The following is a 72,089-nucleotide window of genomic DNA, read 5'->3' as shown; positions in this document are numbered from 1 at the left end:
GGAATAGATTTGATAAATAACCGATAACTCTCGGATGGAGTATTAGAACGGAAAGATCCATTAGATAATGAACTTTGGTTCTAAGCCATCTCTGGCGATGAATCAACAATTGAAGTGCTTTTCTTTGCGGATTCTTGATGAACCGGCGTTTATATATAGATGTAGGAGAATTTGTTTGGAAAGTAAGATGCCCTTTTGACATCTCTTGATCTGCAAAGAATTCTCGACGCCGAAAACTGAGAGACAAAAGGCTGATCTTTGAATAGGATAAAGAATGGATCTGCAGGGTCCCAAATGAATTGGCTTATTCGAAAAAAGCCTTGTTCTTTGGAAGATCTATCTAGGTATGCAGTCTTGCATGGTTCCACTCTGCAAGAACTCGAATCATTCTCTTGAAGCTCATCCTCTTTATGATAAATGATCCGCTTGCTCCGAAATGACCTGGCCTAATAGGGAAATCCCAATTCATTAGGCCTTTCGATACAATCAAATAGATTGCCACAAGGGTGCCATATTCTAGGAGCCCAAACTATGTGATTGAATAAATCCTCCTTTAGCTTGTGGGTCAAGGGCTCCTTCTCCCTCCCCTTCTTCAAACTCCGATTAGCCTTTTTCATATAGAAATCTCTGATCAACAATAGAACAAGATCCATTTTGCATCATATCTAAAAGATTCCTTGGTTCGGACCGAAGAAGCAATGTCACTCGATCATTATCAAATTGATACGCAATCTTTTTCTCGTCCATGAGGATCCCACCGAGCGCCTTCTACTTCTAATAGGCCATGAACTAGATCAAAATCATTCTCAACGAATCCATAAGTGATCCCATTTTTTTTCATCAGTCCGGGTGGAGACCAAAGATCTTGAGCGACCCGATCCGTGAGAACAACTCAAAAGATAAAGAAGTATCATTAATTTCTTCATGCTCATTCCAAGCTCGAAGTACCATTTGTACAAATAAGAATCCCCTCACATGATTTCTTCTTCATATAGATAGATATAGGATCTATGGGGCAATTACTTAGAAGTACATTTTTTGTAATGACCTTTCCTATCGATAGAAAAGGATCCCATGATCCTGAACCGATCTTACTTGGGATCGCAAATCCGGTTTGTTTATGAAAAGCGGATCAAATTGTATTAGTGTCTATAATGGATTTCTTACGTGTAATACTAATTGATAGGGCCTCATTGGTAAGTGCTACAAGATCTCGTGCATTGGAACCCATGGTTATGGACCGAATCCATTAGTATGGAACATTTTTCTTTTCAAGTGAAATCCCCTAGTATATGAAAGAGTGAAAAAGTGCTTTTCGTTGTTGTGGAATAAGAAGCCTTCGTATCTTAATGCATGTATTTGATTTATTCGGAGCTATTAGAGCAGGATCCACTTTTTGGGGAATATGAGTCGAAGCAATAACAAGAATATTTCTATTGGAGCATCTTTCACAATCCCTAGAGAGATGGTTCACTAATAGACCGAGGGATAAGTAATTCAACTCATTCAAAAAAGTCATTCGATTCTTTCTTTTTTGAATTAGATTACCACGTCTGATTAGATCATTACATATGAAATCCGACAATGTATTTAAAAATTCTTTCTTTTCTTTGAGAATGTCAGTATGACTAGTTAAGTTGGCATCCAAAATACAGGATGCCGACTTCATTTAGCATCTAAACATTACCGAAAGTCTGTGGATCGTTGGCGTAAAGACGTGGTTTGGTGGCCACGTGTAGGGGTGTAATACGGGGCGGGTCGGGTCAACTGCGGGTCAAATAGTGATGGGGCGGGCCGGGGCGGATCTAGGGAATACAAATCCAGTGGTCCCCGACGGGGTGGGTTGAAGTGTCATGTCTTAGTATCGTCACCCGGCCTGTTAGGTCAGCTTACGGGGTGGGTTTTGGGCTGGTCATCCGGGTCGGTGGAAATTATCATTTTAACCCAATTTCACCCAAAAAAAACTTTCTAATTCTGCAAATAATATATTTCCAATTCACAACATAGAGAAAAAAATGGAATCAATCAATAAAAATTAAACAAATATAAAAAAACTTGAACTTGAACCCAAAACCATATCTGCAAATTTGAAACTTATTTCTCATGATTTACCATTTGTAAATTGATTATTTTTCATAGCATGATAAAATGAATATGGGAGTGAGGATCTATAGTACAAAACAATAAAATATAAACTAAAAGAATTCGAAATTAATACAAGGATGAATAATTTATCTTCTCCAAAATTCGAAAGTTTGAATTTGAACTTATGATATTTGCCAAATGTTCAAACTTAAATATTATAAATTGATGTTGAACTCATAAGTTTGTGTTTATATTTCCCAAATATAAACAAAATACAAAAATATTAGATTTAGAGTGTTGAAATTGTGCGGGTCAACGGGGTTGGGTCAACGGATTTTGACACGGTGCGGGTCGGGCGGCTTGATGGGTCGGATTTGAGCATAGAACCTACACCCATAGCCCGACCGCGTAAAAACGGTGGTGGGGTGGGCCGGGTCTGTTTTCGGGTTCGGTGCGAATTTGGGTGGCAAGTGAAAACCGGGTACCCAACCGGATGATGGGTCAACGGTTTTTTTTTACACTCCTAGCCACGTGACAGAATGTGGTATAAGTTGTATATTGATGAGTATGTTAATGAAGTAATTGGGCTAAGAGCCCAATTTTCCAAAAAAATTTATCCTAAGTCTATTTCAATTTTAATTTTGTAATAAGTCCAAAACCAGACTGACGTCATCACATGTAAATTTATGTAAATTGGAATTTTCATATGTAAAATACTATATGTAAATTTAAATTATAATTTCGGTTTAAGGACACATTTTCATTAATAATTTTAGCTCAAGAGCAAACTAGGCTGACGTCATCATATGTAAATTTATGATTTACATATGATGACGTCAGCCTAGTTTGCTCTTGAGCTAAAATTATTAATGAAAATGTGTCCTTAAACCAAAATTATAAGTAAAAAATATGATGTCAGCCCAGTTTTGGATTTATGGCAAAATTAAAAATCAAGATGAATTTATAGAGAAATTATTATTAGGCTTTGTCCTTGGACATAATCAATGTAATAGATTAACAACTAAATCCCAAGTCCCCGAGTAGTCGTCACAAACACTTTGTTTTCACGTCTCCCCATCCAGGGATGTCAAGTGCTTACAAGAACGTCAGCAGTGACTTTCTTTACAAACAAAAATTAATTAGTCCTAGGAGCAATGAATTAAATTTCATTTTCGGTCATTATTTCGGTATTTCAGTGACCACAGAAAATAAAAATATAAAAATTTTCAAGAAATTTTCACGTAAAGTAAGAAAAAAATTGCTAATACATTAACAAAAATAATAAATATAGGTAACAATTATACTTTCAAATTTAATTATCTATATACCCAAAATGACCAAAATAAAGAGCTCCCTATCTCAAAATTAATAATCCTCTCAAATAGACATATATGTATCTCATTAATCAAATGTCCCCCATCTCACTAATCAAAATGGAGGGAGAAGAGAAAGTTTATCTAGGTGAAATTAGATGTCTCTTAAATTTTTGGATGACTCAATTAAATGTTTGAGAACAATTAGGTCTTAATGACTAGTAACTTAGTAAATAAAAATACAAAATAGACAAAACTAGCTTCTATTTTAAATATTTATTGCATTTGTTACTATTTCAAAAATTTCGTGAAAAACTGCAAATTAATGAACAAAATGGATGAAAATTGAAATTTTCGTAAAAAGTGACGTCATCACTTCGAAAACTTGCAAATAGAAAGTCCGAAAACAAAAAATTCACGAAATTTTTGTTAAAATATTTTCGTTAAAATTTCATAAATTTTGTTCCTTGCCTAGGAGTATAATCAATAAAGTAACTATTGCATTGTTCAGTAATTACATCAATGAGATGGTAGTTGTTGAAAATCCGTAAGCATTTGCATCTAGACGTTACAATAAGCTAAGCTTCACAAAACGTCTGATTGATTAAGACATATTTAACTAATAACTAATTTGCTTGAAATCGGGACTTGCAATGAATTTCATCAATCCACAAAGGCGCAGACTCGCAGAGTGGAACATATCTTCATCAGTCACCTTTGAAGATGTTTGAATGCTTCACAACCACTTGTATATATTTGTTAAACTTTGTTCAGTCTATTTAGCGTGTTTTGTCAGATAAAAAATGAAAAATAAGAAGGTGTTTGGTCAGGGCATTGCATTTGCATATACTGATTTCTGAGTTACTTTAAGACAAGGTGCAAAGGCGATTCTACATTTCTACCACATGCTACATAAATTCTGAAGGTTGGTGTTGTACAGGTTTACGTATAGACTTTGGAAATGATCAAGTTTACGATAAACACAAATGTTAAAACAATATTGTAGCATAGATCAAAATTGTGACGACTTGACAAGGTGCATTAAGCATTATTTTCGTTCTGGAATCCTAAATAGTTTTTTTTTTTTTTTTTTTGAATTCAACATTTAGAACCTCTTAAACTTAACTTTTAAGTATTCAGAGGCTCAAAACTTGTTTGTTTTTTTTAAGTAGTTTAAGCATTCAGTGGTACTTTCAACATTCAGCATTCAGCACCAAAGTTTATTCTGAATGCTGAATTCTAATACTTAAAACGAAGAAGTCTCTTCTTGCCTTTTCTTAAGAACTCAATCTCAAGAACCCATCTACTTTCTTACTTTGACCTTTATGGCTTCAAAATATGTTCTTCAAAATTTGATGTTGGCGTCACGGGTTTTTTTTATTTTTTTGGGTAAATGATATCCATTTTGTTAAAAATATAATTACATATATATTTTCTGAAAGTAAACAAAATATGAAAATAAACCATTAAAATATATTTGTGAAAGCATATTTTAAATAAATTTATTTATCATTTTTTTTCTTCGATAATCCATCTCCCCTCCTCAAATATAATATATATATTTTGTTTTACAAGAAATCAAGTTAGTGTTTAAAATAGATAGCATGAGTAAAATTGTCCGAATGATTTATATTCAGCCTTCAGAACTAAGTTATTCTAACATAAAACAAACATGTTTTTCAAAATTCAGCAATCAGCATTTAGCATTCAGAGGATGGGCCATTTAGCATCCATAATTTAGCATTCAGAGGCTCAGAAAAACAAACGAGCCCCTTAGTGAAATATCAAAGTTCTGATGACCTATCCTGGAATGTTTCTATATTTTGCTGAAAGATGCCAAGGTCGGAGCTTTTTAGTCTCACTTTCTCTTTTATAAAATTGATCCCTGCAGGCACTTTTTCATTACGTAATTTAGTGGACAATATTAGAGTCCCTTTCTCACTTTTTCATTACGTAATTTAGTGGACAATATTAGAGTCCCTTTCTATGATTGGATGTAACTCTAAGAAGTTCTTTGTACTAAATATTTGCTCTTTTGTATACGAATGCAGGTTATGTTTTAAAAAGTGCTCAACCATTTGTTTGGAAGTTTAGGAATTAGACAAAAACAAGATGAAGATAACGATTATATGATCCACACTATGTCACTAAGGGACCCGGGCAGTGGTGGAACCATAAATTAGTTCTAGAGTGAGTTGGTGACCACTACAAATTTTTAACTGAACTCAACAAGGGTACACACATACACTCACAAAAAAAATCGAATTTTTCAAAAAAAAAACGTAAAAAGTCTCCAGATTGACTGGTTACCGATTTTCAAAATGAATAAACAATAAAAATGTTAAAAGTCTCCAATTTCTTGATGTTTATCGTTTTTACAAATTTTGGATTCAATATACACACAAAATAATTGTAATAACATGATTTACAATTACATAATGCATTAAATATTATATTTTAATTATTTACGATTTCTCCGAATTTTTTATCGAATTTGTATGAATTTTACGTTTTGACTCTTGATTTGATGCTGAATTCCGAATTTGTGATCATGTATTTTAATATTTTAAAATGATTAGTTTGTATTATTTTAGCTAAACATTTGTTAATCTATACACAACATATAAACAAGCTAATTTTAATTTATTTTGTCAATATTTGAAAAACTTAAATTATTTTAATATTTTAAAAAATGGAGATTTACTTTGTAAATGTTGGACCACAACTTACATCAACTAGTTAGGTTAATTAATTTAGTGTTTAACCATGGTTTATACTTTATATCACATGGTTTTGTAACAATTAGAGAAAGCATAAACTACCGAAGACTTACCGTATCACTATTGTTGTTGGCAAATTTGAATAAATAGTACTTATTTGGTTTTAGTGAAAGTGGACCATGTGTTTGCCACAAAATCCATCTGGTTGAAGACAAAATACACTAACATTACCCAATTAGGCTTGATAATTATTTTTTAGGTTATTTAGACATATCCCCATTTATAATTGGAAATTAGACATAACCCCCATTCTAATTTTCTTTAGACATGCCCCCCAGTTTGACGCTTAATGTCGGTCAATTAGGTTTGACTCTCATTAACTGTTAGTCCAAATTTTTATTTTCTTCTAATAAAATAATAATAATAATAATCTAAAACTCCTGTGATAAAATGCTAAATATGCCATCAATGGCCATCAAATACACGAATTGAAACTTTAAACACTTGTTGAGTGTGTTCATCGGTTCATACTTGTTAAATAGTAGAATAGAAAGACTTGATTTTAAATAGCAAATTGCATACGAAATAGAAATTAATTATTGAAGGCATATTCGGCATTTCATCATGGGAGTTTTAGATTATTTTTTATTTTTTTTATTGGAAGAAAATATAAACATGTACTAACGGTCAATAAGAGTCAAATCTAATTGACCGGCATCAAATGTTAAAGTGGGGGGCATATCTAAAGAAAATTAGAGTAGGGAGTTATGTCTAATTCCCAATTATAAATGGGTGGGTGGGGGGTATGTCTAAAAAAACCCTTATTTTTGCTACAACAATTAGTTGGTTTACTCAATAGACAAGTGACAGAGAATTCATGCCATAGTGGGGCAAACTTAGTTATTTCCAAATTTAACAAGGTCAAAACACTTTCTAAGCAAAATTTCAGCTGAACCAGGACGTACCCTGCCATAGGTTCTGCCACTGGACCCGGGTCTGTAATAATAGGGGTAGGCGGCAGCTAAAACGATCTAAAAATCATGAAATAATCTTTTCGTAAATTATTGTTAGAGCCAAAATCTAGTGGCATTTGACCGCGTAGTCTCCATTCTTTTTTATGTGAAGACTTTGAAAATTGATGTATGTTGTCTGGATTAGTGTAGTCAAGGCGTTAAAGCGCACCTAAGGCGTAATACCCTCTCTGTGCCTTAGGCGCAAGGCGTGGAGAGCGTGCGCGACTGATTGAAGTGGTAGTAGTAAAAAAAAAATAGATATATCAAATAAAAAATAAAATAAATATTAAATATGACATGAATTATTACTGAATTACTTAGCCAAACTTTAAAATTAATTTTATGTGATTGTAAACATGAAACCATTGTAGTCATTTAAAATAAAAATATTAAGCAATGAGTAAAGAGCAAAATAAAACTCATATCTCTCAAAACAATCTAGCTCAATTTCAATAAACTAAAATAATGAACCAATCGAATTGAGCTAAATGAGTTCTTTATGAAATAGAATACGTGATTCAAATTTTAGAATCCCGTAAAACTTCATTTAATTCATCTTTGTGTTTTCTCTCAATCCATACAACTTAACAAAAACTAGTCAAAATTAAGTTTAGAATGTACTCCAAAATAAAACTTATTAAATTTGTAAAAATTCTTGTACCATACAACAATTAGATTGAGTGTAAATGTGTCACAAATAGCAAAAAATGTAAAAAAACAATGAACAAACTGTAAAAGTTAACAAGGCGCGCGCCTTGTGCGCCTCGCGCCTCAACTAAAAGCGCACAAAAGCGTGAAAAGCGCACGCCTCATGTTAGTATCCGCGCCTGGGCTGAGGCGAGGCACAAAAAAATGCCTCTCCGCGCCTTGCGCCTTAGGCGCGCGCTTCTTTGCGCCTTGACTACACTGGTCTGGATATTCCTTGAGCACACTGTAACCAAGCAAACCTGTAACACAATGCTGCATCGTCTGCCCGTATGTAGTTCAAAATCTCGCTATGGTTCTAGAAAGAAACATAGAAATTAGGTGAAAAAGCAATTGTATGAATATACAAGAACAAGACAGAACTGTGGCAGTGCGGCAGCGCAAACATGTGAAAATGCAGGACAATAGGGATTGCTGTTTAGCATGCATCCCCAGTCTGAAGTGAACTACTTGCGTCATTTGTACATATGAAATTGTATGATAGAGTGAACAGTATCCACCTTAAGCATTGCTAAAATAATGTAGTGCATCAAGGTGGCTTGAATCATTAGCATTAGGATTACTCTCGAAATCAAGATAATAATATGTTAGATCATTGATCTCGTTGATTGATATAATAGAATCATTGGGATATTCTTAGGATTTCGTTTGATCTGAATAGTATCAATTAAGGATGTAGTTACTATGTTGGAATTATTGTATTCTTTATATAAATCTATTGAGGTCATTGTATTAAGGGTTAATTAGACTAAACTCTCCATTTTATATACATGTTTAGATTAAACCCCCATTTTATGATTCCTTAGACATAAACTCCCATTCTGTTTTCTCCCCATCACACCAACGTCAATATTTTACTTAATACCCTAACTGCCCCTGTTGTTTTTTTTTTTTTTTTTTTTTAAATAACTTTTGTGTCGTATGAAACCAGGAAACTCGCCTTAATTAGTAAATAAAGCGGAAACAAACCTGTGGGATAAGTCAACAAATCACATAATATATTAGATATCGCATCGGAAAGAGAGATTGATTCTCCCTTCTGGGCAAGTCCTGAGAAACGTCGACTTGATAGTCTTTATCTCCACTGGGTAAGTGGGAATCTGATTCATTGATATGATTGAACCTGGCGGGTAGCGCACTACTTCAAAGCTTGCACCCGGCAACTACTTATACACTAAGGTCGAGTGTATCTCTTTCCGATCTCTGTTTAACATCCTCTCTTGACTTGCCGTTGTCTTAATTCAAGTAGGAAACTAAAAGGCAAGTTGAATCGATCTATCTAGTTGAAGCAGATTCTGTTGATGAAGCAGATCCTCCTCGTTTTCTTTGGAGCCTTGCTTTCAGGTCTTGTCTTCCTTCGCTTGCTGGGATAGTTAGGTCTTCCTCTATTTCATATCCTCTCTGACTAGTAGCATTAATTCGAAAGGAGAAGAACTCCCTTTCTTAACTCTATAGCTTGGTGTTGGGCCTACTGATATCAAGTGTAGTGTAGTTAGGGCCGTAGTGCGCTAGTAGATAAAAGTAAGAAATGTCAAGCTCTTACTACTATCAGGCTAGCTAAACTCCTGTTTTAATCTTTGGACATGCTTGCTGCAAGAGCGTAGGTGAGTGGTAAGTAACATAAGCGGGGGTAGAGGTTGCACCCCCAACAGCTTCACCGGTTTCATACCCTTTTTCTAGTTCTTCCGGTTCGGGGACCCAAATCGAAAGCAGCGAGTAACTTCAAGATCAAAGTCCAGTCATTGATCCCCTCGGAATGGGGGCTAGGGTCTCTAGAGCAGCACTTTCATCTCCAGATCGTGATGGAAAAATCTACTTATCCGGATATGGGCATTTGCACTTTCAGTGTCATTTCAGTTGTATCCCCCCCCCCTGTCCCATGGAAGACCCGTCTTCATTCTAGTTGGGACGGTCTATGGTATATGGCCTGCCTTTTTTCATTGTGTTCGGTTGTTATATACGTTGTTCTTTTTGATCTGGAAGCTATAGTGGCTAGTCTATGTGGCTAAGCAATAGGACATACAGTAGATATATTAGTGCAAGGACGACTCTCCAGTGTGTGGGAATGTGAATTCATATGAATTCGAACTAAACACAACAGGGGCAGTTAGGGTATTAAGTAAAATATTGACGTTGGTGTGATGGGGAGAAAACAGAATAGAGATTTATGTCTTAGGAATCATAAAATAGGGGATTTAGTCTAAATATGTATATAAAATGGAGAATTTAGTCTAATTAACCCTTGTATTAATTATCTCATTTTTTTTTTGTATTAATTATCTCATTATCGAAAGAGGAGCGAGTATCCTTACAGCTGGATAGAAAAAATAAGGGTCTTTTGCATTTTGGTCCTACTATTAATTGCGAATTTAGGGTTTGGTCCACAATTAATCGTTTATTGCAGTTTGGTCCCAAATTGCCGTTAAAGTGTGTTGACCGTGAGTGAGTTTGGTGAAGCGGTCCACGCCTATTCCATCCATATATTTTCTAAAATGCCTATAATAATTGCACATGTGCGTTACCGTGACTTATTTGAGGACCAAACTACAAATATTGTTATTAAAAGTGGGACCAAATTGCAAATATTGTTATTAAAAGTGGGACCAATTACTAAAAACTACACATGACATCATCTCATTCATTCAATCCAACGGTTTTAGACAATTAACATTTTTTTTCTTGAATACCACTCCACCACCACCTCCACCCTCCATAACAATCTGAATCGCCACCACCACCACTATCTAACAACAATGTCCGTCATTAACACAATCAACTACTAATCAACTACTCATTTTTTTTTTTAAATTTATTTCAAGTTAAGATAAGAGTTGTTAAAAATTTTGTCTCATTTATTAAGGAGTTTAAGTTGAAATTTCAAATACCCAATCTTTTTTTTTATTATTTTATTATTTATTATTTTTTTAATTCAAAATTAATTTTTGTAGTCTTATAGTATTTTAAGTTCAATAGGACAAAGATAGTCATAGTCAAAGTTAAAAACACCTAAAGAGCAATACCCTCTCAGGTCTTTAGGCGCAAGACGAGGCGCATGACTGATTGAAGTGGAGGCGTAGTAATAAAAAAAAATAGATAAATCAAATAAAAATTAAATAAAAATTAAATATGACATGAATTATCACTAAATTACTTAGCTAAACTTTAAAATTAATTTTATGTGATTGTAAACATGAAACCATTGTAGTCATTTAAAAGAAAAATCTTAAGCAATAAGTAAAAAGCAAAATAAAACTCAGATCTCTCTCAAAACAATCTAGCTCAACTTCAATAAACTAAAATAATGAACCAATCGAATTGAGCCAAATGAGTTCTTTATGAAATAGAATGATTCAAATTTTAGAATCGTAAAACTTCATTTAATTCATCTTTGTGTTTTCTCTCAATCCATACAACTTAACAAAACTAGTTAAAATTAAGTTTCGAGTGTACTCCAGAATAAAACTTACTAAATTTGTAAAATTTCTTGTACCATACAACAATTGGATTGAGTGTAAATGTGTCACAAATAGCAAAAATTGTAAAAAATATGAAAAAATTGTAAAAGTTAATAAGGCGCTACCTTTGTGCCTCAATTTGAAAAGTGCACGCCTCATGTTAGTATCCACGCCGGCCGAGGCGCAGCAAAAAAAAAATCTCTCTCCGCGCCTTGAATCTGGGACAAATGATTTTTATCTTTGTATAAAGTTGAGAAAGCTAGATGGCGATGATTGGAATGGTGATGAATGAGGTGATAATTGAAAGTGTAGTGGAGAAGGTGGTGGTAGTGGTTATGGTGGTAAGATATGAAAATATAAAATGTAAATTTGAGATACATATGGTGTAAGACGAAGTCGTTGATTAAAAATCAAATGATTAAATGATGACTAATGATTTTAAGGGTAAATATGGTATTATAAAATTTTAGATGGATTGACGAGACCAAAATACAATAAGCGATTAATTGTGGACCAAATCCTAATATTTTATTATCACTAGGACCAAACCCTAATATCACTATTATCTAGGACCAAACGCAAAAAATATCAGTTAAGTGATGGAAAGCTTTACACGTGTTAGGTAATTTGGGTATTAAGAAAGTATAGACGGACCTATGTCAATTTGGGACTAAACTGCAATAAACGATTAATTGTGGACCAAACCCTAAATTCGCTATTAATAGTATGACCAAAATGCAAAAGACCCAAAAAATAACTTGTATGTCACCTTCAAATATCCCGTCTGACTACCGAAAAAACTCAAACTCCTCTACTCCGCCTCTCATCATGTACTCCAAACTAAAAAGTAAAAACGGTTTAGCAATCTTTCTTCTCCACCTCAACAACTTCTAAGCGTACTCTGTAACAGTTAATCGAAATCAATCCCCAATCCTCCAAAAATTTGAATGGATTAAAACTTTCGCCCTCTTCGCTTGTTCAACACCGCCATTGCGGTAACTAGTAAATAAAGAATCTCTTATTTTTTTTTATTATTCTCATGTTAGTGTTATGTAGTGTGTCAAGTGCACTGAATCATTAGCTTTCGGATTATTCTAACAAGTGTTTCAATCCATTAGATTTATGCTTTTAGTTTTGGTTTGAAATATATATATGCAATTCCCATAATGCGTGTTGTACCCAATCCTACAAATAAATGATGAAAGCTATATACCTCATCAATTGTGGATATATCAAACCATTAATCTACTGTCTTAACTGAAGTGAAATTACTTACAGATTTTTGGGCAGGGGTGGATCTAGGATTGCCGTTCAAGGAGGACTACTACAACTAACATACACCACAAATATTCAGAATTGCAAGGAGGCTACTACAACTAACATACACTACAAATATTTTTTTAGGAGAATTATATACACTATTTTTTTTTTAGCAGCCCCCTCCCCCCACACACACACACACCGCCCCTGTTTTTGGGGCTTCGGACTTGGAACCACGACCACCTCTGTTCAGTTGTTCCCTTCACATATATTTAACTAAACCAGTTCTCTTTTCCAAAACGTGATTTATAAATAGATATGGACTCTTACCTTTTTTGTTCGACACGTGATTGTTTTTAGCAATAGGAGTCCATCATTATCGAACTTTTGCTTGGCCATTATTTGTCTACATAGTCAAGAATCATTATTGTTCTAAATGTTTGTATTATTTCGTTATGAACATTGGTGATTTCATTTTCAATGAAATAGTAGCACGCACGTTGACAAGCAAAGTGATCCGAGAGCATAGTGGTTGTAAGGGATTTTTACTCTAAGTCGATCACAACGACTCCACAACGCATAACGACTCCAGACAATACATACACACATTCGTCACTCGCACACTCGTCTAGATCAATCACACACTCGTCAGGCTGAATGACCAGTACATTCGTCAAAGTATCAACGACTCGATTGATATTAGATCAGTATCAATGACTTGTCACTCGACTCAATCTCGTAACTTTATCACCTACCACTGTCATCATTAATACTACTATCCTTAAGTCTCATTCTTGCAGTAATACATTAACCATTACAATCATTTACCATCATTACGGAATACTCACTATCATTACACCCTAAACTTAGACAAGCTTGAACACTTATGACTAATACCCATATGCCTAGGTCTTGTGGAAGCATGTCACTCATCTCGACCGCACATCTGTACTCATCCGTACACGTGTTGCATCCGATGCACACTTTCAATGCCTATAAAAGCCACCCCCAAGAACTACGTGTGGCTTGTGTGTGATGATTTTTCTTAATCTAGAAACACAAATATTTTGTGTGTAATCAAACAACAATGATAAGTATTGGATCAAGAAGAAGAAGAGATCTCGAAGATGATGAGTTAAACTACGTTCTTTAATGGCTGCCTACGTATCTTGTGAAGAGGAATCAAACTATAAACGTAGTTCAACTATTCTATTTATAAGAATATATTAGGTTTCCCATAATTACTTGTGCTAAGTAATTAATATTTAACTAGGAAACAATCTCTTGTTAAGTCTTATCCAAACTTTTCTAGAAGTTCATGTTTCCTAAATCAATAAAGTCTTTTTTATTTACTTAAACAACAAAGAAACATGTTCAGGTTCAGATTCAGATTGGGAGTTGGAGTTCCGAACTTGATAGGGTTATATACTAAAAGTATTACTTTTGTATTAATTCTAATTTTTTATATTTTGAATGAGAATCATATGGACAAATATTATGCATATTATATATGTTATTAGTTATATGCATGTGTCTAATACTTTATGTTGTAGATGATATGGTGTGTGGTGACACACAGAAGATCATATCATCAGTACCTGATAAAGTATAAGTAAATGTTCACAATCTAGATGGATTTGGACAAACCATTGGTACGGTTGTAGTATAATCTGGTATTAGTCTATCTTGACTACAGGATTACACTAGTACACTTTGTGTGTATTGAACAAGACCAAGTAAGGTTGTTTCTCTTTATACTAACTATATAAGAGAATGAACACCTCTGTTATTATGGATGTTTGTCCTCTTAATCCGAATATAATAACAGGCACTTACGTGCATTGTACATTGCTTTAAATCATCAATGAGTGAGATTCATTTGTGAATCAACAAACTCGATGGATTGGGTAATAACATTGTATGTAAGGTGTGCTATTGATTATAGAAGGAATCCGTGACCCGCAGGAAGTCGGGTTGATGAAGCCCCCTTGAAGAGCTCATAAGAATTGTCAAGTAAACCCTGCAGGTGGATTTAATCTGACATGACAATGAGGTTGAGTGGTACTACTCAAGAACATAAGAAGTTGATTAATGTAGTTGTCAGTAACTTGACTTAATCAACGGGCATTCGATATCTTAAACACGGGGAGATCAACAAGCATATTATATGGAGCCCATAAACATAACACGTAATTTGGGATTAGGGTGGTAGTGCAACAACAGTCTTTAGTGGAATAAGCCATTTGTTAACGGACTTGGGCCGTGTGTTCTAGGTGAACATAGGAAGCCCAAACCCGTCAGGAGACCTAGCCCTGATTTCTCCTCATGGTCCCTATTGTAGCCTATAAATAGAAACCCTATTTCTCTGGCCGTTTTTACCAAGGTTTGCTTAAGAAAAGTGAGATCTAAATTCAGTTCCAACTTTGTGAGTGAGAGAGGCCAAGAGAGAAAGAAGAGGCTGGAAGATCGTTGCCCACACAACGTCCATTCTAAGAATAGGAATACAACAGAAGATCAAGAGGTTGCTAATTCGTAGAGCTTGAATTCTTAGAGTTATCATAACTGATCTAAAGGTATGTTTCTAAATAAAATTATGAGAATCTTTATTCCGCTGCGCATGGTTTTCACGGTTTGTAAACTGCGACCATAACGGTTCCTACAATTAGTATCGGAGCATGTAGATCTGTTTGTAGATGTAGAACTGCTCTAACTTGGTTTATCAGGTATCTAGACCAACTGTGATGGTCAGAATGATTTCTAGAAAGAAATGGATCGACTTTGTTAAAATAGCATGTTTTCAATTATTTTACAGTATTTGTTTATTGGTGGATGTAATTTAAATCACGGTATGTATCATGTTGGTTGTTTTTATTTATGATGTAATCTACTGTAAAGATCAAAAGTTGGATTGGTTTAGATCCGAAACTGAGTTTTTTGTGGAGCGGTTTGGCGGGCGCTACTATGATGTCCGGAAGTCATCAAAGGCGAGGAGCGCAGTCGCTACCGATCGTCTGAAGTCGTTGAAGGCATGGGCGCACCACGCGCCTTGTACAAGCATAAAAGGAGCGCATGTCGCGCCCTTAATGCCATAAAGAGAGAATTTTTTTTCTCAATGAGGTGAAATCTGTTTGCTGTTCGGGGGTCTATGAAGTGATTTCGTGAGGTTTCCAGTGAAGGAAACAGGCCAAGATTTCTAAAAAAAAAAAAAAAAAAAAACGCCGAACCCTGCGAGACTTTGCGAAGGCAACTAAAAGAGTTCGGCAAACAGGATGGAGCAATGAATATGGCCATAACAGTTGGGAATTTATTTTCCATTTTATTGTTCATATTTGCGTATTCTATATGCATGTTTTTATTTGTGGATGTTTTACGCTAAAAACTAAGCCCACATGAATAATAGATAACATGGACATAGGCCTGACCAGTAAGCAAAAAGATCCTCAGTTCTAAATAACTAAGTGGGAGCGGGATTTTTGTTTCATATAAATCCCACTGTCTCCATTACTGATTTGTTGGTAATGTAATTATACTTGCGCGTCGGTTTTAGTGCCTTCCTCCATATCGGATGAGTCTAATTACGGATTACCAGAACAAACTTCTGAAGGACAACTATATGAAATTATTAGTGGATGGATTCACTTCTCCACTGAAGGGATTCATTACAAAATAATGGACTTAGTGTTGAGTAATGGTATATGTTTCGGCCCCCACAAATGTGGCCCAATAAAAGCCCAATTCAATATAAAGCCCACGCTCAGAGCCCATGCTCAGAGCTTATCTACAAAAAGGCCACGCTCAGAGCCCATGTTCAAAGCCTATGCTCAAAGCCTACATACCTACACATAAAATCAATATCAATTGCGCACATGTTTTGCGAGTCAAACAACTTCCACAACTTCGTCCACATTCAAGATTCACTTCCATCAACTTCATATCGTGTGACAGTTCTCCCGCCAATTCTCCAACTTCATCCCATGATTGGACAGTTCTCCCGCCAGTTCTCTAACTTCAATTCATCCCACGATTGGACAGTTCTCCCGCCAGTTCTCCATCTTCATCCCACGATTGGAATATTGGAGAACGAGGAAGTAACTATCACCAATCCTACCTATAAAATCCAACATTCATCATTTTTCTAGAACTACGCAACGAGACTTGATCCCAAGCAATACATTTGGGTACGTAGGCAACTTCACACTGAAGTCCAGTCTCATCTTTCCCCAACAACCATCTCCTTCACCATCTCCAAAAACATTACTTCCGACCCTTAACTGGTGTGTTTTGACAAATCTTACTGAAACATATTTGGCGCCGTCTGTGCTACTACCCTCAATCACAAAACAAAAGTTACATCAATGGCTTCTCGAAAAACAAACAACGGTGAAAGTTTCCCTCTTACTGCACAAGTTCAGCACTCACCTTCTGCTGGGAATTCACTTTCCAAGTCCGATGGTCCTTGGCCATCTGCAACTGAGAGAGTGGGTATTCATGTATCCGATTCATCAACTCAGGTCGACCGTCATCTCCGACAATTGGAGCGCAAGAATAACAATCTGAAGAAACAACTGCGTCAACTTCTCAAAGATGATTCAGCGTCAACTTCTTCGATGAATGGAAATTGTTTTATGAGATAACGAGTCTAAACGTGAAGAAAATCTTCTGCTAACTTTGCACATCAACTTTGTAGCCAATCACTCAATGGAGTGGTTGACAACTCATTAAAGATATGAAGAAAAATAATGTTGGTGTAGCCAATCATAGCCGAAAGGCTATAAGAGGTAGGCTCTCTCCTAGAAGAAATTTTCTGGATTCATCGAAGATATGAAGAAAAATAATGTTGGTGTAACCGATCATAGTCGAAAGACTATAAGAGGTCGACTCTCTCCTAGAAAAAAATTTCTGGACTCATCGAAGATATGAAGAAAAATAATGTTGGTGTAGCCGATCATAGTCGAAAGGCTATAAGAGGTTAGCTCTCTCCTAGAAAAAAATTTCTGGACTCATCGAAGATATGAAGAAAAATAATGTTGGTGTAGCCGATCATAGTCGAAAGGCTATAAGAGGTCGGCTCTCTCCTAGAAAAAATTATCTAGACTCATCGAAGATATGAAGACAAGTAATGTTGGTGTCGCCGGTCATAGCCGAAAGGCTATAAGAGGTCGGCTCTCTCCTAGAAAAAAATTTCTGGACTCATCGAAGATATGAAGAAAAATAATATTGGTGTAGCCGATCATAGCCGAAAGGCTATAAGAGGTCGACTCTCTCCTAGAAAAAATTATCTGGACTCATCGAATATATGAAGAAAAATAATGTTGGTGTAGAAGATATGATCATAATGCCGAAAGGCTATAAGAGGTCGGCTCTCTCCTAGAAAAAATTATCTGGACTCATCGAAGATATGAAAAACAATAATGTTGGTGTAGCCGATCATAGCCGAAAGGCTATAAGAGGTCGGCTCTCTCCTAAAAGAAATTATCTGGACATCCGGACCACTATATATATAGTAGGTAGGCATGACAGACGTCAAATGGAGGGTTGACATGCAGTCTATTGCAAGGATGCCTATTTCAGTTACCACGTATTAGTAGTTCAACGTCTCTGGAGGGTCTCTTTGCAAGTAGTAGTTCCAACATTTGAGCTCTCCAGTTGACTAAGGCATGCTCCACATAACATGTCAATTGACGATAGTAGCTTTGTATAAGGTGACTCACTTACATAGGACCACGAAAAGAGTGATTGGATTCCAACCTTCCGTCTATATTCTCTAGAAGTTCGCCCTATATATGGAAGAACTGATCTCCATAGTTGGCTCTCCTCTTCATTGACAATTTGCAATATCTGATTTTGCCTACCTTAACAAAAAAAAATGTCGATCTAAAATTGGTTTTCACTTTGCCCGATCCAAATAGTCGGCAAGAAGATTTTTATCTTAATTGATTTTTCAATTTTGACACTCCAACAAATTTTACTTCGAAAAAATTTATTCAACTTAATTGGTCGGCAAGCAAAAAGAATATTGATTAGATCTCATTTTTATTCTGATAATCTTAGATTGAGTAGATCAGAATCTATATTAAGCATATCAATCATTTTGAGTAGCTTGATGATATAGATGAAACTTTAGTAATTACGAGAAATTGGCATATAACAAGGAGTGGTTGACTTCATAATGGAACTCACACAGTAGATAGTAGCCAAAACCTTAGGGCTCATCGACATGCTGATATGTCCATATGATGATGTCAATAACTTTCTATTTGTTGCCTCACTGAAGAATGGATCGACATGTAACAAGGAGTGGTTGACTTCATAATAGAACTCGCACAGTCGATAATAGCCCAAACCTTAAGGCTCATCGACATGCTGATATGTTCATATGATGATGTCAATAACTTTCTATTTGTTGCCTCACTGAAGAATGGATCGGCATATAACAAGGAGTGGTTCACTTGTCATGGAACTCTCACAGTCGATAGTAGCCCAAACCTTAGGGCTCATCTACATGCTGATCCGTCCATATATATGATGATGTCGATAGCCTTCTATTTGTTGCCTCACCGAATAATGGATTGGTATACAACAAGAAGTGATTGGTCTCATCAAGGAACTCGCATAATTGATAACATGTCAAGCCTATGACTCATCGACATGCTAATCAGTCCAATATGATGATATTAATATTCTTCTGTTTATAGCCTAAATAAAGAATGGATCAGCCATACAGCAAGAAGTGTTTTACCACTGCTCAAAGAATAATAATACTTAAAATTCTTCTGCCTCAAAGATATATTGATTCACTGCAAAAAATATTGCAATTTATAAGGAATGATGACATTCAAAAATGGGACAGAGTTGCACATAGTCAAAATGAAAGACCATATATACATAGGGGCATCTTAAATATCATTTTACATTTATAATTTATCTAATCTTCATACATGCATATATTTAAATTAACATTTCATTCAAAGTATTTTAATCATTGTACTATGGGGGCAGCGACACCCCAAAATTTCATTACGTTATCATTACATTATGGGGGCGGCAACACCCTAAATTTCATTATGTTATCATTAAATTATGGGGGCGGTGACACTCCAAATTTCATTACGTTATCATTACACTTTGGGGGTGGCGACACCCCAAATTCCATTACGTTATCATTATACTTTGGGGGCGGCGACACCCCAAATTTAATTACGTTATCATTACATTATGGGGGCGGCGACACCCCAAATTCTATTATGTTATCATTACACTTTGGGCGCGGCGACAAATTTCATTACATTATGGGGGCGGTGACACTCCAAATTCCATTATGTTATCATTACACTTTGGGGGTGGCGACACCCCAAATTTCATTATGCTGATCTATCCAGTTTGTGTTTCAATAAACCAACAATCAAAATCCAGTTCCCGATCAAATTGCCTATAAAGTGCAATCCAATCAATTAATCCAATCCAATTAGTTTGTATCATTGTCGATCAATCTCTATATACCTATAGCCCAGTTTGTATAATTGATCGAGAACTTGTCGATGAGTTTGTAAGCTGCCGATCAATCTCAACAAAACCAATATACATTCCTAATCTCTACATTCCTAATATTAGGAAAGATTACTAGAGCCAAATCAATTAGAAACGATTTGCTATCTCTCTCAAACCCACCAAAGTTACCAATTCTTCTCCTATAAGATCCTATACCGATCATTCTAATATTGCTTTCCAACCAACAATTCTTCCCGATCGAAATGACTCAAGATAGACAAGGCCTATCAAGTTATTGCCGATCCCTTCGAATATAATTTCCGCTGGTACTGCGATCCCTTTGAATTGTTGCTGAATAAGTATGAACAATCTGCTTCAAAACCAGCTGTATAAGTTCAATCTACGCTGTATGCCGATGGTTTGAATTGCCGCTGAATAAGTTCAATCTATGTTGTATGCCGCTGTTGTTATAGCCCATGGCTCTTCTTTGCAAGTTATAAAAAATTTCATTCTAAGAACCCAATATTTAATGATTAAAGGATTTCGGTTCGGAGAGATTTCATGTATGCCACTGTTGTTATTGCCCATGCTCTTCTTTAAGAGTTGTTTCTGTAATTGTCGCTGAATAAGTTCAATCTACGATGTATGCCGCTTGTTTGAATTGCTGCTGGTACTGCCGATCCTAAAGAATTGAATTGAAGGGTTTGATATGTTGTCGTTTGATCTCCACATAATGAGAAGCCTGGGCCAAAGATATGGTATCTTTTTCATTTCTTTTTTGCTGATCCTTTTAAGTAAAGGCGATCAACAAAATCCAATATCAAAACCAGCGCATGGAATCCAATGTATATCCAAAATCAATGTATATTAGGAATGTATATTGGTTTACACTCTCAATCTCAACAAAACCAATATCAGTCTCTATATTAGGAATGTTTTTGAGGAATCTCTTTTAACCTTCATAATCAGCTAATCAACTAATTCAACATGCCCATATCGTGCTAACATGGTGATCATCCGAGATATAGTACAGTGCCGACCAAGCTAAACCTTTTTACCAGAAAAAAAAAAAAAAAAAAAAAAACGGACACTATTCACGTTCTCTCTCCTCGACCCTCGCAAAGACTACTTAGGCGCGACCACCACCCACCGCCCACCACCCTCTCCCCGACCCAAAGACTACACCACCCACTATCCACCACCCATCACCACCACCATCCAAAGACGGCAGCCACCACCACCGTTGGCCTTGAAAACAGATCTACACACAAACAGAGCAACACCACTGTGGCCGTGATCCCCACCATTCACCACCACGCCACCACCCACCGCCATCACCATCCATCATCATACCGAAAACCCAACCTCGAAAGCAAAAGACCACCACCATCCTCGACCTTCCACTCTCCGATCCCCACCATTCTCGGACTGCGAACCACCGTTTTTCCACCGCGACCACCGGGTTCAAACCGCCACCCAATCCCACCCACTATCCACCACCAACCGCACCACCATCATCACCATACAAACATTCCGACCACGCACACCGTGAGCCACCACCATTTTCAGACCTTGCACCCACCGAATTACACCTTTTCGGACTTTGTAATCGATTTCACACCACACGGTTCAAACAGCCACCCAATCCCACCCCTTCCATCACCATCCAACTACCCACCCAGCTTCCAAACAAAAACGAAAACACAACCCCACAATTCTCACCAGCACCTTAAAAAATTAAAATAAATTAATTTAATTTAAAATAAATTAAATTAAATTAAATTGTTGGTTGGTTAATTGATTAGCTATTGGTTGGTTGTTGGTTTTGATGGCGGTGGGTTTGCGTCAATGCTCGGTTTGTTAGTTGGTTTTGTTGGTGTTGGGTTTGCTTCGATGCTATGGTTGTTGGTTGGGTTTGATTTATGGTAGTGCTCTTGGTTGTTGTGGTTTCTTATGGTGTCGCCCTGTTTTGGGTTCGCTCGAAAGTATAGGGTGGTATAGTCATCATGCTCTCGGAATTAAGCATGTGCATTGTCCTTTTCGCGGAGTTTGACCAAAGTGCAAAGATGGGGCCAATGGTGGTGGCGGATGGTTTCAGATATCTAAACTCACATTAAGAAACAAAGACTTGGGTGGTCGGGAGATATAGATAACTCATGAGATAAGATTAAGAAGGACATAAGTTTATATTTATCCCTTCTTAACTTTTTGAAAACGGTGAACAAATGGATGTGTGGCCACCGCCTCAAATTTTGCATGCATTAACCATACCATGTCGTCATTCAGAGACATCACAAAACCACCGGAAATAACCGATAATGGAGAGTTGGGATGCCTTTTATCATTTCGCGATACCGTAAACCGCTTTATCCCTTTATGACTATGCAATCTGCACTCTCATCACAAGGAGACGCTTAGTGCTATCTTGAGGCCTCGGGGTTGTTCCTCTCTTGATGAGACGCGTTATTTGATAGGGCATTTCAGATACCCTTTCGCGATGCGGAAAAGTATACCACGCGTGCATGTCGGTTGGCATTTTTCGTGCATGAAGTCTCCGCTTCTACGGGATATTATGGCTGATCCTAGTTCAGTTTTGTCATGGGGTTCTTCTCCTTCTCGGTTCAAGACTTTTACTGTGTTTTTCAACCACGTAATCGTCGAGAGCCGATCCGGGTACTAGGAAAAACTTCGCCAGTAAAACAAAGATACTCCATGCATTGATGATATGGAACGAGCACCCGAGGACTATTTCGCCTCTTAGAGTCAAAGTAGAGCCTCCTTCAATCCAAACCACCCCACCGACTGTTTTACTCAGAATCGCGCTACCGATGTTATGTATGTTGCCGATGGACATTTTTTCAGGTAAAAGTGTTGTCATCATCGTGGGTCGCCCTAACTCGGCGGAGACTATCCAAGCATTAGAGGAGAAACACCAAAGGCGACAACCACCGTGAGACCAACTATTCCCTTTGAGCCTCCTTTATTTGTAGAGAGATACCCTTTTGTCATGCATTAGGTCGCTTCGAAAAGGCACTTCTTGTGGTCGCGGATGGTCTCGAGCTCAAGATTTGTTGGATGCTATGAGTGAAGCCGCAGCAAAGCCTATATCGCCCCGATTTGCTAGATGCATTGACCCTCGTGGTGAATCTTTGGTTGAGGTGGACGATGTCCGGCTTTTACCGAATTCATAGCGAGTGCTCCGCTTTACTCCACTTCTTAAGCCGGATATTGATTCGCCTCTATAGCCGTGGGCATGGTCCGGCCGTCCCCGGTCTCCAAGATTGCAATGAGAGGTGTTTCTAGAGATGTGGTTGGGTACTTACAGGTTTCCCGATGGGGTGGGTGTTTTCGTGGAGCGGAGGCGATTTTATCATGCCGCCAACCCAGATGGTGTATGCTAACAAATGACAATAGCTCTCTTCTATGTTTCTTTGGTAGATTTTCAGAATGCTTTTAACATGGTTGATCGAACCATCATGTTGAAAGAGGTTCAGATAATGATGCCCGACTATTGCTCCTTGGGTCGAAAGTACTTGTATTGTCACCGCGAGGTTATATCGTGGGGGATGGCTATATATGGTCTCGGCATGGGGGTCCAAAAAGGCGAACCCTCCGGGTCCCCTTCTATTTGCACCGGTGTTGCATCCTCTTATTCTACGGATCCAGTCCGGTTGTTAGTTATTGCAATCAAAGCGTGGTACCTAGATGATGGGACTCGATCGGGGATACGTAATGTTTTTGGGTATGATTCGGAAGAAGGACCTTCTTATGGGTTGGTTCTTAATGTGGCTAAAACTGAGATATTTTGGCCATCACTAGATCCACGCCGCTTCTACTCGGTCTCTTTCCTTCAGATCTGTCTCATCCTCGCCAGGGTCGGGGTTGCTTGAGGTGCAGTTAAGATCGATGCATCTTTTGTCATGGGTCTTGCTTTCAAGTTTATTGACAAGGCTATGACTCGATGGACCGTTTGGCGTATTAGAAGATTCGGTGTGAGTTAGCTCTTACGAGCTTGTGTTGGGCTCTCTAAGTTGGTCTTCGCGAACTTGTCCACCATCCTTTTTAGAGGCAGCTTTCAGATTTTTTATCGGCATCTCCGCAGTTGTTCTCCGTGGTATTGTGGTTTCGATGGTCCCGCTTCGGTGATTCTGATTGGCGGTTATCGACACTCCCATTACGCCTTGGTGGTTTAGGTATTTATTGTGCCACCGATGTCTCTACATTTGCTTTTGTGGCCTCCCACTGTCAGACTTCTGAGCTTCAAAACCACATTCTTAGGAGTTGTGGCCCAAGTACCTTTGGATGAGATTCTTGATGTTGCTAGAAGGCATCGAGTCAGTTTGTCTACCCGATTTTGACCTCGAGTTCTATGCCCGTGGAGTGTTACCGCCCCTCAAAACCACAAAAAGTTTTGGCGGAAGCGCGTTCTATGGTAAGATTGTTGCCGGTCTTGAGAGGGAGTTTGGGTTATCCGCTTTCGTCGAAAAGCGGCCATCGATGCTTTACAAATGTAACATGCAAAGGATTTCCTACTTGCTATTCCGATGGAGGGACTTGGACAAAGATATGTCGCGGTAGAGTATCGCTCTATTCTCCGCACCGCCTCATGATTCCTTTGTACTCGATGGTGGTCTATGCCCCGCTTTTGCAAAAGAGCGACTAGATGCTTTTGGGGACCATGCAAAGACATTGTAGATATTTCCTGTGTTTCAAATAACCGACATGATCATGTTAGAGATATTTTATGTGGTGCATTTTGGAGTATCTGGGGTGGTGAAGAAGGAGGCTCCCGTGAATTTTCTCACCGATCCGAATGAGGGGAGATCGACACTTCGGCCTGCAGATGTATTGATCTACAGTTGGTCTGAGGGGAGGCATGCGTGTGTTGATGTAACTGGAGCCTCTCCATTGGTAGGGCTTGGGAATGGAGTCTTTGAGGTGGGAGAAGCAGCTAATAGAGCAGCGGGTAGGGAAAATTGAGAAACACGAGGAGGCTTGTAGAGCTAACCCAAAGATTGTTTCATTCCTTCAGTTTTGACACTTTTGGTTTCTTAGACAACAAATCTGTTGAGCTCCTTTAAGAGATTGCAAAAAGTTATGCCTGCAACGTAATGACAGTTGGTTCTAACGAGTTTGTTTTAGGAGGATAGGATTTGCCATTCAGAAAAGGACTTCTGGGGCGCAGCCTTTGTTGCACGCTTGTCCTAATTATTTGTAAAACTATCATTATTAAAAAAAAAAAAAAAAAAAAAAAAAGAGTCGATCCCTGAACGGCCAATCCATTTGAATTACCCATCCCTGAACAATGCTATATCAAATTTTCGGAATCGGATTTTCGTTGTCGTCAGATTTTGGATTGCTATCTACACTGCTTTATTGTCGCTGGAAGAAGTGTCGATCAAGTTGATAGGATTTCTAGTGAAAGGAAAGAACTCATACAAAGCATTGTGAATTATTATTTCCTATCTCATATAGAGAGAAGCCGGTCTCAGCATGTAACACCATCAGCCGTTGTAGCTGGAAAAAAAAAATGCAGTTCTTTTTTCATAAAATGGATTTTGGAGATGGATCCCCAGTAATTTGCCAAGATGAAGATGAAGATTTCAAAATGGAAACTCCCTGTTCATGCTTTGGTAGCTTGAAGTATGCTCATCGAAGATGCGTGCAGAAGTGGTAAAATGAGAAGGGTGACACCATATGTGAGATATGCCACCAGCAATTTAATCGAGGCTATACAGCACCTCCTAAATTGTTCCACTACGACGGTGTTCCAATGAATTTCAGGGGCAACTGGGTAATCTCTAGAAGGGATCTTCATAATCCTAGATTTATAGCAATGGTTTCAACTGATTGCAATTTTCTGGATCCCGACTATGATGAATACTCAATGCACCCTCTACCGATCATAATAAATGGGAATGTTGAAAAGAGAATGCAAATTTGTCATAATCCCTTCGAATTGAAATGCCGCTGGATGTGTGTTTTCTGGAATGCCGTTGATCCAAATGATATTAAGAAAGAATTGAATTGCCGCTGATCAATATTTAGGACGAAAGTTTGAATTCGAAGAACTGAATTGCCAACCCAAAGTGTTAGGCATGCCGCTCGATCTCTTTGAGCTGTTGCTTCGATACTATTGCCGATCACTCGAACCGCCCAAAGCAAGTGCCGATCAAGTTGATGGGTAGAAACCTTTTGGTTTTTGCCGATCCTTTGAGGTGAACGAAGACGTAATATATTGAGCTTCCAATTTAATCTTTTGCCTCTGTATGCCGCTGAATGAGTTGGCAATCTTGGAAAAGTTCGAACAATCTGCTATTTTTTCGAATTTTCGCTGGGATCGAATTGCCGTTGGTTTCATAACAATCTTTTTTTTCGAATTGTCGCTGGTACTGCCGATCACTTTGAGTTGCCTATCCTTTCAAATTGACTTGTCGCTGCCAAATTTTTACTGTGAGCAACATATTAGTACCCTGTCAACATCTGTTATTGAAAATTCATTGCATTTAGTGAATCTTTTGATTGAGGCTGGTGCAGACCTTAACGTTGGTACATGTGGCGTAGTGCCTATAATTGTTGCAGCAACTCAAGTCAAAGTTGAAATGATCAAGTGCTTGTTGAAAGCAGGAGCTGATCCAAATGTGTACAATCATGAAAGGTTGACACCACTAGAGATTGCAGTTATTAATGAAAACCACCAAGATGTCCAGATTCTTTATCCTGTTACATCACCTATTCCTACATACTCATATTGGAGCATCGGTGGAATATCAAGGAATTAGAGTCAGAAAAAGTAACGGAAAAGAGAAAGGTCAAAGCTGAGGAAAATTTTAATGAGGCAAAATCTCAGGGAGAAACTGCTTTCTGGAAGAAGAAATATCTCTTGGCAACAAAATGGTACTCTATGTCCACAACTCTAGACCCCAGTAATGCAAATGTATACTCCAATAGGAGCCTTTGTTATGCCCTTCTAAAAGAAGAAGTTGCTTTAGCGGATACCAACGCTTGAATTAATCTGAAGCCTCAATGGCCCATGGGATATTACAGGGCTGGTGCGGCGTGAAATGTACTTAAAGATTTTGACCAAGCAACTGCTGCATTCTCCAAGGCTTTGGAGATAAATCGTGGAAACAAAGAGCTTCATAACCGACATAAACTATATAGCCGGGTCCTCTTTTGCCGCACATACGCTACTTTTGATTACTAACTCTTTTCTTTCTTTCTTTTTCAGCCACTTGCAATCCAGTTATGTAGCCGCTGTTGAGAACCTCTTTGCCATTCCTACTTTCAAATTAGACCAAAATATTGGTTTAACAATCCTTGTTATCTGCTTTTAGTTACCCGGTCCATTATATCTAAAAGCCTAGATCAAGCCCATTATACTGACCCCTAAAAATCAACCCATATATTTAGGTTTGACTCCATAACAACCTTCAAAAAGCCCGTGGGCTATAAGTCTATAGCCTTTCATCTTTTAACCATTATAACACAATTATATTTACCAAACTGCCATTATATATTTTCACCGTTATACAATCAATTCAACAATATCAAATTCCAAATTTATACGAACTCTATATAAATTATATCAAGAAAGAAATTTCTATTTGCCTTCAACTACCATCATTTTTATTTTTACCGATTTACTAACCTACCAAGTACTATAAATATTATTACTTCTTTGCCACACGGGCCTTACCCATATAACAAAGAGAGGGCAATGTTCCGGCCCCCACAAATGTGGCCTAATAAAAGCCCAATTCAATATAAAGCCTACGCTCAGAGTCTATATTACAAAAAAGCTCACGCTCAGAGCCCATGCTCAGAGCTTATCTACAAAAAGCCCACGCTCAGAGCCCATGTTCAAAGCCTATGCTCAAAGCCTACATACTTACACGTAAAATCAATATCAATTGCGCGCATGTTTTGCGAGTCAAACAACTTCTACAACTTCGTCCACATTCAAGATTCACTTCCATCAACTTCATATCGTGTGACAGTTCTCCCGCCAGTCCTCCAACTTCATCCCATGATTGGACAGTTCTCCCGCCAGTTCTCTAACTTCATCCCACGATTGGACAAGCCAGTTCTCCAACTTCATCCCACGATTGGACAAGCCAGTTCTCCAACTTCATCCCACGATTTGACAGTTCTCCCGCCAGTTCTCCAACTTTATCCCACGATTGGACAGTTCTCCCGCCAGTTCTCCAACTTCATCCCACGATTGGAATATTGGAGAACGAGGAAGTAACTATCACCAATCCTACCTATAAAATCCAACCTTCGTCATTTTTCCAGAAGTACGCAATCGAGACTTGATCCCAAGCAATACATTTGGGTATCTAAGCAACTTCACACTGAAGTCCAGTCTCATCTTTCCCCAACAACCATCTCCAAAAACATTACTTCCGACCCTCACCTGGTGTGTTTTGGCAAATCTTGCTAAAACAGTATACACTTAGATGGAAGTAATGATATCCTCTCCATCGGAGTCACTGCTATTATTTGTAGGACCAAAGAAAGGTCAGCATTTTAGTTTTACTTGTCTAGATGGCATGTGTCCACTCTAACGAGTGGTGTGCTGTTAAGTTGACAAGAAGTAGAACTAATAGGAAAAACCTCTCTACACGAATGTAGATATGGTAAACGTCCACACTATCGTGGCTTACTACTTCTCGGTGTGTAGGGTGGTGATGGGTTAATTAATTAATTCTTAAAGTTAACTCCAAAAGTATTTCCACGAATGTAGAATGGTAAACATCCACAATATCGTGGCTTACTACTTCTCGATGTGAAGGGTGATGACGGGTTGATTAATTAATTAATTTTTATTATTAACTCAAGAAGTTTTTGCCCTACATAATAGTTAATTTTATGTGATTCTCAGGTTTTCAAAATGGTTACTTTTAACCAATTAGCAACTATTCTTAAGGAAAACAAACTCCTTAGCCCTAATTATATGGACTGGAAACGCAACTTGGATATCGTGTTGACTGCTGAAGAGTACAAATATGTACTCAATGAGGAATGCCCACCTAAGCCTAAAGATGATGCTGGAGAAGAGGAGAAAGGTACATATAAGAAGTGGATCAAGGCAGATGAGATGTCGCGGTGTTACATTCGGGCATCTATGTCAGGTGTGCTGCAACATCAGCATCAGGCCATGACCACGGCTTATGATATGATGATCAATCTCAAGGAACTCTTCGGACACCAGAATAGGGCTGCTAGGCAAACTGCCATGAAAAACTTGATGACCACAACTATGACTGAATGGACTCCTGTAAGGGATCATATACTCAGGATGATAACTTATCTGAATGAGTTGGAGATCCTTGGAGCTGATATCGATGTGGAAACGCAGGTCGATATCATTCTCATGACGCTGCCTGAGAGATTTGAACCGTTCTGCCTTAACTACAATATGAACAAAAGGTTGTATTATTTGGCGGAACTTATGACAGAACTTTAGTCAGCTGAGAGTCTCTTTAAGCAGAGTTATGTTCAGGTTTATGCTACTGAGAAGGTTTCTAGTTCTACGCCTAATGGCAGTAAGAAGAAGAATAATGTTCAGAAGCATAGGAATATGGCAAAGAAGGGCATGGGACCTCAAGGAGCTATGAAAAAGCCTAAGGGCAAGTGCTTCAAGTGCAAGCAATCAGGACACTAGAAGCCAGATTGTCCTCTTCTCAACCAAGAGAATAATGGAGGTATGTCTCATGCACTAGTCGTTTAACATGTTTAGCTGTGTTATCTACCAATACCAGATGTGTAGATACGGAAGCCACTAAGCATGTATGCATTTCATTGCAGAGGTTCCAGAAAACCGAAAACTTAGTGCTGGATAGATTACCATATCTTTGGGGATGCTTCGATAGTAGTAGCTGTTGCAGTGGGAGATGTTTGTTTATCTTTTGGTAGAAATAAGACTATGGTGTTAAAGAATTATCTTTATGTGCCTAATTTTAGAAAGAACTTGATTTTAATTTCTATGTTAATTAAGGATGGGTATCCTGTTTCTTTTAAATGACAAGATCGTCATTAAGAAAAATAAACATTTTATCTGTTCTGGTGCATTAAAAGGCAATTTATACATCATTAATCTTATTCCACCCACAGTGCATTAAATTATTACCCCGAGTAGTATTATTCTAGAAGTATTGAGAGGAGAGACATTAAACTACTTCAGTACCAATAGTACAAGAATAGGAACCACAACGTGTCACTAATGACATATAAGAACAAGAGGTGCTTCGTCGTAGTGGGAGGCTTGTTAGACAACTTGATAGGTGGATTGGTTTGGGAATGTCTTCAGACATAACCACTGATAACCAAGATCCTGATCCCTGGACCTACAATGAAGCACTCCAAGATAGAGATGTAGAATCTTGGCAAAAGGCAATGATTTTTGAGATGGAATCTATGGATTCTAATCAGGTCTGGGAGCTTATAGGGCCACCCAATGGTGTAAAACCCATTGGATGCAAGTGGGTCTATAAAATGGATGTCAAGACAGCTTTCCTTAATGGAAGTCTTGAGGAAACCATCTATATGAAGCAACCAGAAGGATTCATTGAAAAAGGTCAATAGCATCTTGTTTGTACAAGAAATTTGATGGAAACGTAGTGGTATTTCTTATGCTTTATGTAGATGACATCTTACTCATTGGAAATAATGTGAAAGTGTTGTCAGACATAAAGGTATGGTTATCAAAGCAATTTTATATGAAGGACTTGGGAGAAGCAGGTCACATCCTTGGGATCAAAATTATAAGAGATCGCAAGAAAAGGATGTTGTGCTTATCTCAGGCTACCTATATTGATACTGTGTTGACTCATTTTAACATGCAAAACTCCAAGAAAGGTTTCTTTCCTTTCAGGCATGGAGTTCCTCTATCAAAGGATATGTGTCCCAAGACACCAAAAGAGATAGAGAACATGAAAGCGGTTTCTTATGCTTCGGCTGTAGGAAGCTTAATGTACGCCATGTTATGCACGAGGACAGACATCTGCTTTGCCATTGGCATGGTTGGCAGATATCAGAAGAACCTAGGACAAGGGCACTGGACTGCAATAAAACATATTCTAAAGTACCTGAAAAGGACTAAGGATTATATGTAGCATACCATGCAGATAGTTTGGTTCTCTTAGGGTATACAGATTCTAATTTTCAGTCAGATAGGGACAAGAGTAAGTCCATCTCAAGTTGTGTGTTTACCTTGGGAGGTGGAGCCATAGTATGGAGGAGTGTCAAGTAGAAATGTGTGTCTGACTCCACCATGGAAGCTGAATATGTGGCAGCCACTGAGGCAGCCAAAGAGGCAATTTGGCTCCGGAACTTCTTATTGGACTTGACAGTGGTACCTGGTTTACCTAAAAGTATCACACTTTATTGTGAAAACACTAATGTGGTATCTAACTCGAAGGAACCACGAGCCCATAAAGCAAGTAAACACATTGAGCGCAAGTACCACTTGATATGATCAATCGTAAAAAGAGGAGATGTTACTGTTACCAAGATAACATCAGAAGACAACCTGGCTGACCCCTTTACAAAGAGCTTACCGGCTAAGTCTTTTGACAGGCATGTTGAGGGGATGGGAATCAGATGCTTGGCAGCATAGCTTTAAGTATAAGTGGGAGATTTGTTAGTAGTATACTAAAAACAATGCTTTGAGTATAAGTGGGAGATTGATAGGGTTATATACTAAAAGCATTACTTTTGTATTAACTCTAATTCTTTATATTTTGAATAAGAATCATATGGGCAAATATTATGCATAATATATATGTTATTAGTTATATGCATGTGTCTAATACTTTTTGTTGTAGATGATATGGTATGTGGTGACACATAGAAGATCATATCATCAGTACCTTATAAAGTATAAGTAAACGTTCACAACCTAGATGGATTTCGACAAACCATTGGTACGGTTGTAGTATAATATGGTATTAGTCTATCTTGACTACAGGATTACACTAGTACACTTTGTGTGTATTGAACAGGACCAGTGAGATTGTTTATCTTTATACTGACTATATAAGAGAACAAACACCTCTGTTATTATTAATGCTTGTCCTCTTAATCCGAATATAATAACGGGCACTTACGTGCATTGTACATTGCTTTAAATCATCAATGAGTGAGATTCATTTGTGAATCAACAAACTCGATGGATTAGGTAATGACATTGTATGTAAGGTGTGCTGTTGATTATAGAAGGAATCCATGACCCGCAGGAAGTCGGGTTGATGATGTCCCCTTGAGGAGCTCATAAGGATTGTCATGTAAACCCTGCATGTGGATTTAATCCGACATGATAATGAGGTTAAATGGTACTACTCAAGAACATAAGAAGTTGATTAATGTAGTTGTCAATAACTTGACTTAATCAACGGGCATTCGATATCTTAAACACGGGGAGATCAACAAGCATATAATATGGAGCCCATAAACGTAACACGTAATTTGGGATTATGGCGGTAGTGCAACAATGACCTTTAGTGGAATAAGCCATTTGTTGACGGACTTGGGCCGTGTGTTCTGGGCGAACATGGGAAGCCCAAGCCCATCAGGAAACCTAACCCTGATTTCTCTTCATGGTCCCTATTGTAGCCTATAAATAGAAACCCTCTTTCTCTGGCTGTTTTTACCAAGGTTTGCTTCAGAAAAGTGAGATCTAAATTCGGTTCCAACTTTGTGAGTGAGAGAGGCCAAGAGAGAAAGAAGAGGCTGGAAGATCGTTCCCCACACAACGTCCATTTTAAGGATAGGAATACAACAGAAGATCAAGAGGTTGCTGATTCGTAGAGCTTGGATTCTCAGAGCTATCACAGCTGATATAAAGGTATGTTTCTAAACAAAATTGTGAGAACCTTTTTTTCGCTACGCATGGTTTTCACGGTTTGTAAACTGCGACCATAACGGTTCCTACAGAACTAAGTAGTTTCGGATTTGGAGTTCCTAATCAGGAAGTGGTTCTCCGAATCTACTACTCCAACCAGTTCCAAACCTCCAGTTCTTCGAGCCTACTACTCCAACTAATTCCAAACCTCCTCTTTTTATTTCACTTCCGAACCTATAAAGTGAAAGGATTTGGACTTAAAGTGTATTCTGGTACTTTCTATCCACACCAAGACCATATCTGAGCCTTAAGAAGATGTTGTCATATTTTACATATTTATTTGCTAAAATATGTACACACAGATGCCCCATCTTTTTTTCATGGGTTGTAACTCAAATTCGTGAGGAAAAAGGGTAAAAGTGTAAGTGTGTGTTTCATATGAAGCTGCCCATAAAAAAATATTTCAATGTGCCTCTATTTTCTTTTTGAAATTTATCAGAAATTTTTTGCATTACTTCAGTGTAAGGAATTGTAAATTTGGACCTGCCATAACCATGCCTCAAACCTTATATATTAGCCCGAACTTTGTATATTATTAGGAGCTAGCACAACTACACAAGGAATCGAAATTTGTCAAGTTCGAACATCCCAAGTCTTACAATGATCCAGACTTGGACATTAGGAACTTGGTGAAGCCCAGACATGTCATGCTTTATCATGACCCAAACTGAGAAAATCAATACATTTTAAGCTAAGGAATTAAAATTAGTAAAATTCGGACCTGTCATGCCTTATCATGACCCAAACTTGAGCAAATCATCACATGTCAAGCCATAATCACTCATATTGAACTATTCGCTTCGACTGCTAAAATTCAATATATACTCGTAATATTTCGTGCCATGGTGCTGAAATGTTGACGATATGTGCAACTGAAATTTCAAAGGCTTTTGTAATGACCCAGGACCTGTCAATCCCAAAACATTCATCCGGAGCTAAATTTTGTTGAGTACAAGGAACTGAACATGGTCACATGACCCAGACTTGGGCAGATCCGGACTTCACTAATCAACTATGACCCGGACTTGGGATTAATAATCCGGAATTGGTCATGTGAGTAGAGAGAAAGTAAAGAGACCTTTTTTTTACTTGAATTTTACTTGCTGCCCTGTATGATGCTTGATTAATTCCTTATTTCAATTCCTAGCTTGAATGTGAAGCACACACCCACCACTACGATCCTAAAAAGGAATTCCTTACTTGGTATTGCTTGCTTAGCCATGGCCTCCCTAACTGTTGGCCTTCATAGAAAAGGTGTTATGTTTCACAATATCTTAAAAAGTAAAAATCTACTTTACAACGTTACTGCCACCTTTAATACCATGTTGATGCTTGTTGTTAGAGATTCTCTCCCACTTCTAATTCAAAAGAACTAATTTATATTATTTCTCCACCAATTTTGATCAAGAATAGGAAACAAAGTTGTGTTCTTGTGCACAAATCCATTTTGTTTTGATTTGCGATCTTGTTAGAGCTTGATTTTTGCTTCATCAATCTAACGATTTTATCTCTTTTCAATGTCATATATGGAAAACTCCAAGCTCGCCATCAATGCCCACTTCTTCATCTACCATATCCGAAAACTCGTGTCCGACGTTGGCAACTAACTGAGCTATCACTTCATGGCCAATCACAAGGTCAACCAGATCCGACTTTTCCAATTGACTGCACAATACCAATTTCGATGACATCGCCAATCCGTTTTGACTTTTTCAATTGTCGAGGCAATTTCAGATATGTCAAGTTACAATGCAATTCGGATAGGTTGGGCACTGTAGTTGACAATGTAGTTTCGGATTCTTCCATTCACAAAATAGTTTCGAGTTTATTACTCGAGAGAGCAGTACCGAACTTGGACTTCCTATGTTCTTTATTAGCTAGGAAGTTGAAATTCCGAATGTGGAGTCCCAGACTAGCTAGGAAGTGGAGTTCCAAACTTGGACAAGTTCCGAACGTGGAGTTCCTAACTAGCTAGGAAGTGGAGTTCCAAACATAGACAAGTTTCGAACGTGGAGTTCCAGGCAAGCTAGGAAGCGATGTTCCAAACTTGGACAAGTTCCAAACATGGAGTTCCTGACTAGCTAAGAAGTGAAATTCCGAACATTGACAAGTTTCGAACGTGGAGTTCCAAACTTGGACAAATTCCGAACGTGGAGTTCCAAACTAGCTAGGAAGTGGTGTTCCGAACTTAGATGAGTGTCGAACATGGAGTTCCTAACTAGCTAGGAAGTAGACTTATGAACTTAGAAAAATTCTGAAAGTGGAGTTCCTAACTAGCTAGGAAGTGGAGTTTTGAACTTAGACAAGTTTCGAATGTGGAGTTCCAGGCAAGCTAGGAAGTGGTGTTCCGAACATGGACAAGTTATGAAAATGGAGTTCCTAACTAGTTAGGAAGTGAAATTCCAAAATTGAACAAGTTTCGAACGTGGAGTTCCAAACTAGCTTGGAAGTGGAGTTCTAGACTAGCTAGAAAGTGGTGTTCCAAACTTGGACGAGTGCCGAACATGGAGTTCCTGACTAGCTAGGAAGTAGAGTTACGAACTTGGAAAAGTTCTGAACGTGGAGTTCCTGACTAGCCGGTCCTGCAATACTAGTCAATTCCGAAGATCTAACAACTCTTTTTATAGTTTCATTTCCATTCCATAGGAAGTGAGTTGATCTGGAAGTGGGCTCAAAGTATGTTATGGTACTTCTTACCCATACTTGCGTGTTATTCAATTACTACAAAAGTGTTGTCACGTGTCTACTGTCTACTCCCTATTTGCATAAATAGTTTTGTCACGTGTCTACTTCCTATTTGCATAAATATGTATACACATATATATGCCCCTATTTCCTCTCCGATGATCGCCTAGTTGACCTTGAGGGAAAATGACAAAAGTGTTGAATTATATTTTATATAAATTCCTATTGCGAATCTTAGAAAAACAAGATTTTGTAGGAAAACAGGGTATGCCCCTGTGTCAATTCCTGTAAATACCTTTAGTTTTGTTAAGAAATAAGACTTTGTAAGAACGTAAGGTGTTGTGCCCCTGTATTATTTCCTGTAAAGTCCTTAAATGATCTGGTATCTAATGCATAAACCGACATTTATAAACATAAGACATTAGAACTGCTCTTAGGAGGATAAAATCCAAGCTAAATTAAACTTTCTCCATCACACGGGAATAACACATGAGATATTTCACTCATCATCCCAAGAAAGCTTTCTAAAGGTTTTGATACAACTTTGGCCAACCTATAGGATCTCTCACCCAACATCCAAAAAGTATCCGAGCAGAAAATTAAAAAAGAAACAATACTTTGAAAAGAGAAATATAACTTTTATTGAAAATTGATTGACATAGATCATGGCCCCAGTGTTGTGGAAGCAGATCCAAATCTGTGAAAGTTTTGCCTCTTCTTAGAAGCTAAGAGTAGTGTAACATTACTTGGAAACAGTACATGTTAGCATCATGATGCACCACTAGAGGATCTTTCATCAACATCTTGTTCATGGTCAACTTCAAAGATGTCCTCATAAAGATGAGTTAAAGTGGTAAAGTCCCTATCTAGTGGATTTTATCACTTCTGAACATGTCACCAGTTTTCTATCTCTTGGACTTATCTTTATAGGAATTCTTGTAGGATGACTTTTGCTCTGATTGTGGTCCCTCGGACTTCCTATCATTATAATGATTAGTAAAGCTCCTACCGGTAGAAGCGGAGGTGACACTGGTTATCATTCTTTTGTGAGAAGATTCCCTATCCAATTGGTCCTCTTCCAGTTCTGCATACTTGTCGATCCTAGCCTACAACTCTGTCATGTTCGCAGGCTTCTTTTTCTTCAAGGACATGTATAAACCAAAAGTGAGATCTAATCCTTTCCTAAAGGCCACTATGGAGAGGGTCTCATCGATGTTGTCAACATGCAATTGAACCTCGTTGAATCCTTTGGTGAAATCCCTGATACACTCGTCTTTCCGAATCTTCATGTCAAACAATGCACCAACAGTCTTAGTGTAAGGCCGGTTGCAACTGAATTTCGTAATGAAATTGATGGATAACTTAGTAAACTCATGAATGCTGGCCCTGGGAAGCCACCTTTGCTTGACGATAACCGAGCACATAATAGACTAGATCTCCTTTGCCATTAAACTTAGAGAACTTCGGTGGCTTGTAATCATAGGGGATGTATCCGCTCATAACATGTCATGAAAAAGGAGTTCCAAAGTCTCCCTCGATTGCTGACTGAACGACTGACTCAACCATCTTGGTTGGTTTCGAACTTCACAGTTCCTCCAGTATTTGCGCCTTGAGTTACACAAGAATAGTTGGTTCATGAGTTGGAGTTATCTCGTTATTGTACGTCGAACTTGGACACTCGTAGTTCTCATCTCGATGATGACATAGTTCAGGTTCCCAAGATCGAGTGGAGGAGTTTGCAAAACTGGATTGGAGAACTGAGGGATTCCGAGGCAATGAAGGTTCCCTTGAAACTGAAATTCTTTGTCGTACCGAGGGTTACCTCGAGAGTTGTGGATTCCAGGCAAACACATTTGGACGTCCATCCCCAGTACCTCGAGAACTTGAATACCAAGAGAAGTCAATTCGTGTGAACTCAAGTGTCGGATTGGATCCAATTCTAGATTATAATCTGAATCTGGTTGGTCGCTATGGTACCCAACGAAGTAAGGGATATAGGGCACATGGACGTAACCCTCACCATGGTCGAGACTTGGTGGCCGGAACTGCCCCCTCGAGTTTCCATCAGCAGGCAACACTCTTGGAGGTGATGAAGGTCTCCTTCGTGCGGTAGTAATCTTGGAAAAAATGCAAACGAGCCTCCTGTCGACCACGTTCGCCATCACAGCATCCATGATGGCTTGGTTGGTTATGGCAGATTGGGGAGTATTATTGTTAGGCTCATCTTCTTTGCGCCCCTGTCCAAAATGACGATCTCCTCTACGTCCAAATTGTCTTTGATCAGTAACATGTAGGTTATTGATCTCATTATTCCCCTCATTACCTTGATTTGCGTTGGCTCTTGTAGTAACCATGATTTTGAATCAAAGTGAAGAAAAGAAGATTTTTTTTTGAAGAACAAACAACCCAAGAAAAATTAGTGGGTAGAACTGAAAAAAATTCGACCAAGAAATCAAATTAATTCTGTATGGTTTCCCACAGACGGTGTCAATTGTGTGATGATTTTTCTTAATCTAAAAACACAAATATTTTGTTGATAATCAAAGAACAATGAGAAGTATTAGATCAAGAAGAGAAAGATCAAGATCTAGAAGATGATGAGTTGAACCACGTTCTTTAATGGCTGCCTACGTATCTTGTGAAGAGGAATCAAACTCAAAACATAGTTCAACTATTCTATTTATAAGAATAGATTAGGTTTCCCATAATTACTTGTGCTAAGTAATTAGTGTTTAACTATGAAACAATATCTTGTTAAGTCTTATCCAGACTCTTCTAGAAGTTCATGTTTCCTAAATTAATAAAGTCTTTTTTATTTACTTAAATAATTAACAAAGATACATGTTCAGGTTCGGATTGGGAGTTGGAGTTCCGAACTAAGTAGTTCCAGATTTGGGGTTTCTAGTCAGGAAGTGATTCTTCGAATCTACTACTCCAACCAGTTCGGAACCTCTAGTTCTTCAAGCCTACTATTCCAACCAATTCTAAACTTCCTCTTATTATTTCACTTCCGAATCTAGAGTGTGAAAGGACTTAGACTTAAGTGTATTATGGTACTTTCTACACACACCAAGACCATATCCGAACCTAGCCTTAAGAAGATGTTGTCACGTGTTACATATTTATTTGTTAAAATATGTACACACAACTTGATTCCAGTCTAGTTATTTATCCTTACCTGAGTTATTAACTCGAACTCCATTACCACTTTCAATATACAGACTTGATACGTATGCATATTCATATTCATGAAGAGTAGTCATTAACAACAACTAAAACCATCACTTTTCCGCAATCTAACTTAAGATATAAGTCTTAATTTGGTGTAATGTCTTAATAGTCTTTTAGGATAAATTTAGACATTTACAATGATGATTTCGTTCACATCGCATCAATAACAATTTGATTTTCATATACTGGATAATATGAGATTTTTAGTGTACCTAAGGACTTTCACCTATTGGAAGTCCTGGCAGATAGGAATTGATTTCTTATCAGACAGTTGGTACATACCAAGATGATGTAGACGTTCTACTCTCTTAAAAATTCGTAGAAATTCACAAAAATATATTGAAGATTGGATTTCTAGCTATGCAGTTGTTCATAAACGTAATTTGCATTATGATCCAATTTTACGGAACGAACAATGAGAAACTATTGAAACTTTGAAACTATACAAGAATAATAGTATTGATATCACAAGCACATGTGTATCATATATCATAAACAGTATGTAGCAAACTAAAACTCGGAAAACCCAAATTTTTGAAAAAATTCGCGAAAATTCTTCCATGTCGAGACTTCGGAATACCTATGGATCTCTCATTTCTGTGAATGTTGCGTATGGGAATTTTTTTCAATTTCCATTGGCAAACTTTGGCAAGGGTGAAACGTCAGGATCAAGCAGGATTGATATTGTTTCTAGATATATCAAATATCATATAATATATGAAGGTCTGCGTTTAGTCGATCCGCAGCTAAAAGCACAACAAAACTGACAAATACGAAGGCAGGAAAGAAATAGAGAAGGGACAGCCATACGTGTGTGCGGGCGCGTATCATTTTAATCTTCTGTCAAGAAGCACACAATAGACTCTTAAAGACTAAGACTAGAACGACAGAGAATTGCACTCAGAGGTCACATATAAGTGTTTGCTTGCGTCCTGCATAGTAGAAATACATATGGAGTAATCACTGCTTACGTCCTTTTTGTCTATGCTTAAGATTACTTATTAGTATATTATAACCCAATCACTAATGAACATCATCATAGATTCATAACTGTTTGAATTCCACTAAACCTTTTTTGACTTGGCTTTTATCATCAACTTAGAGTTTATTTTAGAAAAAACTAGATTTTGGACCTGCCCGGATCTTTTAAACATTTTGCTTATGAATGTTACGAATATTATTGTTTCCTAAAATAACAATAAAAAGTTCTTTTTTTATAATTAGATTTGTAAACTAATTTTCTTTTGAATCAAGAGCTAATAATTTCGTAAAATATATTTAAATTCGGATATTAATAGGAAGGATTCCTGGTATAGGCGTATTTATAACAATTAATTATTAACGTGGACAACTCTCTTCTCTAAATTATATAAAAAATTATAACTAGTTTATGAGTTATATATTTTATATAAGAATTAGAAATATATTTAAACTCTCCAAATATAAAAATTATAAATACACTCAAACTCTCTAAATATATAATAATTGAAAATACACTCAAATTCTCTAAATATCCAAATATAATAATTAGAAATACACTCAAACTCTTCAAAAAAGTTCTATATATATAGAATTTGATATCTTTCACATTAGAGTGCCACATAGGATAGAGAAAATTCTCCTTTACAAGTCTTTAGCATATAGATAATAGATATGTACATTACTTCTTTCTTTCTTTCTTTTTCTTTTTTTTAGGGCCCAATGATTATGTACATTACTAGGGAACATTAGATAAGGGGTTTTTTTTTTTTTTCATTAAATGTGAGTTCGTTATTTTTGTTTTTTTTTTGAATTTTGAATCTTTGTTACTACGTATCCAATTAAAAGGTTGGAATAACGTGAAAGGATTTATTTTTTCTTTTCTTTACTGAATTTTGCTTTCTTTTGGTGACTTTAGTAAACGGTTCACATATATTGCCTAACATATGTATGTGCTCTTTTAAAGTTTTAAGTGCTGCATTCAAACACGAAATATTTGCAATCAGACTAGCACTACTACGTGTGAATGCTACCTGCTGAATTATCAAAACAGGGTATATTTGATTTTTAGTCATTTGCAAGCAAAAAACATGAGCTAAAATCATACTTGTTTGTTGATTTTATTGAGAAAACAGTTGAGACAAGATCTCACCCGAAATTTTCGACTCTCTCTACTTAAAACAAAATCTTTCCTATACAATTAGAACTATATATAAGTAATCAGTGAAAAGTTCCTATCATTTTATAGTATAATCGAAATTAGTTCCTACTTATTAACACTGATTAAAAATTATTTAATAATAAAATAAAAGTTTTCCGCGGAAAGTTCTCCACAGATAAAACATTCAAACGGAATGCCCAACTTGTGCAACAGCAGAGCCAAATGGCTCATGTCAGTCAGGTGCATATCAATTCAAAATCCATTGGATCAAATTGGTTTTGATCATTGTTGATTAAAGATTTGAAACAAAACCATTTTTTTCAAACATAAGAAACTAAAAACAAATACATGGAGATAGGGGCTATTCACAAAAACTGGAAAACCAAAAAACCAAACCGAACCGAATTAAATCGGATAATAGTTTTTAATTTTTTTTGGTTCGGTTTCTGGTTCTTAAAAGACAAAACCAATTGGTTAGATTTGATTTTCGGTTTAGAATTCGATTAACCGATATAAATCAAACCGAACAGAGTGCTAGATATATATAGATATTTTAAAGTTTTTTTATTACTATTTTTATTTGAGCTAAATGGTTCATATTATTGAGCACTTGCTTATTGTGATTGACGTTATAACTTATCAATATCCTAAATAGGCATCAATACTATTCAATATATTTATTAAAATTCACTTGGTTTCAATAGATCCGAGCCAATAGGTCCATATAGACTTCAATTTGAAATTTGATAGAAAGCCCAAATGATAGTTTCGATTTCATTTCAGTTTTTGTTCAAATTTGGTTTGGTTTTGATATAGACTTTTAGAAAACCGAATATTTCGGTTAGGTCTACTCTTTCTATATGAACCGAAACCGGACTGAGAACAGCCCGCCCTACACGGAGAAATGAATTTTCGAGAGAAAATTGCCCAATAAAATAAAAAAGACCATAAAAGTCAATAGTTCCTCGCCCAAGGAACTAACTCTTGTCATAGGAAACATTTACCAAGTGGATTGTCAAATTCCACGCAAGTTACTTGGATGGCTTACACGTTGGCAGACGTCACACTGAAAGCAAATCTTTCATTTGACCAGTTTTTCCATCCACTGTTTCAGTATTGTTGGTCTATAAATAGAACAGAACTCATTAGCCTTCTAAACAAATCTGAAACTGAAAAACTAAATAAAAGCAGTACGTCCACCCAACTCACAACCAACTCCCCCTCAGGCCTCAGCTCCCTTCTCATACAAAACAACCAACTAATCATTTTCTCCTCTTCCTTTTTCACCTCTTCACAAAAAACCCAGTTTTGGCTATTGGAAAAATGCCGAGAAAAGGAATGCGAAGTGTGTTCTTCCACTCACAATCAACATTAACAAAATCGAGTCCATCAACTCCTACTAGGAAGAGTCGGTTATCCTCTCCAGTGTACACCTTTTCTGAAAGAATGATCAGTGATTCTTTGATTGTCGCGGAAGAAATGATAAACAAGTGGAATCCAGATACTTCAATATACTCCAACGTCACTTATCTCTTTCAAGAAAACAGAAGAGAAGCTAAGGATTTTATAGCTTGTATTAGAGATTTACAAAGAGCTATGAATTACTTGTTATTCGAGGATTCGAAGTCGGACAAGCTAGTTCGAGCTCAAATTTTAATGCAAATTGCAATGAAAAGAATGGAGAAGGAATTTTACCATATTCTTTCTACCAATAGGGACCATCTTGATCCAGAATCGATTTCTGGAAGAAGTTCTCATGCGTCTGAAAGATCAAAAGGTAGTGAAGGATCGAGGTCTATTGTTTCTGATTATGATGACGGATCCGAAGATGAGATTCAAGTTGCCGGAAATTCTATCTCGGAAGTTGAACAAGTGTCGGCTGTCGCTATGGCTGATATCAAGTCCATTGCAGATTGTATGATTTCTTCTGGTTATGGCAAAGAATGCGTGAAAGTCTACAAGATTATACGAAAATCTATTATCGATGAAGGACTATATCGTCTTGGGATCGAGCAATTTTCTTCTTATCAGATTCGTAAAATGGACTGGGCAGTTCTAGAGCTTAAAATCAAGAAGTGGTTGAATGCGGCAAATATCGCAGTCAAAACACTCTTCTATGGCGAAAGAGTTCTCTGCGATCATGTCTTCTCGTCTTCTGATTCAATTAGGCAATCTTGTTTTGCAGATATCTCTAAAGAAGGTGCTATCATTCTCTTTGGTTTTCCTAAAAAAGTCTCTACAAGGATCAAGAAGTTGCCAGATAGAGAGTTTTTCGCCTATTCGATCTCTATAATACACTCTCTAATGTCTGGCCAGAGATTGAATCTATCTTCTCATCAGAATCAGCTTCTGTTGTCAAGTCGCGAGCTCTTGCATCACTTACCCAGTTATCGGACACTATTCGTTCCATGGTAATCGAGTTCGAATCTGTAATAAACAAAGACTCTTCAAAATCAAGGATTCATGGTGGTTCAGTACATCCTCTCACTCGATACGTGATGAACTATTTATCTATCCTCTCTGACTACAATGTCATTCTTTGGGACATCTTCGCGGACTGGCCTTTACAGATACAATCCCCATTGCCGGAATCTTACTTCGATGGTCATGGAGCGGACGACAACCCACCTTCTCCTTTGTCAGTCCGATTCGCATGGTTAGTTCTTGTTCTTCTATGTAAACTCGACATGAAAGTTGAGTTCTACAAAGACGTATCTCTTTCGTATCTTTTCTTAGCAAATAATCTGAATTTCGTCCTAACGAAAGTTCGTGGAAGTAATCTACGTTACATACTCGGTGAAGATTGGATGGCAAAGCATGAAATGAAAGTGAAACAGTATGTGTCCAATTATGAGAAAGTTGGATGGAGCAAAGTGTTATCAGCATTACCTGAAAAGCAAATTGTTGATATTTCTTTAGAAGAAGTGAAGTCTCATTTCAAGAAATTCAATTCTGCTTTTGAAACAACATATCGGACACAGTCATCATGGGTCGTACCGGATAGTAAGCTTAGAGACGTGATTGAAGTTTCGGTTTGTAAAAATATCGTACCGGCTTATACACAGTTTTATGAGAAATATCGGGTTTTGCTGAAACATTCGCGGAATGTTATTAAATTTACTCCTGATGAGTTGACGAACCAAATATCGGGTTTGTTTTATGAGAATAGTGTTTCGGTTTCTTCTTCTTCGTCGTCCACTTCTTCTACTCATGGTGACTTGTCGCCTATGTCGGCTCGCTGATACGAAATTACCGATATGATGGTTTTCAGTAATATATCGGATTTGAGCATATCAGATATGCATTGGGTTAGTTCTAAAATAAAGTACAAGCCAAATAAGCATGTGATATGATGCTCCTGAATACACTCCGAGTTTCTGATGTTAGGGTACGTGGACATGCAACATTTTGATCAAGGATTGGATGTCCCTCACCTAAAGTAGCGAATCAGTATGTAACATTGTAATGTAATTATATATTGAGTTTGAGTATATGACTTATACTGAGTTATTATGTAAAGAACTGAGGAAGCTAGGTATGATATCCGAAAATTTTGATGAATTCAATTACTAGTTTTATATGTATATATTTTCATTTTTCTCCAGCTACGTCAATGATTTTTAGAACTTTTGTTAAGATACTGATAGTGAAACTTTGGAGAATAACTGAGACAGAAGTTTCTGCATCATTTTATATACAAAGGTTGAAAACTGTAACAATCTTCTCAAATTTTCGCCACTATGAATGAAACTTGGACGACACTAATAAAAATAGAGAATTTTCGTCACTATGTAAGCAAACCTTTTCCAATAACTGAGATGTTGTGAATGGATACCAACTTTTTTTTTTGTGAGCAAATGGATACCAACTTGGTTGCATTGAAGAGCCTATGAGTTATGAGCAACATGACAATTAGACTTTTCATTTTGTGAATTATATATAGAAAAGCAGAAAATTTGAAACTTAATTAGTCCGTCGGAAGAATACTAGAAGAGCAGAGTAACATAAACATATGGGGCAAAATGACAAAAATCAGTGACACACCTATTGTAACCTTGACGGCTTGACTGAGCTCGTCCTTCTGCATAGATGTGATGACAAGTAAGATATAGTCAATATACGGCTTTTTGAAAAGTGTTTAAGTCTCTTCTTTTACTAAAAAAGAGAGCTAATATATATATGTGATGTGATCTTGCTATCATTTAAGCTTTTTCCACAAATCATAATGAAACTTGGACGACACTAACAAAATAGAGTCCGGTTCCTCTATAACCGGGTACAGTGTACGACACACACATCTCATATTTCAGCGCGCACACACACATCTCGGAGTACACACATAGGTATCAAGGCGCACACATACATCTTGGATTTGGATCAACGGCGAGATAACACGGTTACAGAGATGATCTCTGTACCCGGTTGTAGAGATCTCGAGTCCAACAAAATAGACATTTCGAGCCTTTTCAAAAAGAATAGACGTTGAAAGTTGAAACATGAACAAAGTTGCAAAGAGGAGAGAAGGAAAGGAGAAGAAATGAAAGTCTACAATAGAAGTTTCTTTGGATCTGCTAAGAGTGACAGTCTTTTGGTATCCTTGCAATATAGTCTTCCAGCATCAATTACGTACCCAAACCATTATGTACGTTCTCCTCTCCTTAGTATCCCTAGAATCTTACTTCGTAAACTTGGCTACGTGCTATAGCAACTATGACAGTCGGAATCATGAAAACTCTCGCCTTCGTCTCTCTTCATTAGCCTCTGCTCAAATCTTCATCAATAGTAAGAAGACCAATAACTAACGTCATTACTCTCCATCGTCATATATCATTGGTTTTGATACAATCTTAAAGTGATTGTATCGAAAACACATAAAACTAAGACGTATTGAAGAACCTTTGACCTCTACAGAAACAAGTCTGCTTCAAATAACAATTTTCATTTCCTACCTTGAATGTTGATTACAAATCATTATATAAAGCCTAGCAACACTACTTCAATAACTAACCACTAATTCCCACTTACACTACTAATGCCTAAAATGTAAGAAACCAATTGAACGTGACTAACAACTACAAAATGAACTACATCATTTTTTTTTAGCAACTACTATCATGTACCCACATACATAACAACTCCCTTCCCCTTGAAAACAACCTTGTCCTCAAGGTTGAAAGTACTAATCTTTCTTCCTCGATCCCACAAGCGACACAAAGCTCGAATGGGTGCACCATATTTGTCATTCCCATACTCGATTATTTCTTGGGAAGCACTCCACACAATAAGAATCATGAACTCCAACATTGAATTTTTCCGTCCACCATGCAATTCTCCATAGCGGACTTTGAAAGCATGAAGAGGTAGCACCGTAGTTTTATTGCCAGCAAAAGTGTCAACATGGTTGGAACTTGGAAGGGATCTTTTTCATGTTAGCATTTGCTTGGCATACGTGAGAACTATCGGCATAATTACATTGACTTCAAGCTTTTGCTTGCGCAAATCCCTTTCATTCAAAGTGTCATCAAGTTGTTGCGCCCTGTAATTAACAATATTTGATGATGAATCGTTCATGGAAATTTTCGCTTCTGTCGTACCAATAGGTTGTGACAGTGCTGGAATCGACTTCTCAATAGTTTCAACACAATGCTCTAACGGAGATAGAATCTCTATGGATGGAAAACCATAGAGATTATAGAATTGTGCACACCATTCTTCGACACGAACACATAACTCATTAAGCTTTGCCATAGTTTGTTGTTGACATCTAGCAAGCAAGAGAGTTTATTGCAATCTCCAACTTTATAATCTTCTGTTCCATTCCCAAGCTCCAACGACCGAACCGAACCGCCCCGATACCACTTGATACAATCATGAAGTGATTGTATCCAAAACACATAAAAGTAAGGCTTATTGAGAATCCTTTGACCACTACAGAAACAAGCTAGTCTGCTTCAAATAACAATTTTCAAATCCTATCTTGAATGTTGATTACAAATCATTACATAAAGCCTAGCAACACTACTTCAACAGCTAACCACTAATTCCTTCTTACACTACTAATGCCTAAAATGTAGGAAACCAATAGAACGTGACTAAGAATTACAAAATGATCTACGTCCTTTTTTTTTAGCAACTACTACCATATACGCACATACATAACAGGTTTCTTTTCCCTTCATCTTTTCATCTACATCTTCATCTGCAGCAGCCGCTCAACCCAATACAGATTTCCCTATCTGAGGAATATTCAGCACTCCTTATTGTATCTGATGTCGGACATCGCCAACCCATTTAATGGCATCCGTCGTCACCAATCTGGGGCCTTACTTGCCTACTTTGCCTCCAGTTCTACTAGTCTACTACTACTACGGTATGGCGATTGTGATTGGATTCCGCCTCAATGGGCAAAACAATTCCTTGATCAGATATAAATGGTTCATGGATACCAAGCGGAGATAAAAACCATTGCTTCTTATTGTTTCGGAAAGAAAGCAGTTTAAAGTTTGTTACAGAGCACAATACGTTTACTGATGAAGAATCTGAATATGGTGAAGAATTTGAATGTAGTGAAAAATCTGAACCTGGTAAAGAGTCTGATTGAGACGAGTACTATGGAAGGCTACTGGTGAAGCTCTGGGAGGTTTGGGGAAAAAGGGATTTGAGTGGTTATGAACATTCAGTATCTATAGAAGATTTTGAAAATTCCCGAGGAAAAGTATGGAGAAACTTCTTGGTGCATTTGGTGATTCTTTTTCATGTGATCTGTATGTAATCATTGTTTTTCAGTCTGCAACAGTGCAACACAGAACTGCTTGTTAATTTAGTATGCAACACTGCTATTGGAAGGTAAAATCTAAAATATTATATTTCTGGAAAAAGAAACGAGCCTACGAAGCAGCGAGAAGCAGAAGATCTAAACCCGCATGGCATGGATTAATCAAAGAAAACAAAACTAATCCTAGATACATGGGTCTTGGACGGAAAATTATGCAGGTTGGTCTGGGTAACATACAGGGTGGTCTGGGTAACATACGACTGGGAGTAGTTCTACTCAGACTCTATCTATAACTCCCTTGGGACTCTATTTCCTACGTGGGACATCAAATCCTATTATCTCTTTCCAAAATTCAAAAAAACAAACATATAAACACATTAATTATAAATAACTTACCTAATTTAATAGCTAATACAAAAAATAGTAACAAATTAAAAAAAAAATACCTATATTTCCACAAACAAAATCAAACAAATAAAGAAAGAATAAACCTCAACACCCAAAAAAAATTGAATTGGGCGCCCAAGTTCGAAACAAATCATCATACCTTTTTGACATTTATATACACCATACATATGAACTATTTGTTCAAGTTAATAGATAAATAACCATTTTAAATTAATATAAATTAAAGTAAAGTGATGAAAAGTGAATTTTGTGAGAAGAAAAAAAGAGAGAGGATTGAGAATGAGGAAGGTGAATTTTTTAAGGCGCCCCAACTTTTTTTTGGGCCTTTTTTTTTTTTTTTTTTTCTTGTTTTGTGGAAATATAATTAATTTTTTTGTTATTTTTTTGTTACTATTTTGGGTTTGAGTTATTTGATTGGGTAAGTTATTAATTCTTTATTTGTTTCTATTTTTGTTTTTTGATTTTTGGAAAGAGAAATATAATTTGGATGCTACCTAAGATATAGAGTCCTAGGAAGTTTATTAAGGGAGTCTAAATAGATTTTTTGATAATCGACCTTGATGATAATTTAATAAGCAGATTCTTCAGGCTGGCGCCTCGATGCTGTCATTAAAAATAACTTTTGAAACTCAGGAACACTAGTTCTACATTGTATTAGCAGAACAAAACCTTGTACCATACTCCATTGAACTGACCTTTGCAAGATTATTTGACAATAGTATCACGAAGTCTAGAATATTATTTCTTTTATTCTTTATTTATTACAAATTTCCTTAAGTACAATATGAGTTAGTCACTCTCCATATTGCCGATGGTTTTTTTTTTTTTTTGGTAAGTAAAATTTATTGATTAGGATGTAAAGAGGATACAATGCGAGAGAGAAACTCACTTACATGACATGACACACCAACTTTACACTGGAGGACCACACACATCCCAAGTCCTAATGCCCGTTATAAAGGACTCCTTAGTTAACTTTCCATATTGCCGATGTTCATATACTGAAACAGTATCTTAGTGCTTAAGATAATATCTATTATAGGGAATTAAAAAGAAAATAACGATGTATGTGTAGAGATACTTATGAAGTTTGTCAGGCAATGACGGTCTTCTCTGCTGGCCTAGGAATAGACTGCCATCCTGTACAATGCCGAAGAACTTCTTTCAGAGACTCCGAAGGAGCTTCAGTTGTCCATGTTGGATAGAATTCACTTGGATGGAATGTGCAATCCTTTATAGCTTCCTTAGGCAAACAAGCTTGAGCTCCATTCAAGTATAAATCCCCTTCAGATATGACCCAACCAGATGAAACCTCTTCTTTGTCTGCTGCCTGGTCATGCAACAAAATATTAACTACTTCAATGAAACTGTAGGTTAAATACCAAGAGAACATTGTATATTTCAAAGTAGCAGGAGAGAAGCAACATGCGCATCCCTTCATATATTCAGATTTCAGAATAAGAACGTACTCCAAATAAAAAGTGAAGTGTTCAGTGTCTTACAGTGGTGTTTTAGCTGATTCTAGATGTCAAATATATCTTCTATTTACCCCCCTTCCCCCCTAATAATCACAGTTTTAACCTGGCCGGTCGTGGTCCTTCGAGACCTGCCTCATCCAAACGACCCATGTACATTGTATCGATGGACAGTTAAAGTTTATATTATGCTCGACATTGACATTTTTGTGAGTATGTTGGTATCCAACATGGTACGAAGTGTCTGACGTGGCATGTTGAAACCACCCAGACACTGCTGTGTTAACATGTGTTCAAACTAGCTGATCCCAACTCTGATTAAACCATTGCAGACCAGTTTGTCATTGCCAACTCCTATTATTTTGTTTTGAAGACCAATATAATAACTATCTTTATGTTTCAAACATTACTGGAGTCCACCCGTATCCCATGATTTATAGGGAGAGACTGATATTTCTCTCCTTTGGCTTTCTTCTTCTCTCGGTTTCCGAACCTCAGTAGACAAAAGAATGAGATATTTCTCGTCTCACCTGGTTTCTTACTTGTTTTTTCTCCCTTTTCTTATTCTTGTAGTTTATTAGTTACAGGAAAAATCTAACATTAAATTGTCATCGTCAGCGTGTGTCTGTGTATCCGACACAAGACATGGATCACATATTAAGAACTTAACACTGGTACACATTGAGACGTATATCGATACGTGGATGGTTTTCTTTACTCAAGCTTTTTGTCAGATTGTACAAGTCACTTTGTGTGGTGTACACAAGTAACACTTCCGTTAACACATTTTAACTGAAATTTTCTGTAGGCAGATAAGACCTTTAATGCTGGACAAACATAGAGGTTCCATTCACAAAAGTGGTTTGGAAGAGAGGAAACAAAACTTTTTGAAGGACAAGGCACAAGGACCAAACTGGGATTCAAGAAATAATTGACAAAACATCATTTATTTCTTTTGGATTTCCTATTTATAGTTGAGGCAAATGAAAATCTGCCTTTCAAGGCCTTCGAGCACAAGGTATGACTTATTTAGTACGTCCAATGACATTGACATACCGTATGGATACAATAATGTCTAAGTTGCTATGCTTTGTTTATATGCCAATTTAAATGCACTGGCATGAGATTGGGTGCACAACAAGTTTTAGATAGTGCCTTATGGCCTACAAACTACATGCAGAGCTAAGTAACATGGACACTTCATATTCTCAAAAAAAGACACACGGACACGTTGTCAATACCATTTCAACCTAGGGTTTCTTCTATACCCTAAAAGACTTAGAAATAATTTATTAACATAGTTTAGAACTCCATGATATGCCACTTTCATAATTATTTACTTGTAAGGAGTTGCATCGGAAGGCATTGTGCCCAAGAATAGAGGTGTATCTAAAGAATTGTAATAATTTTCTTTTCTAATTAGCTGTGTCCCCATGTCCTACTTCATATAGGTCCCATGTCAGACACCCCGTATCCGTGTTGGACACCGACACGCGTATCCGTGTCAATGTGAATTAGTTGCAGAGGTTATCCCCAAACTTGTTGCCCATGAAAGTCTCAACTAGACACAACCTTAAGGCCTAAGTTTTCGAAGTAAAAAACATGCCGAAAGAAATATGACCAGAAAAGAAAATTCACATGACCAAACATACAGAAAATGTAGCTACAACTACATTAATCACGCTAAAATAAAATCTGAAAGATCATAAAACATAAAATTGTTTCACTAACAGAGTAACGACTGAAGTATTACCAATTCAAATACAGGTCCATACTGAAGGATCAGTAAAAGGCCAAGTAACATGGACACTTCATATTCTAAAAAAAATCCATGTCGGACACACAGACATGATGTCAATACCATTTCAACCTAGGGTTTCTTCTATACCCTAAAAGACTTAGAAATAATCTATTAACATAGTTTAGAACTCCATGATATGCCACTTTCATAATTATTTACTTGTAAGGAGCCACATCGGAAGGTATTGTGCCCAAGAATAGAGGTGTATCTAAAGAATTGTAATAATTTTCTTTTCCAATTAGTTGTGTCCCCGTGTCCTACTTCATATAGGTCCCGTGTCAGACACCCCGTATCCGTGTCAATGTGACTTGGGTAAAAGGTTAAGTATGTGGAGGTTTAAATAAGATAGCTACTAACCTTCTCTGGAAGATATTTAAAAGTCCCTTTCTTCTTTCCAGCTTCATAGATATTACACTGCGAATATATCTGCATAACAGATACAAAGGATTCATCAAAACCTTCCATCAAGGAGAAGAAGCATCATTGTAAATTAACAATCGTCATACCTGAGCATCTACGCTGATACAAACAGCATATATGCCCCAATCCCTGGTGTAATTGTTGTATAAATGAACCTTCCCATATCTTACACGAGGGTGTCGCTGCCGTGTACCATCAAAAAAGCAATGGTGAATGGTCACCCTGATGCATCTGTCACCAACGTGATTGGGGTCTGCTCCTATAAGCATCGTCTTGTCATGTCCTGAGAAGTGACATCTGAAGCCGCAAGCAAAATAATTTGACTATCAAACTATGTCAAAATCTTAACTAATGGCAAACAGCTGATAACCTCCCTTACCTAGAAATAGTAATATCTGTGCTTTCTCGAGTAATATCAATTAATCCATCTTCATAATCACGCAAGCTGCATCTGTCAATCCATATGTGCCTTGAGTTGGGTTTAATTTGAATACCATCAACATCAGGCCCTCTACCACCCTCAAACTCCAAATTGCATATTATAACGTGTTCACATTCCTTCAGCCTTAGACCCTTCCCAGTAAATTTTATCCGCTGGCCACGGCCATCAATCGTCTTAAAGGATGAGACAGTCAAGTAAGAAGAAAGATGGATGGTGCCAGAAACTTCAAAGACAATCCACAGTGGTTCTTTCTGGCGGCACCCTTGACGAAGCGACCCAGGCCCATCATCTACACAATAAAAAAAAAATCAATATAATATTAAATAAATTAAACCAAAATTGAGATCAAAACAGTGAATTGAAAGCGAGGACCTGCAAGAGTGGTGACATGATAAAGAGGACCATGAAGACCACCGATAGCTAACCGGCCAAACCCTTCAGCTTGAGCAGCTAGAGCTCTCAAGCTAGAATCTACATGTGCATAAGGTAACGAAGTCATCGTGTTAGTGGATTGAGTTGGCGGATGGTTTTGGTTTTTATGAGGGCGAGAATGAGAGTTGGGTTGTGTTCGAGTGTTGTCACGTTGACCGCTTGTCGTGTAACGTCCGTGTACGCTTCCCATTTTTGATGAAATTAAATGCCAAACGGTTTCTATTCTTAAATCAAAACAAAACTGAAAATTAACTGCCGACACAGATGCACATGCGAGTATGCTAGTACGACAAGCCCAATCCTCTTTTTGACCACAGATAGCATTTGTCAAACTATTGATTTGGATTGGGCTAGGGTTTTGACTTCTATGGGCCCAAAAAGTACTTAAAGCCGAATTCACAGCCGTTGCATCTGCCTGTGGATTTTTGATTAAAAGACAACATCAGTACATCATATTGGCAATCATATTGTTGGTTTTTTTTTCTACTCTCTTTACTACTAGAATAACTACGATGCAGTGAAGGCGTGAACGGAGGGTGGAGAAAAAAGAGAGAGGGAGAATTGGGGAAGAGAGAGAGAGAGTTGGATTTGGTTGAGGAGGGTTATAGGCTAAGGAGAGTCATGGAGAGGGAGCAAGTGAAGAGAGGTGTGCGTGAACGGGAGAGTAGTGGCGGGGAAGAGGCTCGCTGGGGGAGAGAGAGAGAGTGAAGTTGTGAAGAAGATGAGAAAAGAGAATGAGGACAGATAGAAACCTACCAAATATAATTTTGGGCCACCCCCCCTCCCCCCAGCCTAGATCGTTCGTTCCACTCACTTGACTACTAATCCTAACATGCCTAATAACCTTCCTTTTATTAATTATATGTATGTATATATACTAAAGCAATCGACATAATTTCAAAGTGAAAAAGCATTGTACTCCCCATCTTGCTTCAATTAAGTAAATTTTATCAAGAATGCAAATTCATTCCAAAATATAGTGCTAAATTTAAAAAAGTACGATGTGAAATATTTTTCTGGAGAGGATCAAAAGATAGTTTAGGCATACATATTATCTGTAAAATCAAAAACAAAAAACCAAAGAACATATAAACAATTCAATCAATTTTTTGCTCTCTTTCTTTATGATGTACAACGCATAGAGGAGAAAAAATCATTGCAGTCTCATTTCCCATATAGGGAAACTATTGTCACAATTACGAACTAGATTAATGGATAAAATATCACCACAAATCAAACCCATGAGAAATTAAAAAACATATTTTTTTAAGCAAACAAATCACCACAACTAATGGAAAATAGAATTTTGAACTAACACAACAACAAACAAAAGAAAATTAACAAACATGGAGAATGATCGATAGAATGTACCTTCAATTTCAATGAAATCTTCTGAGATTTAAATCAATCTTTAGTTGAGGTTTGGAAAATGATCTGACTGCCAAAAAAAGAGATTAACGGGAAAATGGATCTTCCATTAAAACCTCCCCTTTCTATAATTAGGAAACCCCCGTCAATAAAGATACCAAACCCTCCCGATTGAGAGAGATAGGCGAGTGAAACCCTTGTTTTTTGGGGTTGACGAAGCGAGAAAACCCAATTTGAAGAGCAATGAGAGAGAAGGGAAACAGAGAGAAGCACAATTCGAAAAGGAGAAGATTGAGAAGAAATGATGCAAAACTGGGGGTTCGAAAAAGGAAGAGATTTCCTAATGGCTAATTAAAGTCGGTATTAATGGCTAATTAAAGTTGGTATTTATAGTGGTGTACAATTCAAATGATGTGTGGAGTTTGTATTTTTATTCACTAACACATGAAATGACCAATTACTCTTGTTTAAAGTACCCTAAGTAATACTTTAATTTAAGGACACTATGGGTATGAGAAATTCACAAAAGCAAAAAAGGCTAAGTAGTCCTTCTAATAATTATTTGGGTGTTTTGAGTTAATTATTCATCTAAGGGTATTATGCGTAAGAAAAATACCCGGATAAATTTAAGAGTCCAGGTTAGTTATTGGAGATACTACTAGTAGAGATTATATCTCCTGATGATAATATTTTACTTACTAGGCATATTACTTTAGATGATATACATGATGCATTATTTGGTATGGATCCATGTAAGGCACCTGGTCATATGGGTTCACTCCACTCTTTTATCAAGATAATTGGGAATTAAAAAAAATATATTTATTCAATACCATAAATGATTTCTTTACGATGAAAGATTTTAATAACACTAATATATATCTCTCATTCCCAAAAAAATTTGTCATAACCAAATAAAAAAATTTAGACCAATAAGTCCATGTAATATTGTATATAGAATAATCTCCAAAATTATTGTTAATAGACTAACATTACTTCATGAAAAAATCATCTCTCATTTCCAATATGCTTTTATAAAACGAAGACAAATTACTGACAATACTATTCTTCAATCTTCAAGAAATTCTTTTAAAACTAAAAACTAAAAAAGGTATACAAGGATGCATGGCTATTAAGCTTGATGTGCATAAAGCTTTTGATCAATTGGAATGGTCTTTCATTTTTAAAATGCTTCAACAATTGGGTTTTTGTAAACAAATTCATTAATTGGATTAGAATTTGCTTAAGTATAGTACTGCCTCCTTTTCTATTAATCTCAATGGGGCTCCATCTCTTTGGAAAATTCATTTCCATCAGGGGACTCCGTCAAGGTGATCCTACTTCACCTTTTCCTTTTATAATATGTACTGAATATTTCTCTAGATACATCGCTAATCTACAATCTACAAATAAAATTCATGGTATTAAAATTTCTAAGCATGCTACACCTATCACACACCTCATGTTTGTTGACGATTGTTTCATTTACTCACTACAATAATAATGCCCTACGATAGCAGTTCTAGGATAACGTTTTTCCTGAAAGGCTATGAAAGAGTTTGAGTTATTGCATTTGACAAAGGAACACAATATTAGGTGTCACGCTAGTGAGTAGTCAAGTAAATAAAAAAAACAAAATATTTTGGTATGGAAACGTCCTAAATATCAGGACAAACACATCGATATTTCCCACCAAAAATCACTTTCATTTTTAATGTGAGTTATTGTATATTCTCCCAATCCCGCTGTCCCCACTAAAAATATTTTGGTTAAAATTGAGAAACCCGCCCTCTCTTCCCTCCAAAAACCCCAATTTGTTTTGCTTATGTCCGCCATACAAAACCCCCATATATATTAAACATGAAAAGTGGAAACCCTTTTTTCTTACAATCTCTTCGCACTATTGACTACTTCTACAAAACTTTCTAACCCTATCGCTGTTAACATATTTAAAGCTCATATTCTTGTTCACTTGGAAGATTATGTGCAATTGGGGCTTATTTGCTTCTCAAAGAACGTTCTTCCCCAATTTTGGTGATTTTTTTTTTTTGTTCCAATCTTCCCAAATTTATTTTCTTCATTCATTAAAGTCATAAATATATATATATATATATATATATATATATATATATATATATATATATATATATATATATATATATATTTTATTGTGTTTGTTTAGGTTTTTAAACATTAATTCATAGCTAAATGCCCTAACTTGTTTGTTCATGTATCAAAATATGTTTTTTTGCCTTAACATATATGATAAATGATAAAACATAAAATTGGATAGTTTACCCACAATGAAATGAGCGATGAAACTCAAACGTAAGTAAATTAAAACTATCTTATGTGCCTATATGTTTATCAAAGTTTCTACTCTCAATCCTATGAGATATAGTGGAGTAGAGTGATTCGTTCCACTCCTAGTCCTTCCAAGATGTTAATGTTCTCTTTCATTATAAGTACTCTTAACTCTAAAGTCTAATGAGAGATTTACGAAGTGGCAACTAGACTACGATGCAACTACCACAAGATGCAACTAGTCGATTATCAAAACAACTATGGGAATGCTACGTTGATTCTATGATAAGGAGTTAGAGGGGATTGATTCCACCTTAACTTCGACTTAATCCTACTAATCCATTTAATCGTCGTAATCTGAATGAATCGGCCAGCGAGTAACAATATGGTTACTCCTAATCCCTAATTACACATGGCATTCCTACCAATTCATAACTAGCATGTGAGCGATTAAACCCATTCTCATGGTGAACTCATCGTTTCTAGAGTGGAAAGGAATTTCGACGACGACTCTACGATAATCGGAATCAAGCTTTCATCAAGGCTTCTCAACCCCTCTAATGGAGGTTTAGCGAGAATCATTACTTAATCATTTCGATTAAATTAAAACTAACCATAATATAAAGAATTGAAATTTACTAATCTAATTTAAACAATAATTAAAATATAATTAATAACTAAGAATTGAATAACAAGTAATAAATGAAATCAGATCTAACACAAATGTAACTGACAAGAATCGAAATTGACAAAAATAACTATTCTTATTTATCTAATCAATCAAGAACAATGATTCAAAGACTTAATCTAAAACAAGAATTGAAAATGGAACTTAAACTTAATTACTCTACTGAAAACTAGATCTAGAATTCTATATAGTTTTAGGTCTAACTAGCTACCTTAACTATCTACCCTATCTACCATTAACCAAGAGTGAAGCTTTGGTTTTTATACATTCAGATCCAAAAATCGTGCATGGGCTTGGAGCCATGTTTTGGGCCAGAGAATCAGGCCCAAAAACCAATTCTTTCAGTCCAAAAAGGCCTCTTCAGCTGCAGTTGGCTTCAACAGACTTTTCGTCCACTTCTGCTCCTCTGATTGGGTCAAAGCTTGGACCATTGGAAAGCTCTTTCCAAGCCGGTCGTTTTGACATAAGGTAGGCCCCATTCTGAGGTCTGAGTCTAAAGATACGGCCTTTGGAAGTTCTGCTGACTTGTGTCTTTGTTTTTTACGCGTCGACTTTTCAGCTTTTGACCGAGCTTTAGAAAGGCTTTGTCTTCTTGAAACTTGGCCTTTAATCACGGAAGTCCATAGTAACCGACCTTTGCTCCTTTATCTCGCTAAAGTGGCACATTTCTGCACATAATGGACTTTGAAGCCTGAAATGCATAAAAACACGTGTAATCGGTGTTAACTCTTAATTATTACTCACATAATTGGTCTAATAGTATGACTATTCTGAGGGGTTAAAACTACAGTTTTGGGCTCTTATCAAACCACCCCCAAACAGCATTTTGCTTGTCCTCAAGCAAAGATGAGAAATTAGAATAAGTGACCCAAAATGGAGTTCTATCTACTCGTTTATTTGAGTGCGATTGCATTGACCATATCAACAAGGCGCTTAAACCACTAGGAATTCCCTAGTGGATGAGTTATAGCCTCGTGAGAGTTTTCAGTGAAGGTACTCACAAACTTCATCTATACTACAACGACTAAGAAATAAAACTATTGTTTCCGTATTCATGCTCTAAATTAACTATACCTCTCACTAGCAATGCATATAGAGTAATCAAGTCGAAAACCTAAGCTAATATATACATAATAATCAGTCATCTACCATAAACATATATACAATGAGTAATACTATGAAATGTCTAGCGAGGTTAGTTTTCAAACTTCGGGATAAGCGTCCTTAAGTAGGTTCTCACAATAATAGTCAAGATACAACACTCACGATTTTTCCACTCGAGTTAAAGCTACTCCGATTAATGCGGTGGGCACACTTTACCCTTAAATCTCAATGACAACAAGGAAGGCGGAGTCGATCAAACACATCGCCACTTACTATCACACTAACCTATTCCTAATTGAGCTAGAGGTCTTTATTAGGTGTTGTGGGGGTTAGGAGATGGTTTAAGAAGGAAGGAAATGGATATTCAAAGGACAAGTCCGAGATAATAGAGTCTTCATATTATGTAACTTAGAAAACCTTGTTATTTTCTTTTGCTTCTATACTTTGTTTCCATCCTTAGCCATATATATATATATATATATATATATATATATATATATATATATATATATATTTTTTTTTTTTTTTTTCTTTTCTTTGGCTTTTGACTCCCTTTTATTCTATTTTTGGAGTTTTTATTTTATTTTTATTTTTTTTTTTTATTTTCTTTGGATGGAAACTTCTTTTCTTTATTTTCTGAAGCAATTAACTAACTTTTGTTTACACAGGTTTTTCTCTTTTTTTTTCTTCCTCATTCTATTCTCAGACTTATTTAAATTGGGTAGGTTGAATTTTTTAGTTTGCTTTGTTTTGTAACAGGGTAAAGGAATTGTGGTTTATGGAAGGCTAAAGAAAGGCTCAGAGGGGCGACTAGCGGAAAATAATTCATAGGTTTGAATTTTGGCTATATCGATCCAAAGAGGGCCTAAATTCTTGCTTATGATATGGCATAGTGATCAAGCAAGTGGACGTGTGATTTCTCTATCCGGATTTTACTTCTTCCTTGTGTCATTTCTCAAATGTTTCGCTCATATAAGGCTTTAGGCTATATTCTCATAGGATTTGTAGAATAAGTACTCTAGCCTAGATTTCAGAAACTTACTGCTAACAATCATAGATACTCATGTAATATATTTATAGATAGATGCAAAGATTATTATCTACATATTAACCTAAGTTTCTAACAATTATTTTGATGCAAAAGCTACATTGAGACTTCTAGATTGTTAAGAGCATAGAGAAAGAAAACAATACCACTATTCCTAAGTGTATAGCATAACTTATTTATTTATATTTTTGAATTTTTGAAATTTTAACTAGAAAACAAATGCATATTATACATATCTATATCCTAACGGATGCCTTAATTACCGTGTTTCTATGCCCCCCTCCCCCAAACAAGAAGCATGCTTTGTCCTCAAAGTATTGTAAATAAAGAGGGTAGGAAAAATGCCATTCAAAGCGTGTGAAATCGAGGAACATCTACAAAATAAAGTTAGAACATACTAAAATAGGAAATAAAAGCCGACGCAACTCTATCACGAGTTCTACCCATTATGGGGTTAACAAGAATGAAATTGCTTGGGACATAGCGGACACTAACTAGAATGAAAACTTACCTTATCTCCCCGCGATTACTCATCATCTTCCTCATCCTCTTCTTCCATAAAGAAGTGAGGTTCCTTTTAGATCTCCGCCATGCCATGATAATTTGCCGGGCTTCCGCCATTTATCATCTATTATTGCTAACCTATTAAGTGCTACTTGGTGCGGCCGGGGTGTAGGGTGCAACCTGATGAGGTTGTATCCTCCACCCTTCCCAAATCATTACGCGGAAAGATCGAATAATACTATTGGTGGGTCGTGCGATTGTCGACCGTAATCCAATCCGTGAAACGTGTACAAAAAACATGAAAGAAACATAGCATAATACGGGAAACTTGAACAGGCATAAGAAGGAACTTATGCCTCATGCTATGGGATCGAGCTAAACTAGACATCAAGGTTCGGGGAAGGTCATAACACATACGTCCCGTGGCTAAAGCAAGGAAGACGCTGCAAGTGGCATTATTCACAGAAGAAAAACGCCATTCCCCTAAAATGTTTAGCATGATCCAAAACATAACAGTTCCTATGTTCATGGACAGGCTACCAAAGGCGACGTTATATTCCCCTTGGTCCTCGATATGGAAAATGCCTGCCCCATAGGACTCATGCAAAAACTCATAAGTGTAGACATACATATTATCTACCCAATAGCACCATGGGTCTTGTATTTCAGCGGGCATAGCAAGTCCAAGAACAAATGCTAGCAAGAACCTGGTAATTTCCATTGGTTCATTATCAATGTTGATGGAGAACACTTGTTCTCCATCTGGTCTTTCAAAGAAAATGCAGTTATCGTAAAAATAAGATGCTAGTGTTGGAGAATAAAGTGCATCGAGTCTTACCATAAAGGCTCCCCCCGATAGCGTATGTGATCGCCTCGAAACCAAGCACCATAAGTAGTGCTTTGGAACAAATCGAAAGACTGTTCGGTATCAGCGTTGGAGATGTCATCTCAAAATTACGCTCTGGAATAGCTGCGAATGATCCGGAAACTACTCGCATGAAAAGCTGGAATTTTCTGGTCCACGGAAGTTAAAGCGGTCGAGTCTCTCTTTAGAAGCGAAAGTGCGCTCTGAAGATTTGGAAATCCAGTGTTTAAAAGCGCTGGTCGTGCTTTCGGCTTGAAGTATGAAAGCGCTCGACAAAAAATCTTAAAAAAATTGCGAGCCTTGAAGCATTTCGGAGTTCTTTGAAACTTCGGAAAATGAGGCGTAAAGCGTGGGAATCGTGGGAGTGAAAGGTGAGTGATGGAGGTTAGGTGTAGTGTGAGTTGTGAGTGTAGAATGTATGAAGTTTATATAGGTTTTAAGTTGCTAAAGCGGATCGGGGAAGTTGCCAAAAAGGTTTTTCTGGCGGTTTAGGAAATACCAAAATTTCCAAAACCGAAAATGGAAACAACTCATTTTCTTGATTCTAAAACAAACCTAGTATCTTTTAAGTTGAATTTATGATAGAATCTACCTATTTAATCGAGATTTCATCCTACAATGATACTTATTCATAGATATGCCTAAGCGGCCATATTTTCACCTTGACTCATAATAAATTCTAAGGCGAGGGTCATATAAAAATAATCTTTGGAATAGATAAAACCACCCCAAACAATTTGGGAAGGTGGGATCAATAGTAAACAACCCGCATAATGAAAATAACCGCATTATATTAAAATTTTCATTCAAGTACATTTCACTACAAAATTCAAATTACGGAAATAAAACTTACATTAAAATAAATGGCAATAATGAAACTACAAATAGAAATAGAAATATCAAAGCGATACTATCCCTAACCACTCTGTCTTTGGTAGCGGAGGGCACACGGTCGGAGATGGCTCCCCGCTCTCGATGGGCAGCACCATTAGATCTTCCGGCGATGGCGCTCGTGCCTCGATGGTGTGTCCTCGGAAGGAGAATCCCGTGAGGTGGGAATCGCAAGCAAGCATGTCGGTCCGGGCGGGAGCTTCTAGCTCGGCCCTCATCTGTTCCCACCTCTCATCCTCTCTGCGGGTACCGGATCTCGAAGTTATGATAGATAGTTGCCTGTCGAGTCCGGAGGTCTTTGCAGATAGTGTTGAGCGAGCGCGATGCCACGATGAATTACGCCATGCGTTACGCATCGACCAACACCTCTCCGGGGCATCCACATCAAAACAAGTCAAGTCCTCCTCATCCTCCGAGGCATTTCGATTTCCCCCATCCTCCTCGGCATTTCGTTTCCACCATCCTCCTCGTCCTCTACCCTATCCTCGAGGCAACCTCCAAACTCGTTGGATACACTCCTTATAGATCGCGACGGGATTTCGGTGTAGGGGTGATGTAAGACCTATCGGGCCTTTGAGCTGCTCTCAACTTGACATGATTTTTGGTTATCAACCACGGGGAGAGGTGCAATAGACTTCCTACTCCCCTTATCATGCTAAGCAAAAACTCCAAGATCTGAACTTCGTACTTACGCTCTGGAGTATCCATAAAATGTGGAGGCGATTCGGGGCCGATGTCGCCGACCTTCTCCTTCCCGGGGCGTTCGACCAATCCAATCCTGCGCCCGGTTGGTTGGTTCTTAGGGATGCTGGCGAACATAATCGCGATCTCGCATTGTAGTTCCCTTTGGTAGCTATCCCGTTCATCAATGGCTCTACCCCATTATATTGGGACTCTTGCAACGTGACATCCAGATGGGTTCTAGGCGGAATGCCTAGAATCTCAGCCAACAACCCAGTAGTCACTTCCTTCCTCCTCTTCGCTACCATAACAAAAATCCTAGTCCCCTCCAACTCTCTCGTATTGTAGAACCGTCAGACTAAGTCTTTGTGGTAATAGGCTTCAGTCGAGTACCACAAGCTATTCCAGTCTCTACTGATCATTTCGTCACCGTAAAACGGCGTGAAGTGGTCGCCAATAAAAGCTTGTTCTGGTAAAATTCGGCATTGTTGAGCCATTGGAAGTTTGAATACGGTTTGAGGTTTGTAGAAGGTAGGGGGAAGCAATGAGGGACACCTCACTAAAAAGAACGATGGTGGTGGTGGTGTGGTGGCACGGCAGCACCAATTATTATTATTATTATTTTTTTTTTATTTTGATTTTCCGGTGGTTTTTGTTGATGTAAATTGGTGGAGGTTGTGGGGCGGCGTGGTTGGAGTAGATTTGGGTTGGGTCTTGGATTGTGGGCGTGTGTTAATTAGGTTTTGTTTTTAATTAATTTCATTTTTTGGTCGGGTTTGAAGCTTTGTTAATGGCGGTTTGTGGAAAAAAAATGATGAACTGATGGTGAGGGTAAGGGCGAGTCTTGCCAGGTGGTATGCTGGTTGGGCCCAAGCCCAATTCGAAATTTGTGAATTTTTTTATTTTTCGCGAAACTTCAAATCAAAATTGCCGCTTTGTTACTGGTCCGATTTTTGCGAATGAGATATGAAAATAATCAGGAGAGAATTTCCAATCCAATGATCCATAAAACACTCTATTCCAACCATGGATGACATATAAGATAGTGGAAAACGCCTCGTAGTGCGTGCATGACATACGTTATGCGAACGACTGAACTCTAAATTCATAGATTATGTCAATCCGAATCGGAATACAATTAAACGGCCTAAGCAATTCTAAGCGGGACATAAAACATTTTAGGACGGAAACACGAACACCCCACCCCCAAACAAATTTTTTACAACAAAGTTTCGAAAATTTGTTTTTTAACAGTGGGTCTTTTAAAGTCAGATTCCCGAGACTTCCTAGATTACTATGTTTATTATTTAATATTTTTGTCTTTTATAAGGAAAAATAATGAGCAAGAAAGACATAATTCACCCCATAGAGAAACATGATTCAAAAATCCGAGAAAAAACATGCAAGAGTGGAAAACGTGAATTATGTTAATCGTGGACTTAGGATCCGGTACTTACGACCACACGCTCTAAGGGAGGGCCGGTTACCTTAATGGTGCACTCACCAATATATGGAAATGAAAGGAAATGCTCCAAACACAAAAGTTGAGTCGTTTATAGTCGGATACTTTCGAGACTTTATCTAAACATATGCATGAACATGCGGTTTATCATATATCAACAGCCGAAATAGTTGTGGATCATTCCATAAATAAATATCACAGAAAACATATCCAAACACAATCAAGCACCAAGATTTCCTATGGCCTTAACCTAGTGAATTGAAAGCGAAGTCGGATAACCCTATTACGTAACCTAGCATGCACCTTCTTTTTCATTTTTTTGAGCGAGTGGGTGTTCTAGTAAATAAGTGTGGAAAAGTGAATGGTTGTGGAGAATATGGTGGATATGGATAAGTTGTAGAAGGACAGAATGTAACCAATGAGGATGTGGTTTTAGCACAAAACTTCATTCATGGTGTGTGTAGGGATTTGTTTCAAGTCCGAAATGAAGGTGTCAAACGCTTTTGTCTTACGAAGTATTTGTTTACTAGGTGGATTTAAAACTTATGAAGCTAATGAGAAGAAACAAAAGGATTGATAACAATAAAATGAATAGTTTACCTCTGAAATGAGCGATGAATCCTGGCGTAAAGTAAACTAAACTTCTCTTTTATACTCGATTATCAAAGCTTACTACCGATCACGAATTGCACTAAATGGAGTCTGAAGTTCGTTCCACTCCTAGTTCCCTAGCATGGATTGTTTTCTAAGTCTAACTAGTAAGCTCTTAAGTCAATGAGAGCTTTACGAAATATTATACTACGATACTTAATTAAGATGATTACTAGAAATGAACTACAAATGCTATGGAAATACTATTGTTGACTCTAGATAAAGAATTAGAGGGGAATTGAATCCACCTCGAATCTAACTTAATGACCTAGCATAGATTGTGGTATCTCGATTCTTACGTTTTCCGCGGCAAGAATTCGAGTCTAATCCTAGTGTTCATGGCATTTCTACCAAGTACTAACTAGCATGTGAAAGTAAGCCCACCCATTCTCATGGCGAAACCGACCTTCTATAGTGGAATAGATTCTCTGGCGTTTCTATACTAAACAACTAAGTTTTTCATCAAGGCTTCATCAACCCCTCTAATGGAGGTTTAGCCTTGAGTCATCAATCTAACATTTACCATTGAATCTAAACTAAACATAATGTGAGAAATTGAGAACTACTTAATTTAGCAATAATGAATCTAATTTAATGGTTTTGGAATAAAACAATGACAAGAATTGAATTTAGATCTAAAATGGAAATGACAAATTCGAACTTGATAAAAATACTACTTTATTTATCTAATCAATCAAGAACAATGATTGAGGAGATTTAATCTAAAACAAGAATTTAAATGGAACTAAAACTTAATTTAATTAATAAAACTAGATCTATAATTCTATATCTTAATTTAGGTCTAACTAGCTACCATTAACAAAGAGCTAAGCTTTTGTTTTATACATCAGATCAAAATTTCGTGCATGGGCTTGGAGCCATGGGTTGGGCGGAGAATCGGGCCCAAACCCAGTCTTCGATCCAAAAGGCCTCTTCAGCTGCAGTTGGCTTCCACAGACTTTTCGTCCACTTCTGCTCCTCTGATTGGGTCAAGGCTTGGACCATTGCAAAGCTCTTTCCGAGCGGTCGTTTTGACATAAGGTAGGCCTCAATCCGAGGTCTGAGTCCAAAGATATGGCATTCCGGAAGTTCTGCTGACTTTTGCTCCTTTATCTCGCTAAAGTGGCACATTTCTGCAGCATAATGGACTTTGAAGCACGAAATGCATAAAACACGTAATCAGTATTAACTCTTACTTATTATTCACATAATTGGTCTAACAGTATGATTATTAAGGGGTTAAAACTACAGTTTTGGGCTCTTATCAAACCACCCCAAACGACATTTTGCTTGTCCTCAAGCAAATATGAGAGATTAGAATAAGTGACCAAAATGGAGTTCTACCTAATCTCTCGTTTTATTTGAGTGCGATTGCATTGACCATATGCAACAAGGCCTTAAACCACTAGGAATTCCCTAGTGGGCCGAGTTATAACCTCGTGAGAGTTTTCGATGAAGGTACTCTCACAAACTTCATCTATCTTCTGGCGACTAAGAAATAAAACTATTGTTTTCCCCTTCATGCTCAACTATCTATACATCTCTATAGCAATTACATAAGAATAACGGTAAAAACCTAAGTTAATATATGCATAATAATCAATCATCTACAATAAACATATAACAATGAGTAATACTATGAAATGTTTAGCGGGTTTGTTTCGAGAACTTCGGAATAAGCGTCCTTAAGTAGGTCCTCACATAAATGTCAAGACAAAAACCTCTCGATTTTTCCACTCAAGTTTAAGCTACTCCGATTGTGCGGTGGGCACACTTTACCTTACAATCTCAATGACAACAAAGAAAGGGGGTCGATCAAACACATCTGCCACTTACTATCACACTAACTTTATTCCTAATTGAGCTAGAGGTCTTTATTAGGTGTTTGCGAGGGGATTAGGAGATGGTTTAAGAAGGAAGGAAATGGATATTCTAGAGAACAAGTCTGAGATAATAGAGTCTTCATATTATGTAACTAGAAAACCTTGTTATTTTCTTTTTGCTTCTACACTTTGTTTCCATCCTTAGCCGTATTTTTTTTTTTTTTTTTTTTTTTTTTTTTTCCTTGGCTTTTGACTCCTATTTTTTTATTCTATTTTTTTGGATTTTTTTTTTTTATTTTATTTCTTTTTTTTTTTTTTTTTCTTTGGATGGAAACTTCTTTTCTTTTTATTTTCTGGAAGCAACTAACAAATTTTTTTTTTTTTACAGGTTTTCTCTTCTTCTTTTCTTCACTCATTCTATTTTCGGACTTATTCTAAATTGGGTAGGTTGATTTATTCTCTTTTTTTTTTTTTTTTTTTTGTTTTTTTAGCAGGGGTAAAGGAATTGTGGTTTATGGAAGGCTAAAGAAAGGGCTCGAGTGGCGACTAGCGGAAAGTAATTCATAGGTTTGAATTTACGGCTATATCGATCAAAAGAGCGGCCTAAATTCTCGCTTAGGATATGGTTTAGTGATCAAGCAAGTGGGCGTGTGATTTCTCTATCCGGATTTTACTTCTCCCTTGTGTCATTTCTCAAATGTTTAGCTCATATAAGGCTTTAGGCTATATTCTCACGAGGATTTGTAGAATAAAGTACTCTAGCCTAGATTTGAAACTTCTTGCTAACAATCATAGATACTCATGTAATAAATTTATAGATAGATGCAAAGATTATTACCTACATATTAACCTAAGTTTCTAACAATTATTACGATGCAGCTTGACTACATTGAGACTTCTAGATTGTTAAGAGCATGGAGAAAGAAAACAATACCAATATTCCTAAGTGTCTAGCATACTTTTTATTTATATTTTTGAATTTTTGAAATTTTAACTAGAAAACAAGTGCACATTATACATATCTATATCCTAACGGATGTCTTAATTGCCGTGTTTCTATGCCCCCAAACAAAAAGCATGCTTTGTCCTCAAAGCATTTAAATAAAAGAGGGTAGGAAAAATACCATTGAAGCAGCGTGAAATTCGGGGAACATCGCAAAACAAGGTTAAAACATACAAGCGTATAATATATGAAATAAAGCGTATGAACTCTATAAGAGTTCCACCCATTATGGGGTTAACGGAATGGAATTGCTTGGGACATAGCGGACACTAACTTAACTAAAACTTACCTGCACTTTTGGCATTTACTCGTCATCCTCCTCTTCTATATGAGGTTCTTTCGCATCTGCCATGCCATAACAACTTGCCCGCGCTTACGTCGTGTATCATCAACTAATGCTAACCTCTCTAGTGTTATTTGGTGCGATGGGGTGTAAGGAGCAACCAAATGTGGTTGCACCTGCCATCCGACCAAGTCATGGCTCGGAATGATCTTACCACATGATTGGTGGGTCTCATGATTTCGACCCTTTTCAATCGTATGCGTATGTGAGAATCACGGGTAGGCAAAGCGTAAAGGCGGCAAACCAAGGCAGGCATAAGAAGGTACTTATGCCTCAAGGTATGGGGCGCAACCCGAGAGTAGCAACTAAAACTTCGGGGAATGTCATACCTCGGCGTCCCTCGGCTAAAGCAAAGAAAAGCGTCACCCGGCGGTATTATTGGCGAAGTAAACTGCCGTTCCCCTAGAATGTTCATCATGATGAACAACATGGTTAATGCCTACATTCGGTGATAGGCTACTTTCGAGGCGATGTTATATTGGTCTTGGTCCATGATCTGAAATACCCTCCCCATAATACTCATGGAAATAGGCATATTCATATAGGTATGAGTTATCGTCATATATCCCCGCGTGTGCATAGAGGGTCGGGTAATGGCAATCCGAAACCAAAGCTATCAAGTGCTTATTGAATTCCATAGTCGTACCATCAATAGTAAGGGAAAATTTTTGTTCTCCTTCTTGGGTACAAAAAAAGTAATATTATTATAGAAGAATTCAGTTAGCTTAGGTGAAAAAGAATCGGCATCACTCACGGAAGATGCGCCATCCTAACTTGCAAGATCGGCTCGGCGGAACGATGCTCCATAGGTATAGGTTCCCATCAAGTCTTCAAAAGACTGTTCGGGGAATGACTATAGGTGGTGTCATCTCAACACTACTTTGTAGAATAGCTGCGAAAACATGGAAGAACCTCGGAAAATCTAAAATTCTGTGTTTACTAAAAGGGTGGCGCTTCATTATAAAGCGAGTCAGCTATTTGTTTTGAAATTCTGATGTTTTAAGCGGCGGGCTCTCTTTGAAGCTTTGTAGCGCTTCGGTGATTTTTGATTTCCGGTGTTTGGCGTGGAATTCGCGGCTTCTACTTGAAGCGGTGAGCTCTAGTGAATTTTCGATTCTGATAAAGTAGAGGCGAGTCGCTCTGCTTGAAGCTGTGTAGCTTCGTGGAGGTCTTGAAAGTGAGTTTCTAAGAAAAAAACAAGAAAAAAAACTAAAAAAGGGCTGGAGTGAAAAGTGAAAGATGATTGTGGGGTGTAGTGTGGGTTGTGAGTGTAGTATGATGGAAGTTTAAATAGGTTACGGGTTTCCAAAGCGAATCGGCAAGTTGCCAAATTGTTTTAAAGGCAATTTCAGGAAATAGGAAGCTGCCAAACCCCAAAAGCGGAACTAACCATGTCTTTGATTTCCTAACAACCACGGTATCTTTTAAACTTGGTTTAGAATAGTAACTTCTAAACTCTCCTACATATCATGCTACCGCTACAAAAAAAAAAAAAAATCATAGATATGCGGTATCGGCCTAATTTTCAACTTTTACTCCAAGACAACTATCGAAAGATAATCAAAATAAATTATATTAAAATAATATGAAATCCAAGCAATCTAAAACAAACAACTTAATACTCAAATCTAACTACTGAAATAAAATTCCACTAAGAAAACAATAAAAACAATGTAATTAAAGGACCACCTGGTGATGGTGCACACCTAGGCGTGTGAAGAAGATGGTCCACTGAGATGGAGGCTGGCTCTGTGGTGTCGAATGGCTTGAGCCATCTGGCCTGCGGCGGCGGCGGCGCTCATGCCTCTCGGACTTCGGTGAGACGGACTCATCCACAAGTGGCATCGTCGTTAGCATCTCTATCTGAACAAATATTGTGCTTCCATCTCGATCTTGATGCGGCATCTTGGGCTTGGTGATTATTGTGGATAACCTCCAAGTTAAACAATATATCTTCTGACCGCTTTTCGAGCATTTCAACTCTCGTCGCGAAGGTTCGTTTGCTTATTCGAATTACAATTTGTCTATGTCTAATATCTTCCACGGATATGATAAGCGCATCGCATAAACCGGTTTGCGGCATTATCAATCGTTCTAAATTAGAAGTATGACTATCAAAATTATCCTCAACCAACCATGTCATATCTTCCCTACATTATCCGACTCGACTTCCTTCTCTGCGGACAACGGCCAAGTCTTTTGAATGCATTCCTTATAAATACTTGCATTAGAGGGCAATTTGATCTTAATAGGAAGCAGATCTAGCGGCGGCTCTAAATGAGAGCATAATCTTAGTGATCAATCACGGGGAAGAGCGCCGGGCTCTTTTCCCTCCTCTAATCACATTCAAAATTAATTCAAGGATGCAGAAATTATACTCCGCCGTTTGCAAATTCGAGGAGAGCGTCGCGGACGAAGTCCGATGTCGGTGACTTTGTCTTTCGAGGGCGTTCTTACCAATCAGCGGCGGCGGCCGGTTGATTAGTTTCGAAATCGTCTGGCGAGCATGATGAGATATCGTATTGTATTCACCCTCTATGACCCGTATCTTTCATCAAAAGCGAGGAACTGCGGTATTCTTGGATTCTGAATGGTCATTATCTAGGTTGATTCTGGGGGTGATTCCTAATAGCTCGACCAACAAGCTGTCTCTCGTAACTTCCCTCCAGCGTTCTGCTATCCTAATGAAAATCCTATTTCCCTCCACTTCCCGTTTCTTATAAAACTGTTCTACCAAATCAAAGTGATAGAAATCCTCTGTCGAATACCACAGTCCGTTCAATTTCTCTTAAACATCTCAGCGTCATAAAAATGGCTATCGGAAACAAAGCGTTTTCGGTGAGAATTCTCGTCGTTCGCCATTGAAGTTATTTCTTGATTTGGGGTTTGTAGATGGTGGTGGATGTGAGTTTGATGAAAACTAACCAAACCAACGGTGGTGGTTATGGTAGGTTCGGCGGCAGGTTGAAAACTTCGAATTGGTGGGTGGTTTCTTGGTGGAAGCGGTTGGAGATTGTGTTGGTGTTTGACAATGGGGGTTGGGTGGTCTTTCTATTTGAATGTATTCTATTTTTTTTATTTTTTTTTTTTTTTTTTTTTTATTTGGGTTGCTAGGGTTTGGATTTAAACTTTGTGTCAGCGGCTGGAGAAGAAGAAGATCGCGATTTGGTTTTGGAAAAGTGGGTGGCTCTAGGTGGCCTTGAGTCGTTTTTTTTTGAAGCCCATTTTTTTTTTTTTTTCGACTTTTTGTCGATTTTTAAGCGCAATTTCAAACTAGATTTCCAGCCGTTATCGGTCCGATTCTTGCGAATGAGATATGGAAATGATCAGGGAGAATTTCCAATCAATGATCCATAAAACACTCGATTCCAACCGGGGGTGACTAATAAGATAGTGGAAAACGCCTCGTAGTGCGTGCATGGCGTAAGTTATCGCGAGCGAATGAACACTAAATTTGATAACGCGTCAACCCCAATGAACTATACTAATGGACCTAAACAACCTGACTAGAAAGTTCGAGCAATCGGATGGAAAGACTGATTTCCCACCCCAAACAAATTTTTAACCACAAAATTTGTTTTACAAGCGTCGAGTCGTTTAAAGTCGGATTCCCAAGACTTGTTGGATTGCTATGTCTATGATTTTTATGAATTTTAATTTATTTTTATTTGTTTACTATATAAAACCACGAAAAACAATAAATACATAATTCCTCCATAGAGGAACATGACTCAAAAATCGAAAAAACATCGCGAAAGTGGAAGCGTGAATTATGTGAGCTGTGGACTTAGGATCCGGTACTTACGACCCACACACTCCATAAGGAGGGCCGGTTACCTGAATGGTGTACTTATCGGTATATGGAAATGAAAGTAAGTACACCAAATGACAAGGTCGATCCTCATAGGCGAGGGTCTGTAAAAGGACTTCCTCCACATCGAGGGGGACAAAAGTTAGTGAAAATGTTTTAACCGTTGACCATTAACTTGAAAGATACTTGTTGTCATTGGGATTTACCAAGGTAATTGCCCGTAAGGGGTGACTTGATAACGAGAAAAGGACCGGACCAGCGGGTTTTAGTTTCCACAGGAAAATATGTAGGCGGGAGTTGTAAAAGCAAAACCTTTTGTCCGACCACAAACTCTTTCGCGGGATATGCTTATCATGAACCGTTTCATGTTGGCTTTATAATCCTTGGCGAGATCGTAAGAATCGCTCACAGTTTCTTCAAGCTCATTTAATTGTAACTTGCGTTTGGCGCCCGCCTCATCAATATTGAAATTAAGGCTTTTTATAGCCCGCGAGCCGCGGTGCTCTAATTCAGCGGGCAAATGACATGGTTTCCCAAATACAAGTCTAAAGGGAGACATACCTATAGGAGTTTTGAAAGCAGTTCTATATGCCCATAAGGCATCCGATAGCTTGACCGACCCGGTCTTTCCTATCGGGGTTTCTTGTTGTTTCTAAAATCTTTTTGATTTTCCCTATTAGAAACTTCTACTTGTCCGCTTAGTTTGTGGATGATAAGGAGTTGCTATTTTTTTTGTGTGTAACTCCATACTTTTTCACTAGGGATGCAACAACTCTCATTTGCAAAAA

General features: G+C 37.4%; 2 protein-coding genes, 1 long non-coding RNA gene and 1 pseudogene across 4 annotated transcripts; 2 read left to right on the top strand and 2 right to left on the bottom strand.

Annotated features, from left to right (window-relative positions):
- Window positions 1–26,308: 26,308 nt before the first annotated feature.
- On the top strand, window positions 26,309–27,246 carry LOC147488401 (uncharacterized; annotated as a pseudogene).
- A 13,395-nt stretch (window positions 27,247–40,641) lies between these two features.
- Window positions 40,642–44,493, top strand: LOC147488400 (exocyst complex component EXO70H1-like). Its single transcript, XM_086573349.1, is given in 2 exon segments — window positions 40,642–43,264; window positions 43,267–44,493. Coding segments are annotated over 2 exon segments (1,917 nt in total). The 5' UTR covers window positions 40,642–42,325; the 3' UTR covers window positions 44,245–44,493.
- Window positions 44,494–44,668: 175 nt separating this feature from the next.
- On the bottom strand, window positions 44,669–45,173 carry LOC147488399 (uncharacterized). The gene is made up of 2 exons (XR_015202583.1): window positions 45,047–45,173; window positions 44,669–44,889 (listed from the first exon to the last, which is right to left on the bottom strand). It is a non-coding gene; the product is annotated as an uncharacterized LOC147488399 (long non-coding RNA).
- A 1,776-nt stretch (window positions 45,174–46,949) lies between these two features.
- On the bottom strand, window positions 46,950–53,104 carry LOC147488398 (putative pectate lyase 4). 2 transcript variants are annotated; one of them, XR_015202582.1, is made up of 6 exons: window positions 52,696–53,028; window positions 52,261–52,612; window positions 51,968–52,178; window positions 51,819–51,887; window positions 49,079–49,515; window positions 46,950–47,789 (listed from the first exon to the last, which is right to left on the bottom strand). XR_015202582.1 is itself a non-coding variant. In XM_086573350.1 (5 exons), exons 1-5 carry the CDS (start codon window positions 52,943–52,945, stop codon window positions 49,279–49,281), a joined length of 1,119 nt encoding a protein of 372 aa, XP_086429476.1. In that variant the 5' UTR covers window positions 52,946–53,104; the 3' UTR covers window positions 49,001–49,278. The 2 variants fall into 2 exon arrangements, 1 of the variants encoding a protein (XP_086429476.1); XM_086573350.1 differs by lacking the exon at window positions 46,950–47,789 and having other exon boundaries at window positions 49,001–49,515; window positions 52,696–53,104.
- Between the last annotated feature and the right edge of the window lie 18,985 nt (window positions 53,105–72,089).

The sequence above is a fragment of the Coptis chinensis genome, chromosome 7 (assembly GCF_015680905.1).
Source record: "Coptis chinensis isolate HL-2020 chromosome 7, ASM1568090v1, whole genome shotgun sequence".
NCBI lineage: Eukaryota > Viridiplantae > Streptophyta > Magnoliopsida > Ranunculales > Ranunculaceae > Coptis > Coptis chinensis.
This window is presented reverse-complemented; position numbering and strand designations above follow the sequence as displayed.

Bases quoted from the DNA above. Each gene is read 5' to 3' on its own strand.
- LOC147488398 (XM_086573350.1), bottom strand. From the start codon at position 52,945: ATGGGAAGCGTACACGGACGTTACACGACAAGCGGTCAACGTGACAAC. The intron at 52,613-52,695 runs GTCCTCGCTTTC...TTTATTGTGTAG, and splicing joins TCATGTCACCACTCTTGCAG to ATGATGGGCCTGGGTCGCTT. The intron at 51,888-51,967 runs GTATGACGATTG...TCTGTTATGCAG, and splicing joins GTATCAGCGTAGATGCTCAG to ATATATTCGCAGTGTAATAT.